This window comes from Patella vulgata, chromosome 1 (assembly GCF_932274485.2).
Source record: "Patella vulgata chromosome 1, xgPatVulg1.2, whole genome shotgun sequence".
Taxonomy (NCBI): domain Eukaryota; kingdom Metazoa; phylum Mollusca; class Gastropoda; family Patellidae; genus Patella; species Patella vulgata.
This window is the reverse complement of record NC_065879.2, coordinates 45,024,899-45,080,764: the sequence shown is the minus strand read 5'-3', so window position 1 is coordinate 45,080,764 and position 55,866 is coordinate 45,024,899. Positions and strand designations below refer to the sequence as shown.

General features: G+C 34.0%; 2 protein-coding genes across 3 annotated transcripts; one reads left to right on the top strand and one right to left on the bottom strand.

Moving 5' to 3' along the window:
* Positions 1-2,018: 2,018 nt before the first annotated feature.
* LOC126807940 (small RNA 2'-O-methyltransferase) lies at positions 2,019-16,297 on the bottom strand. Of its 2 annotated transcripts, XM_050532832.2 has the most exons (8): positions 16,141-16,297; positions 12,608-12,780; positions 11,535-11,678; positions 10,728-10,975; positions 8,825-9,007; positions 6,723-6,894; positions 6,308-6,504; positions 2,019-3,837 (listed from the first exon to the last, which is right to left on the bottom strand). In XM_050532832.2, exons 2-8 carry the CDS (start codon positions 12,623-12,625, stop codon positions 3,669-3,671), a joined length of 1,131 nt encoding a protein of 376 aa, XP_050388789.1. In that variant the 5' UTR covers positions 12,626-12,780; positions 16,141-16,297; the 3' UTR covers positions 2,019-3,668. The 2 variants fall into 2 exon arrangements, with proteins under 2 accessions (XP_050388789.1, XP_050388800.1); XM_050532843.2 differs by lacking the exons at positions 8,825-9,007; positions 10,728-10,975; positions 11,535-11,678; positions 12,608-12,780; positions 16,141-16,297 and adding an exon at positions 7,082-7,327.
* LOC126807782 (phosphatidylinositol 4-phosphate 5-kinase-like protein 1) lies at positions 16,222-53,058 on the top strand. Its single transcript, XM_050532612.2, has 10 exons — positions 16,222-16,401; positions 22,413-22,664; positions 28,706-28,771; positions 36,272-36,429; positions 37,009-37,077; positions 37,519-37,609; positions 37,955-38,050; positions 39,344-39,416; positions 39,723-39,879; positions 43,514-53,058. The coding sequence occupies exons 2-10, from the start codon at positions 22,455-22,457 to the stop codon at positions 43,923-43,925; spliced, it is 1,332 nt and encodes a 443-aa protein (XP_050388569.1). The 5' UTR covers positions 16,222-16,401; positions 22,413-22,454; the 3' UTR covers positions 43,926-53,058.
* Positions 53,059-55,866: the final 2,808 nt, after the last annotated feature.

Here is a 55,866-nt window from a genome sequence, read left to right as displayed (position 1 = left end):
TTTAAGCATGTATAGAGAACAATGTTGTAAAAAGGTTGTAAAGGTCCAGTACTCTATCACTAAGCGACACTCTATAACTAAGTGATACTCTATCACTAAGTGATACTCTATGAGGATGACAAAGCAGGTGGTCCGGTGTACTATCCTCGGCCTAGTTTATTCTTGTCAGAAGTGCAGAGGGAGGTCATATAAAAGAACAGCGTCTAATCATTTGGGTGGGACGAAAAACCGAGGTCCGTGTGTATACGTTGGCGTAGACGTAACTAACACTTGACAGTTTAAATTCGATGAAGAGTAGGTGGAAACGCCGATGTCCTAGCAAAATTTCACCCATAGTACATTGCATGGCATGTGCCGGTCTTCGTTTTGTTCCAGGTTGGTGAAGAAAAATAGGCCGCTAAACCCCTACTTCGTTTTATTTCGTTACCTACAAACTCCTCCCGCACCCAAGGAATGTCTGCACTGATACGTAGAGACGCATCTGTATAAACAAAACAGGTTCAAAATCTGAAAAGTGTCCGATGGTTTCGCCGCCTGTACCTCTTACTACGCCCAGACCTACAGAACAGCGCTCGTAATCATTTGGATTGGCTCTTCCTGCGACAGCTACCTAACCCCATTCGAGCACCGTTACAATTAAGGAGCTCCAATGTCAATTTATATTTCAATATCGCTGACTGTTTTACTAACATATATTTGTGTCTTTGTTTATTATTTACATTCATTTAGGTTTTTACCATCTGATTATGATAATTAGTTTTGAACATTCTTAGTGGAAATGAATAAAATTTGATATGTGTGCTATGAGTTGCTGGTTATATGTGGAAAGTACAATTAAACAAAAACTCCCCACATCCAACGTCTGACACATACTCTCTTCTTACGACACCATTAAAACCGAAGAGGTTACCATTGATATATTTTGGCCAAGCAAAGTGGCTTCAGACAAAATGTTTTAATCCATGGGCAATTTAGTACAAATTCGCGGTATTCAATAAACAGAAAAGTAAAATTAGTGTTTTATTAGACCTGTGGCACTTTATTTTGCCAACTAGCTTATATAATTTTCCCCTACTTTATGGGGGCTCGTACACCTATGCCAACCATCCCATCTTGTCAAAACTGACAGGGTCATGTAGTCCAGCTCCTTGCAGTGTCTTCTTTTTATCTTTGTTTAGTTGTCTGATTCAGTAAATCATGTGTTAGATTGTATACAGTTCTTAGATCTACTATTTCCGTTTACTTTGGTTTCAGACAAAAGAAAACCACATAAAGGACAGTACCATTTGAGCATTGATGGGGTTTTCCCATCCAGATCTTTTCAGTATAATTCCGTTAGTAGATTTGTAAGACCAACAGTAGGCCAGCTGCAGTAATTGCAAGTTGTTGCTACAGAAAATATACAACTAGTCTCTTTTCACAGTAGGTCACCTGATTAGATCAGCTTACAGAAAGGTGACACTTGCAGCTTGTCAATGAATTATGGAAAGCCCTGATCCAGTCTATGAAAAAAAAAGAGAAAACTGAACAAAAAAGACAAAATCCATTGAAACTAGAACTGCGATGCAGTCATGACGGGTTTCACCGGTGCCACGTTACCCTAAACATATTTCACTTCCGGTACCAATGAAACCATTAATCAGGTTTCCACCTAATCATTGCACACATCAAATAAAATGGACGCCGAATCAACCAAATCCAACAATATCAATTCATTTTATACATTTGTTACATGTAAGTGTACAGTACGTCCGGTGATAATGAAAATGTTCAATTAGTTTTATGAAATCAGAAATGGCATAAGGCATCACATGGTGAAAATTTTATGTAAATCGAATAATAATTGCCACTTTTATAGACCGAAAACCATAAAAAGTGATTTGTAGAAAATCGTCTATTTCTCTGCAACCGTACAAGTTAGAAACCATTTTCTGGTATCTGTATGATCGTATGGGTTCATTCTATTTGTTGATTGGAATCAAATATCATAATTTTAAAAACATAACAACTCAGACTCATTTGAATAAAATATCTGTTTTGAAGGCTAAAAATACAGTTTTTGCCAAAATGACGTTACTTCCGGTGATAATGAAATTCTTAAATTACTTGTATGAAATCGTAAATGGCATTAGGTATCACACAGTGAAATTTTTTATGAAAATCGAATAATAATTGACACTTTTATGGACCAAAAACCTTGAAAAGTGACCTGTTGAAAATCGCCTATTTCTCCGCAACTGAACAAGTTAGAAACCATTTTATGATATCTATATGATCCCATGGGTTCATTCTATTAGTTGATTGGAATCAAATATCCAAATTTTAAATAAATAACAAATACGACTCACCTGAATAAATTATTTGTTTCGAAAGCTATAAATATAGTTTTTGCCCAAATTACGTCATTTCCGATGATATTGAATTGACATTACGCATCAAATGGTATCACTTTTATGATAATCCAATAATAATTGACTCTTTTACAGGCAAAATAGCGTAAAAAGTGACACTTGCAAAATTGACCATTTCTCGGCAACTGCTCATATTACAAACTAATTTTGAGATAGATTCTCTTCGTATGAATTAATGCTACAAGTTTATGAAAGTCAAAAAGAAATATTTTAAAATATGAAATGCCTGAATGGGTTGTAAATAGCTCAATTTTACATTGTTTTTTACCTTTAAACCGAAATGGCGCAAAAATGAAATCGAAATTAAAAAAACGGCTTCCGACATTTTTTGCCCCTTTACATGGCGCAACTTCTTTCTTTTTACTTATTTTAAAAAAATAATATTTGCTTTCCAAAAGACGTACCTAACCGCCAAAATTGTAGTTTTGGTCAAAATTACGTCATTTCCGCTGCTGACAGAAAGCTTTATTGGTAATAAAAAAGTTGAGACTTTGCACCATTGAGCATATGAACTTTGTTTTATACAAATCGAGCAATAAATAATTAACCTAGAACCCATTAACTGAATTAGCCAATAGCGGCCAAGGTGAATTATCGATACAAAATTTTTTCATATTTTTGCTCAAATTACATGACCCTTTAATTATAGGTAGAGTGCCATAAAAAAATATTAATAAATAAAAAAGTTTTTTGTCAAAATTTAAATTTTCAAAATTTGGCACCTAATATCTTCGAAGATTAATCGAAAATCAAAAATCTAAACAATCGTAGCTATGTCTCGGGCTATGTCAAAATGTATCAAATGTTAAAATCCGACAATTATTGTTAATATTACGGCAATATTTCAAAAAACAACAACTTCGGTGATTTCGGACATTTCGCATTGTCACAGAAAGTTCGAAATAGCTTTAATCTCTAAGTCACACACACTTTCTCAGTATAACCGAAGACATTGAGTTGATCCGACAAATAGTTTCTGAGATATGCTCAAGTGGAAAAAAAAAAAAATAATAATCAGAAGAATAATAATCTTAACAAAAACAATAGTGTTTCACACTGGCTACCTGTGAAACCCTAATAATAATAAGAATAATTTTAACAAAAACAATAGTGTTTCACACAAGCTACGCAGTGTGAAACCCTAATAACGTTATGAACAGACAGGAGACCAGCCGTCTAGTGATGACATTTCATAGAAAAGGTAATCTGATGAGTGAGGTAGTCTCTGATAATGCTACATCTGTCTTTAACAAAAGATTAATCCCAGTCATCTTCTTCTTGTTCACAGATACCTTCTACATCAGCATTCACTTCATCATCAAAATCATTATCATCATCATCATCATCAACACAGATGAACTGTTTTAAGTCAACTGTTATATTACATGCATTCTCTGTCAAATTATAATTCCTTTCTAAATAATCTCTGTAACAGAAAAATATCTATTTATAACCTCTCATCTTAAAGAATAAAATATCTTGTTGTGCACAGAGCTGATGGCCATAAAAACAAATGTTTATACAACTTAAAAGGCACACCACTCTCACCCAAAAAAAAAATTAAAATTTTTAAAATAACCTTATACTCCGAATTACCAACCAGCGGCTGCCAGGCAGGATATTCCCACATTTTGCAAGAGATGAATAGAGAACAAGCTTAAAACAAAAACGATTTTTTGTACAATCAGGGGCCATAATTCAGAAAGTTATGGTATGAAATGCACAAATATGAAAGGGGACTCAGGTTTTTGGAGTATAAAGATATGTTTTAAGTTTCATCAAAATCGAATAAAAATTGTTACCTTTAGAGGGTCCATAACCTTTGTATTACATATTTATACAAAATTTGTGTACAAAGAGCGGCTATTATGTCGGGCAGTTCCATTTCGATTTTCACGAAATACGAGAGAGAGAGAGAGAGAGAGAGAGAGAGAGAGAGAGAGATGGGGTTTAATGTCCACTCGACACAAACTAGGTCATTTCTGGACTAACATGTTTAATTTCATTTCAATAATTCGCTTGCGCATAGGGGTCTTTAGCAGTGAGAGGAAACTGGAGGACCCGGAGAAAACCCACGAGGTTGGACAGGCAACCCTACTCCTTGTCACGTACAACTGGGGATTCGAAACCACGGCAGTTGACTCAATGACAGGCCTGATGATACAGTTATGGTCCAATACATGCCAATATCAAAAGGAACCAAGATCTTTGGGGGATAGACCTATATTTCAAGTTTCATCAAAATTGGATAGAAATTGTGACCGGTAGAGTACGGGGCCTAAATGTGACAAACAATGCCAAAATAGAAGGAAAAATTTCAAATTTTATGTATTTGCGTGAATCCGTGCACCTAAATTGCATACGTCACGCTACTCACCTAAAACTTTAGTATAAAATAATCTGTCAACTTATCATGTTTGAAAAAAATGTTTTTTATTCTGTTGTGCGTTGGTCTAAGAAAAAAATTCCACCCAGGGAGAAAAATAGTCGGTCTCAAAATAAGTGCAGTCACTGCAGTCGGTCTCAAAATTATGCATCGGCGACTGACGATATGAATTAATGTGGTAAACAAACAATGCCAGAATAGAAGGGAAAAATCTCAAATACTTAAAATAAATACAAGTGCACCTAAATTTCTTACGTCACATAGTCGGTCTCAAAGTAAGTGCTCACTGCAGTCGGTCTCAGAATAAATGAATTAATGAGGTAAACAATGACAAAATAAAAGAGAAAATTTTTTTGTGAATCCGTGCACCTAAAATAACCTAGACAACTTGTCATGTTTGAAAAAAAAAAATTCCTGTTATGTTGGTCTAAGAAATTGAGAGAGCTTGTTACGAAGATTTTGATAACTTACATTATATTATTGATTGTCATACGAATAACATTAGTCGAACAGTTGGTAAAAAGTTATCGGAAGCATAGTTTGTTTCAGAAATACGTAAAAAAATCTTAAAATTATGAAATGTTAAGGCGATCTATTGAACTTAAGAAATTTTACTTGTTCCATATTTAATCGCAGTAGAAATTAAAACGTATTTTACTCATGTTGTATTTTCTGACCATCAGAATTCTGCAAAATCTTTCCCCATACCCCAAAGTCCAGTAAATGGCATTTCAGAGACCAAGTAAGCGCCCCCCGTGAGACAAAGTCCCCTCAGGCCCAGTCCCAAAAAATTAAAAGCTCAGTTACATATCTAAATTTTGTTCGTGTCATCATATTAAATGACATAAACTTTATATCAACTGGAATAAAACTGCTTTCCGAAAAGGTAACGATCGGTGAACAACTATAAAGCCAATTCCATCTATGTTCTACCGGGACGCCCTTGTGTTATAGCCAGTATTTTGTTGACATTCATTGTGGAGTGTAATTGTGGATCGCGCCCTAGATTTGGAACCGCCCCACCCGCACCCCCTATTCCCAGCTTTCAGATCAGCTACTGGCCCCTAGAAAACTATCATCTGTGGTGCTCGGCCCCTGACTGCGTCACTAGTATTACGGACATGTGCATCAGTCAGTCGCATTTTTGCTACCCCCCCCCCCCCAAACAAAATCTTTATGTACGCCCTTGTGTAGAGTGTGCACAAACAAATTGTGGACGTCCGGACCGACGACAATATACATCCACATGAAAATGTGGGCGTATAACAAACCCAGGTATTGTTCAACTAATAGCAAGACATATTGGAAATTTTTTATAAGGTGGTTTTTTGTGTCATAATTGGGGTGCCCACCTCTGTCCTAGGCAATAAAGGCAATGCTTCACAAAATTTGGGTCTATCCTGTAGAAGGTGTGTAAAATATTAGAGAGATATGGTAAGTGAAGGTAGATCATAATTCACAATGTATATTTTCCCCTTACATGTATGACAAATACTCAAATTTAAGGTACCTTATTTGATTTGGGCTAAACAGGGTTCCAACTTTTTTAATCTTTAATAATTCATCAGCAGATATAACTATAGAATCTTCAGCCTGGTCCTTCAAGGCTTGTAAACACTGTTGTCTGACATAATACTTGACTTCAATATCCAGTTCCTCTTCAACAGTTAATTTCTTCTCTTTATATGGGTAGTCGATTTCTGAAATCTTATAAAATTGAAATCATAATTTTAGAATTAATTACTTCCAAAGATTAGAATGAATATTCATTCAAAATCTAATAAATCTTTGGTTATTAGATTGATTCAAACATCGAGTTTATGGCATACCATATAACATCCATTGTTTTGGTTGTTTACAGGGTTGCCTTTTCAATGAAAACTATGACAAACTAGACAAGAATAAGCAAAAAAACTTCCAATTACCATTTTATAACAAAGTTGTAAAGATTTCTGTTTTTTTTCTGAAGGTGTTGTCAAAGCAACAGTAAAGATGGCGACCTGTGAACAATAACCAACAGAATGGAAATCATCCGGAGGATCTCCAATTCCAGTAATATCAACTTTGTAACCATACTTCTTGCATATTTCATTACACCTATAAAAAAAAAATGAAATAAAAAAAATCATGCTTTTAACTTCTGTAACCATTTGTTTTTCAAAAAAAAATGCATGTATATACATGCAGTAACATGGTTCACTTAAAAATTATGCCAGTCATTAGTTTACCTCAAATCAGCAAAATATTTTTGCATAGAAATAAAATGAAATGAAATGGGGTTTACCGTCCTACTGTTCTGCTCCGAACTGGGCTAATGAAGACGGGCATACACCATACAGTGTGCTATGAGGTCAATTTTGCCCAGACAGTGGCACTACGGCCTACCCTTATATCGAATTCCAACTGTCAAGGGATCTTTTACGTGCATGCCTATGTGTACACCGGACCGTGTTTTTTTTTTGTCCCATCCGAATGACTAGACAGCTGTCCTTGTCAGGCCCTCCTTCCAGCATCACTGACAAGGGGGAAACCATGCCGAAAAATCTGAATGAGAATTGAGAAAATGACAATGTTTAGCATTATGCCAATATTTTCATATATTTTTGACTTTGATTTACACTTAAAAACTATCAATGAAACTGAATCCATTGTGTTTTAAAAATGAAATGAAATGCAATGGGGTTTAACGTCCTACTGTTCTGCTCCTATACTGGGCTAATGAAGACAGCATTGTGTTTTAAGGTTAATATCTTTCAATTATCTAATTTTATGGTATTTAAATTAACTGACTGGTAACTTGTCCATTACCGGTAGAAGCTGTGAATGTGGGGGGTGGGGGGGTCAGTTCCAAATCGCACCCCTAATAAATGTCAATAAAATACTGGCTATAACACTGTCTGAGCACCCCGGTAGAACATAGATTGTATTGCCTATATAGTTGTTCGCCAATCATCACCTCACTCATAGACAGTTTTATTCAAGTTGACATAAAGTTCATGTCATATTATGAATGTTATTTATATTTGTCAACCTTAGTAGAGAGAAGTGACTATATAACACTGAGCAACCTGAAGGGGGGAGGGTCTGGGGGTAGCAGAATGATGATATAATGGAATCGAGCGCTGTAGGTGCAAAAAAATTCAGACAGCTACATATAAAATTTATGCAACTGAGTTTTTTTGCGCCACCAAATACTTTGGAGCTGAATGATCTAAACAGTTGTGTGACCGATCTGTCTTTATTAAACAAGAGTACTTTTGATTGTGTATTTACTTAAACTCAATCTAGTCTTTTATAATAGATATGTAATTTGGGACTGGGTCAAAGGGGACTTTGTCTCATAGGGGTGCTTACTTGGTCTCAGTCGCTTCCCCAGCCCTCAAAATCTGCGCCTGACATTGTCCCTTGCCAGGCCCTCAATCCTACATGTACATCACTCACAAGGGGAACCATGCCGCAAAATCCTGATGAACTTTCTTGGCCAATGCCGGGATCAAACACGAGACCTCAAGGATAGCTAGCCAACATCCTAGTCACTGAGCCACCGTGACTCCTACCAGTGAGTAAAGACTGATGGTAAATATTGTTGAAACGAGAGCCCTGATGTAGTTTAATCAATGCCAATGCCATATGTATAAGAAGTTTTGCCAATAAAAAGTAACAGAACACACACAGCACCAGAACGTCATGGACAAAAATAAGGTACACAGTACATGTCTAAAATTATTTTTTTTTTTTATCTAGATTGTTGTTAAACAAATTCATGATATGTCACAATGAAAATGGCTGATCTGTTATTCAAAACATTTGATTTAATTATTATTCCTTGACTTTGGCAGGCTTTTCATTCAAGATGCATTATTCAATAAAAATCACTTTATTCTTAGCAAAGATATGAATGTTTGAAGAATAACATAGTTTAGTTGGGTTTTTTTCTTGTTGCAAGTTTGTTTTCATTTTAAAAGAAGTGGCAATTACTCCAGATTTAGTGTTAGAATAATAAATTATAATGCCATTTACTACTTACCATGTTTCAAACTGACATCTTGACCATTCAAATTTATGATCCCAATGGCGAAACCCTTCAAAACCAGGAAATAAAACATTAAAGTCTGAATTTGGTGTTGTCACAATAATTAACAGTGGATGAATATTTTGAAATATGTTAACTGTAACTCCCTCTAGAACATCATCTGTTAAATGTTCAATTCTGAAAAACAAACAAATGAATCGCAAAAATTGGTAAAAGGCATCATAAAAAATAGTTGTTTTGTTTTAATTTGGCATTCCCAACAGAATAACAGAACAGATGAAATTTGATAGGCTTCTTCAACTGTGAACAAGGACAATAACTATGCAATGTGGTCTGTAAAGAGTTCACATTATCTAGAAGCAATAATGACCTTCCCATCTTTAAAACATAAGATATCAGCAGAATTCAAAACCATTACTATTCACTCAAGTTTCTGATGGATTAGATGATTCACACATTATTAGCCATTTCCTAGAAAGAGAGAGAGAGAAATAGGGTTTAACGTCCACTCGACACAAACTAGGTCATTTTGGGACTAACATATGGTTTAATTTTATTTCAATAATTCGCTTGCGCATAGGGATCTTTAGCAGTGGGAGGAAACCGGAGGACCCGGAGAAACCCACGAGGTTGGACAGGCGCCCCCTACTCCTTGTCACGTACAACCAGGGATTCGAAACCACGCCAGTCGACTCAATGACAGACTTTATGATACAGCGCGCGCACGCTAACTATTCAGCCATCCAACCCCCCCATTTCCTAGATATCTGGCGGACTATCTGATTGATGTGATAAATGTCCTACATTTAACCGGGCAATTTGTCTGAATTTCGATTTAGGCAAATTAAATTCCGATAGCATTGCTGTTATTCCCTAATCAGAATAGTGCTGGGTATTGCGACTGCAGTCACGATACGATACGTATTGCGATTTATGTGCCACGATACGATACGTATCGCGATTCATAACTAGGTCATAGATTTATCAATAAAACAACAAATTAAATATATGATTGTGTTTTTAATGAAGCTCGAACTTCACCGCAGGTTGAACTGGCTGTCTTCTTAATCTTAGCAGATGATCTTAGCCAGTCGACACTATGGTGTCTTGTCAAGTGAGTGCTGAGATTGGTTGTATTACAACAATATTTTAGAATAGTTTTGCATATTCTACAAACAACTTTCGTTGTGTCACCTTTTAAAAACCCAAAGTTTTCCCAAACTTTAGATTTATATTTCGCTGGAGGATTTGTTATTGCGACTGTGTTTTCCGCCATTTTGATTTTTACAAGAGCTACTATCTATTATATTTAAGTTCTAAATTTATAAAATTCTAGAGTAAAATGTAGTTTTATGTATTTAAATATGTATGTTTTATTAACTAAGCCTTATAACAAACTTTAAAATTCAGAAACAAAAGGAAAAGGCGTTAAAATGTTGTTAATCAAAACCTACGAAACTAACGGTAATTATGGTTGTGCGCTATTTATAGTAACACACATGTCAAGACTACTGGACATCGTTTGCGGAGTGTCATTGTTTTAAATAAAGTTTAGGGTATAATTTAAAGTTTTTAAAGTTCATAATATATTTGAGAAAACGCAAAAAAGAATTGTGAAAAATCGATTCGGCATCCCGCGATTCAATACAGGTATCATGAGACGGTGAATCGCGATACATCGATTCAACGATATATCGTGCCAGCACTAAATCAGAAAATGAAATAAATGGGGTTTAACGTCCTATTTTCTGCTCCATCCGCCCCATATCAGAAATTATTTTAAGGAGATAAACCAATTCAGCCAAAATGGTTTTAAAATGTGTAAAATTCGAAATTATTTCTATACCATATGTACATGTAGTGTTTATATATTTGCATCTGTAAACTTAATCCTTACATTTCAATTAGTGTGACAGCTTCCACATCAATCAATCTCCCATCCAACATGGCTGCACTTCCTGCTAACAGTTGTATACGAAGTGGGTTGCTACGACGATGAAGAAATTCATCAAGTTTGGGTCGAATAACATTCTGACAACTTCTCAACAAGTTTTCATTGATATCAACCAATGATATAGTCTCTAGACTTTCAACCGCTTTCATCAGCGTTAGAATTTTACATTCTGCACAGCCAAAGTCTACCACCTACAAGAATAAATTTATTATGTTAATTTATTTTACTTAAGCTACAAGAAATTTATTATGTTAATTTATTTTACTGAAGCTTGATACATGGGAGGTGGGACAACTGAATACTTGGTGGATGCTCGATTGTCAGTCTTTAACATCCCCAACTGACAGAATTGCAATCGAGTGAAGTGGAAATCAGTCCTGTCACAGTTCTGTCAGTCTCAACAACAGAGGTAGTGTGAGTAGAATCGAGATGAAATTAAACACAACAAAGATGTTTCATCTGTAATGGTTGGTTGAGATATTTTCTTATGCAGTTGGCGCAAGCGTTTTAGCCCAAAATTTCCCTTTTCATTTTATTGTCACTATTTATTTTATCGAAAGAATTCTATTCCGTAACATTCAATCGGGTATCCCCTAGGATTCTAATGTTAACCCAAGAGGAGTTGTCTTCCTAGTTGGGGATTTGTTTCTCCACTTGGAAGATGCATATACTATTGCTCCATTTTGTTTTTGATCAATGGTTAGGATGACCTGTATTTCTGATTACGGTTCAAACAATTTGGAAACTTACACTTTTGATTTTGTGCTGATCAAGAATCTTTCTAACAAAGCCATATCTTTGTATGTAAAGGGGAGGGCAAAATCTTGGACCTCCTAGACATCTTTCCTCTTCCATATGTTGTTTTCTATCATTTTTAATACATTCTTTTGTTTCCTGAAAAATAAAACCATCGAAAATAAAATTGTGTATAATGGTATTTCAACACAACATGTACATTTGTGGAGTGCCAAATCCATCCAAAAGTATGCTCAAAGTGCATGAGAAAATATCTATATACACAGTGAGTGGAAAGTCCAATTCTCATATCAGCTGTCATTTGAATGTGGTCAGAGGTAAACCATTCCAACATTTAGGAGCAACTACAACACCCCCATCACACCACGGACCTTTGATGTTTTTGTTCAAATTAATTCTTTTGGTTATTTTTTGGGTCTAATTCTGTATCTGCTCTCGGATTGAATACCTAATTCTGCCATTCGTTCTGTCCTTGTTTTTCTTCTACAGTTGTTCTGTCTAAATTTGACATCAACACAACATTATATTTATGATATTTGAGTCAATGTAGTAGAGCTTACAGTTAAATATGCATTATGTAAGATTTAGATAAAGAGCTCGACATTCTTGATATACTAGTTGAAAAATAGATAATGAAAAATGAATATATTGAAAATTTCATTCAAATTACATTATTCTGAGCAAAGTTAGGAGTGTTGGAAGATGTAGCATAGACTGTTTATTTTCATAGCAACGGTACTGGACAAACTTAATTATCCACTTTATCGTTAATATCTTTAAAACTTGCGGGTGTGCTAATCCATTTCAATCTCTGCCATCCTGTGGTCTAGAGAGTTGATTACTGACTTGTCATGTTAATAAATAGTAACAGTTTATATAACATTTGAAGCCAAAATAAAGACCAGCAATAGGGAGATTTAGCGCTTACATAATGCATCTTTAATGTTCCACCATATAATTATCAGGAAATGAGTTCAGGAATAGCAACAGGGTTTTACATAAGCTTGATCAGCATGTTTCCAATTAGTATATCGTTTATAAAAATAACAACCGAGACATACAGTAACCTTCTGATCTCCATCCATAGTGATGTAAATAATTTCAAGTTATTCCTTCTCTAATATCTTAAAACAGTTGTAAATTATGTTCATCCCCCCCAATCAAATTATGCTTTAGGTATCAGCAGACTAGGCCTCCTCTCTCTGTATATGTTACAACTTTACTTTACACGTTTCTTAACCTGAAATTATAAAAGAAAATTCTGATTAAACTTAAAGTAGCTAAGTCTCTAACTCAATATCATCCAAAGTCTTACACGTTGAAATTTGATCTTACCAGGAAAAGGCAGGCTTCTGATATCTAATATTTAAGACAAAATAAATATTTTACCATTGGTACACGAATCGTGTACCATAGTGCGTTTTAGCGTCATTTGCGACAAGTGACCAAACAGAACGAGGCTAGACATATTCAACTGGAGAGCCTGCTGAATAGACTGGAATAACCAGACGCTAGAAATTGCTATAGGGTTGAGACACATGCCTTATTTCGCTGGACATAACTGATTTGAAATTAGAGTCAAAACGGAAACAATTGAATGTAAATCAGTTTATATACAATCAGATTACATTATTATATGCGTTGCGACCCATTTGGGTCAATTTCTAGGTCCCAAATATTAGCGATTTAGCTCCTTTAAGTCATAAAATAAAGGGGGAAATTATCCTTCATAATTAACTCAGTCACTAATTATAAATGCATAGCCACCAACTGAAATGTGTTTGTTAACGAAAAAACTTACATGTATATAGTCAGAGATAATTCCTCCTATGGGAAACCTTTACGCACCTATATATATATGTATCACATCTCAAAGGTGATGTGAACTCAGTTTAGCGACGGATCAGACTTACTTGACGACTTTTCGGACTTGGTCTGGTGACGTTTTGGACTCGGTTGAATAATAAAATGACTGTTGAAAATTTGTGTGATATATTTGTAACAGCTGGGGTTTTTTTTCGTTTTTTATGTGAGGCCGATAGTTGTTTTGTTTCATTTAATTGATCGACGATTCTTGAGATCGCTAATAAAAAGAAAACACTGCTTGTTCTATTTTGTTTTGTTTCATCAGCAAGTATTGAACTTGACAATAAAATATTGTTGAAAATTGTGTATATTTAGTAATACTGCTAATGTTTTTATAATTGTGAAAGCCTAAATGTCTTTTACGTGTGTCGCTAGTTTTGTTGGACTGGAGTGCGGCATTTGATCTGATAGATCAATAAATCCTACTCGGGAGGCTTGAAACTCGATATGGTATATCCGGAGACGCACTGAAGTGGTTTGAGTCCTATCGGAGTGGAAGACAGCAGAGTATTGTTATTGATGCATCTCAATCAATGCCTAAAGTTCTTGATTGTGGTGTTCCCAGCATACATTGCACCAAATGGTGATATCATAAGTGAGATGGGTCTTAATTACCACCTCAATGCCGATGATATCCAGTTATATGTTGAACTTGATCCTTCACCAGATACCGGAATCTTGGTGTGTTCTTTGACTCGTCCTTCGATATGAAAACCCATGTATCCAGGTTGTGTAAAAAGGCGAACTTTCACCTGTATAACATTGGCAAAATTTGACCCTATATTGACCTTGATGCCACTAAAATGTTAATAAATATTTTTGTTATGTCATCTTTAGATTATTCTAATTCATTATTGTATTCTCTTCCAAAAGAGCTTGAAAATCCAGAATTGGCACCATCCTATTTATCCGATTTGTTTAAACAATATGTACCTTCTCGTTCCTTACGTTCATCTCATAAAAACCAACTTGTATGTCCACTACAGAAGTCAAAATTTGGTGAGAGAGCTTTTGCTTACGCAGCACCAAAAGAATGGAACAAATTGCCTCTGGAAGTCCAAATAGTCCAATCTTGGCTATTAAATGACATCTAAAAACCCTGTTTTTTACCTAAACGTTTGAACCCTAGCTTCACTTTCCATTTGTATATTGTAACTTGACTATTTCGTTGTATTCTTTTGTTTATTTGTATATACATGTAGGCCTATGTTTTTTATAATCATATCTACATTGTAAAGCGCCACGGGCAGTCAGAGTAACTGAATGTTCAGCGCTATAGAAAATGATTATTATTATTAACCACGAGTTTCATGTTAATATTTTCTTTCGTGTTTTGAATTCTAATAAATTCATCAGCTACTTTTTATATACATATTACAGATATAAAGAAATAAAATTTGTTCATTCTTTTCATAAACATTCAACATTGAAAATTTTGCAGTTCCTTGAGAGATCTATACGGTGCGTGATCCACGATTCCACATGCTGTACTTCATTGCGAGCGGTAAATTTTACCTGTATGTTATTTTTTATAAAATCATTTTTGGCTTATCATAGATTGATTTGACAGTTGTGTTCAACCTTTCCATTCAACTTATTCCTGAGTCCGAAACGTCACCTACCCGAGTCCGAAATGTCGAGGCCATATTTTTTTGAGTACAAAATGTCGTGACTTCGAAATGATGCGGGCCGAAATGACATGTAAATCTGACCCATGACCCAATAGTGTTCATGGAACATATAGGCCCCCTATCCTTAAAACAGATAAATAGATATTCCCGGTAGCGACCGGCGCGGCATATTAATTTACTACTATTCAGAAATCGAAAGTTGATTATTAATATTTATGGCTCACGAATGTAAACACAACACGCTGGGTTGTCTACTACTAGTAGGGTGACCCACCATAAATAAATATCTCCATATATCTCGACAATTACGCCACAATATTTATATATATGCCAAGCCTCAAATCAGTTTCACACAATTATAGTCACTGAATAAACGATCATGTTGTACTTAATAAGCTATGACCATTAATCATGTATAAATAATAGACTGAAAACTGATCCCAAGAGTCGTCCATAACATCCAGACACTTTTGAGTAAAAGATAGGTTACGTGCCCTGATTGACAGGTCGGGATAATCAAGACTCCTTTTTTACGAAACATAACAGAAAGCTAGAACAAGAAATTGAATTTAGAAATAAGCACGTTAGGTAGCTCAACAATCGTTTTAAGAAGCTTGTAAAAGTAAAATGAAACTACTGCTAGTATCATGTTCCTGTCTAATCCGAGTGATTCAGAGATATTATTTGTACTAAACCAAAAGATGCCGCTCTTAACGGTACAGTTAATGATAAAGCGATTTAAAAAAATGAAACGAACGTAATTTCTAAATCTGCTGTAATAACCAAGAAGCTTAATTTTACTGCTATTCAAAATCGTCAACAATAAATTTTTTACGGCTGTAATAGTTGATAGATTTGTAGAGAATTGCACGTGCCATGGCTATTTATAGTATCATACTGTCAGAAAGTTGGTCTCGGCACGGCGAATGTGCACGCTTCAGTGGTAGTCTCGAACTATCAGCGGTGGACTGTATTTCTGTGAGTACATGGGTCACCCTACTACTAGTCTAGTCATTGATTTCAACCACATACATGTACAAATCAATACTAATTTTATAACAGTGTCAAAATATTAACCACATATTCATGATTAATAAACCTACACTGCTTCAAGCTTCAAGAACCAAAATCATTAGCCTTCCAAGCAAAATGTCATTCCTTTCTTCCCTCTCACAGAATGAGAAACTCTTGCATTTGCAGGTCTCTTAACGAACTCCTGACCTGGACTATTTCAAGTCGCCTGTGTCATTAAAAATTGATAATTGAAGAGTTTCGAAGTGGAGTTAGAAAAGCTACAGAGCTCCTGTGTCGCAAAGGAATAATTATTTGACAGCAGCGTGAAATCAATACCGCTTTCAAGATTGGTAAGTATGTAGACGATAATTATATAGGAAATCATATTTATTTGCTAAATGAGCTTACTATTATAGTCACCAAATATGCTTTTTAATCACGAAACGAACAAGTTAGTTAAGGTGTTAAGCGTGGCGAAGACATGAAATGGCATGCTCATGCTGTACATCACTAGAAATGATTTCTTTTTCATTTTCATTGACAGTGGACGGAATGGTGATATATAATGAGGCATTAGGCGGCCCGTTCGGTATTTAATAATATTCAGGAAATGTGGAAGACTTTCATTTAGACCTGTCTTGAATGGGATAGTGTTGGAACAGCGACCTAGCCTCTTGGTAGAAACACATAATTGGTCACTGATTGGCATTATTGTTATTAAATTGTTACGAACATGACATATAAATTATAATATTGATTGGCAGTAAATTAGATTTAGATTAGATATTTGTATCAAATCAATCTTGGATCGTCAATAAAAATAATAAAATTATTTGATGGATATGTGCCAAATTTTAATGAGTCATAACAAGCAAGTTTGGATTTTGTTGAGAAAATAATTTGATTTAACAGAATTTGCACCTGACATGTTCAAATTACAATCAGAGAGGGATGACATCGGTGTGGGTTTAATACTAAATTAACTTGCCATATTTCCTTCTGCAAATTACATTCTAGAACATTTTTTATATGCCCACATTTTCATGTGGACGTATATTAAATTGTCGTCTGCCCGGACATCCACAATTGTTTGTGGACACTCTACAGTTCACAATTCTTATCCAATTTCAACGAAACTTGAAATATAGGTTTATCTCCCTAAGATATTGATTCCTTTCGATATTGGCATGTATCGGAACGTAACTTCATGGATTATGGCCCCTGACTGTAGGAAAAATCGCGTTTTTAGCTTTTGGACCCTATAGAGGTCACAATTTTTATCTGATTTTGTTGAAACTTGAAATGTAAGTTTATAACCCAAAGATCTCTGCTCCTTTCGATATTCACGTATATCGAATCGTAACGTCCTGAATTATAGCCCTGATTGTCTGGAAAATCGTGTTTTTAGCTTGTAAACCCTATAGAGGTCATAATTTTTACCCGATTTAAAAAAACGTTTGAATATATCACCGTTACACCCTAAGGATCGTTGTGTTCGAATTTCGTAAAAATCGGACCAAAACTGACAGACATAATGGCAATGGCCGCCCCTCATACTCAAATAGCGTAAAAATATGGTATATTATCAATGATGTGGATCCTCTTAAGAGGCCACAATTTTCTTCTGATTTTGATGAAACTTAAAATGTATGTAAGCTTATAACCCAAAGATCTTGGTTCCTTTCGATATTCACGCATATCGGATCGTAACTTCCTGAATTATGGCCCTTGATTGTACGAAAATCACGTTTTTAGCTTCAGGTTCCTCTAGAGATCACAATTATTATCCGATTTATAAAAACCTTCAAATATATCACCGTTACACCGTAATTTCTAATTCTAATTTCATGAAAATCAGACTAAAACTGTCGGACAAAATGGCCGCCCCCTCGTACGCAAATAGTGTATAACATCTGGTATATCAAAGTTGTGGACCCTCTAGAGGTCACAATTTTTATAACCCAAAGATATTGGTTCCTTTTGATATTCGCGCGTATCGGATCATAACTTCCTGAATTATGGCCCCTTCCTGAATTACGTTTTTAGCTTGTGATCCCTTTAGAGGTCACAATTGTTATCTGATTTAGAAAAACGTTCGAATATATCACCGTTGCACCGTAATTTTGATTTAGTTTGGATTTTGAAATATATCACCATTCCACCATAATGAATGTTGAAGTCGAATTTCGGGAAAATCGAAATGAAACTGCCCGACAAAATGTCCTCTCTTTGTACGCAAATTGTGTAAAAGTATGCAATACAAAGGTTGTGGACCCTCTAGAGGTCACAATTTTTATCCGATTTTGATGAAACTTAAAACATATCTTTATATCCCAAAGGTCTCAGTCCATTTTGAAATTTGTGCATTTCAGACCATAACTTTCTGGATTATTGCCCCTGATTGTACAAAAAATCCTGGTGGTTTTTTTTAGCTTGTTCTCTATCCATCTCTTGCAAAATGTGGGCGTATTCTGCCTGGCAGCCGCTGGTTAAGTATTAGAAAAGTTAATAAAGGTGTTTGGGAAGTATATCTGGATAAGAAATATTTCCGATTTAGAGTAAATGGGTATATAAAATGAGTAAAAGGCACCATATTCTGCCCTGATCTGTTTATGCTATGACGTCTTATGTAAACAGCGCATGCACCATCAAGCCAATGATTGACCCTGTATGATGTTAGGTCACATGTACATGTAAATGTAGAAGGCATACTTCAACTTATATAGGTCATTCATCTGATACAGAGGTAAAAGAAGGCTTTTGCAATACCGGTACGGTAATTAATAAAAAGCTAATCAGACAGCTAATTATTTCAAGCCTTCTAATTTGCACATATATGCTTACAATGTGCATGACAGATACCCAATCACACATCAGGAAAAGGAGTGTTATATTTGATATCTTTCATGCTTCCCATGGTAAAAATGTCACTATGAATGCACTGTGTTGTACATGTAGGTTAGAATTAGAATATAAGTAGTATTATGGACCAGTACGTAAAGGAGCTAAGTCGCTAATATTTGGGACCTAGAAATTGACACAAATGGGTCGCAACGCATACAATAATGTAATATGAATGTATATAAATTGATTTACATTCAATCGTTTCTGTTTTTATTGTAATTTCTGGATGATACTGAGTTAGAGACTTAGCTACTTTAAGGATTATTTGTCTGCAGGCTGATTCCCTGTTACTACTAATGTATAGATATCTATACAGTTTATAAAGTTATTGCAGACCTTGGGGATCTTCGTTATACATGTACTTAGCGTGTTTACTTAAGGGACTACAATATTCCAGACTTAAAGGCAAAATTGCTACAACTATACTATGTATTAATAAACTTCCAAGTCATACGCAAAAAAACAATTTTACCTAAAAACATATTGGTACCATATCGACCAATCTTAACAGAAGTTACATGTACATGTCCATGTTCCCATTACTTTCAATGGTATTATTGGGCTTCTGGCACATTGAGGCTTCAGAGTGGCCTGTCACAATTTGTATTTATAATAAAGAAATTATATGTAACTTGTTAATTCCTAAAATTATGATTTTAATACTCAATATCATAATGTGTAATTAACACAGTCCTTGGATTCAGAAGAGATTGATGGATTATTATAACTTTTCAAATCACATCCTGGCTTCACGTTTTCACATTTTTAGAAATTGTGAATCTTTTAAATCATGATATTTCTGAATATTAGTTATATAAGTTCATTGAATTGATACATTACATATTTCCTATTGGTGACAGAACATTTATAAATTCCATTAGTTTTCATTGACATTAAATAACAGATAACAAAATCTATGTTTGAATAAAATATTTGTTTGAGCACTATTAAAGTTGTGCTCATAAATTTCATAACAATTTATTTTAATTTCCATCTTTATCATACATCTAAGAACAATAGAGTCATTCCATATGATTTGGATCAGTGGTGGGTACATGACTGCCACCAAAAAAGTTATAAAAAGATATCTGTCATAGTGTATGACCCTAAACTAATAAGTCCAAAATTTTACCTCTCTAGGTCAAAACAAAAAACTGCTGAGATATGGCCATTTCAAATTAGAGTGCTGAAACGGATCATAAATTCAGTAATTCTTTTCAGGTTTTCAGGCACTTTAAACACATATTTCTAAGAGGAGTAAAACTCTCTAACTTTGTAATCTAAGACAACTTTAAGTGTAGATTACGAATTTAGCATCTCACTTAATGTCCAGTGCATACTTTTCACGCCACTATGTGGCAAAATGTGGAACTAATGAACAAATATTTTAAAATTCACTTTTATTTTCAGGATTTCCATAGCCTCTGGCAAAGTCACTATTGTATACACCTGTTAGGGGACTATTAAAATGAGTCTGTCCATCTGTCTGTCTGTCCATCACACTTTTTGGGACACAATATAACTCTCCTTCTAATTGAGCTAGAATGATCAAACTTGGTGTAGGTGTTTATTACGTCAATGCCTTGATGGAGTTCGAAGATGAGCATTTTCTGCTTAGGTTAAGCAGAGATAAGCAATTTGATTGGTTGATGCTTTGGGACAAGATAACTTTGATTCTATGAGAGTGATGAAATAATAAACTTAGTGTATAGTTGATAGTCAGTTTGATTGCTTATACTTTTGAAAAAAAAATAAATGTATGATTAATTAATTCATTAATTCATCCATTTATTTTTGGATTTCGGCGGGGGACATCAGCCTCACTGCTGGCTTGTTTTTTTCTCATTTGGGATGCAAAACAAAATTAGCACAATACAATCTTTAGGGTATAAGGAATAAGTATGCAAAGTTTCAAGACTACATAAGTACCGTACTTGACGGTACTTCAACTTTCTAAGTAGACAAAACAAGTTTTCACCTGTTTTTAAAGCAAAACTAAATTGAAACGACACTCCCTGGATCCCAAAAGAGTCTTTATTCTTATTCTATGTTAAGAGTTGATCTTAAATGACAAATATGAGAGGTATTAAGTCTTTCAGAAGTAATTATAATCTGATTGTCGAAACCCAAATTCCAATTCGTGAAGCGTATTTCCAAAATGATTGCATATTCGAAGTCTATGCAAACATTTACTCTAAATAGACACGTTTGAGGTGTATAGGTCATTTATGCATAATTTTAAAATTAACATAAAAAGTCAACAATTTCGATAATAGTCATTAAAACTTCATCACTGCACAGATTTCAATTGCCAATTTAAAATATTAGCCTTCAAATACACAAGTTGGACTTTAATGTATGTTATAGTAGGGTATTTGAAGTTTTATTATCAACTTTTTTCAGAATTTTAACCATTGTCCCACATGGCCAAAATTTAAGGAAAAATAGAGATATTTTGTATGTTTTCAGTGTGCATTGAATTTCGAGACTGAATATTTGTTAAAGTAAATATCACATCGACTCAGAATCTTTTGTAAATTGATAAAAGACAAACTGACATTAACTATATGCCAATTTTGAAGGTTGTGTATACAATAGTGACTTTGTCAGAGGCTGTGGAAATCCTGAAAAAAAGGTGAATAGTTCATTTGTTCCACATTTTGCCACCTGGTGGCACGAACTGTGTCAACTGCATATTGTGTGTGATGCTGAATTCGTAATCTACACCAAAAGTTGTCTTAGATTACAAAGTTAGAGAGTTCTACACCTATTAGAAATATAAGTTTAAAGCATCCGAAAACCAGAAAAAAATTACTGAATTTATGGTCCATTTCAGTCCCCTAATTTCAAATGGCCATATCTCAACAAGTTTTTGACCTGGAGAGGTATAATTTTGGACTTGTTAGCTTAAGGTCATGTACTATAACATATATATATTTGGTCCACTTGACATGGAATGACCCAGTATATAGATAATGTATGTCTACTTACTACAATGTCAATGATAATATATTGTATGTAAATTAAACTACATCATCTTTTGTATAGTAGAGAAGTCAGGCTTCCGTTTCATTCATACAGGTACATGTATATGGCAGATTTGACTGATTAACAGTGAAATTGAAGGGCTAGAAAACTTTAACCCTAAACCATAATAAATTCGGTTAAATATATATTTTTATAAATATAAATATATATAATTAAAGAATTACATAATACAAAAGAACAATCATCATATTCTTTGAAAAAAATATTTTGCTAAAGGGAGATAATCACAATACCGTAAAAATTGAATAACTGACCAAATTTTTAAGTGAAAGCTCTGGATCAAATCAAACACATATCTACATTGAAAATCCACAAAATTCTCAGATCAATTATCCGACCACATTATTGCCTGTACATATATATCGCTTCTTTCAATTTCTACAAATCATTTATGTATTTATTATTACAGCCATAAGTACTTTTGAGTGGCGTAAAATAAAATAACAGAAACATGGAGATGACAGAGATGGATAAAACAAGCCAATCTAGTCGAGCATCGACAGTCAAACAACGAAGCAGTGCATGGAAACGTTTGCGTAAACGGATGAGTCGTAAAGGTGTTGTCGAAGTGGATATAGATCACCATAGATATCAGATGTTGGAGTGTATTAGGAAGGGAATACGAGATACTTTATTAGAGCATTCAGATCTAGGACCAAAGGTGAAAAATTATTGCCTTTTTAAACGACCGTCATCCACTCTAACAGCTACATTTGTCATTGATTGATTTGAAATTGATATTATGTTGATAGTGACCCTTGTTTCACTTTGTAATCACCCGATTTGTATGAAATTTATATGCATCATTTAAATTTATGAAATTGAGAAGCTTATTGAATTTCAGCAATTTTCATTAATTACGTCTAGAGTTATGCCCCTTATTTAACTTTGTTAAACCTTGTGAACACTCTTACGACAAAATTTATCATCTGATCTGTATGAAAGTTATATGCATTATTTAAATTAGTGAAACGAAGAAGCCTATTGAATTTCAGCTTCTAGAGTAATGGCCCTTGTTTCACTTTGTTGAACTTTGTGAATGCTCGAATGACAAAAGTTAAAATCAGATTGTATATGAAATTTATGTGTATTATTTAAATTAGTGGAACGAATAAGCCGATTGAATTTCTGCAAAGTCCATTATTTACTTCTAGAGTTATGGCCCATGTTTCACTTTGTTGGACCTTGTGAATTCTCGAACAACAAAACTTATTAAATGGTCTGTATTCTATTATTTAAATTAGTGAAATGAAAAAATCTGATTTAATACCAGCAATTTCCATCAAGTACTTCTAGAGTTATGGCCCTTGTTTTACTTTATTGAACCATGTTGTAAACATTGGAAAGACAAAAGTTATCATTCGATTTATATGAAATTTATATGCATTATTTGACAAAGCCTGGCAAATTTCAACAATTTCTGTGAATTACTTCCAGAGTTAAGGCCATTGTTTCAGTTTGTAGAACCTTGTGAACCTTCATAATCAGATCTGTTTGAAATTACCTGCAAAAGAATAAATATTCGACAAAACTTGTCAGACAACCCTTATCAATTGCTTGGACGAATTAGCTGCTGAGGGCATATGTTTCATTGCCTGGCAACCTATCTTTGAAGAATTGAATGAAATGCAGTTTGATTCAATACTAAGATACAACTATTTTTATGTCTGAATGCTATATCTAGAGATTTTATATGCCCATATTTTCAGCTTGTGGACTCTATAGAGGTCACAATTTTTATCCGATTTTGTTGAAACTTGAAATGTAAGTTTATAACCCAAAGATCTCGGTTCCTGTCGATATTCGCGCATAAAAATATGGCATACAGATACCAGTCGTCGTATGAATCCTGAAAAATATTTCACCATATCGCAACAGGTCAGTACTAAAACTAACACTTATTACAGTATTTTTAAATGCCGTTCAGCGAATCTAACATCGTGCGGTAAAATAAACATTCAGCGGCAAAACTGAACGATGACCCAAAACTATCCTCCATCTTGTGAATGCTATATATATGTGTAGAGGTTACAGTTTTTAACGGATTCTTTTCAAATTTAGTTGAAAATGTTGGGGTCATAAGAGGATAAACCTATTGATATTCAATTCATTTGTACCGGTATCTGATCTTCTTTTCCAGACTTACCCTGTTTATCGAAAACCTTCTGAGCACAATAGAGGCTATAGTTTTTAATGGATTCCTTTCAAGTTTGGTGTGAAGCACTGTTGTCATTAGACTTACAAACTCTATCAATATTCAGCATTTGCGACTTTCCGTTCTCGCTTTGAGTGGTATCTTTGTTTTGGTGGAAAATGTTGGATTGGGGTAATGAGAAGACAAACCCTTTTCCAGAGTTATCCCCTTTGCCAAAAACCTTCTGAGCACAACAGTTTTTAATGGATTCCTTTGAAATTTGGCATTAGAAGACAAACTCTATCAATATTCAGCAGTTGTTGATTTCTGTTCTCGCTTTGCAATTGTGCATTTGGTCATTAGGAAGAAACTTATCGAAATTCAGAATTTCTTTCATGGCAAATCCCCAAGTTTTCTCCACCATGTTTATAGACAAATTTGCTGATGGTGAGCATACATGTATATGGGTGCCTGATATGCCCCACACTGATCAGCAGTGAATTTTCGCAAGGCCGCTATAATTACTGATAAGGATGACATCGATGTGCTTAATAAGCCAGAAATATTAACTTTTTTTCCTGCAACAAATTAAATTCTAAACCATTTTTTTTATGTATTAGAAAAATAAATTAAGGCGTTTGACGGATTTGTAGGTAAAAATTATTTCCTATTTATTGCAAATAGGTATTAAAATGAGTAAAAGTCTCCATTCTGCCCGAACTAGAATGTCTTATATACACAATGCACACGCCATTGACCCAATGATTGATGCCGCGTGATGAGACATCCTGTGTTAAAGGTAGTCATCTTTTACAGAGATATTAGAACACTGTCGTAATCCTATGTGAAACTGATTTTATATGCCCTTGTTTATGTTCTACATGTAATTTGTATGTGGTGCACTTGCCCCTGTTGTAGCAAGTTTCATAGTGTTTATACCTGTATTTAGACATAATTTGAAATAGATATTAAAACACATTGCTGGTTGAGTGCCCTGAATATGACTCCTCATGAATCAGAGAGAAATAATATATAATATAAATCAAATATTTTTTTTCAACTTAACTACACTAATAATATCATTTCTGGCTATTATAAATTATTTTTCTTATAGATACATGTACATTATGGAAGATTAGATAAAGAGCTGACAGTTCTCGATATAATAGTTAAATAATAGATCATGTAACAGGAATATATGCTAAAAATTTCAGTCAAATTACTTCACTCTTAGCTGAGAAATACTCATTTTTATACGCCCACATTGAAATGTGGTCGTATATTGGCGTCGCCCCCCTGTCTGTCGGTCGGTCCGGCGTCCACAAAGTTAATATCCGATTGACTTTAAATTTATACACAGTGTTTAAGGTCATGAGACGAAGTAGCCTATTGATTTTCAGCGATTTCCGATAATTACTGCCAGAGTTATCGCCCTTGATCACTTCAAAAAATCTTGTGAACGCTCTAGAGGCTAAAGTTAATATCTGATTGACTTTGAATTTATACACAGTGTTAAAGGTCATTAGACAAAGAAGCTTATTGATTTTCAGCGATTTCCGAAAATAACTGCCAGAGTTATGGCCCTTGATCACTTTGAAAAATCTTGTCGTCGCTCTAGAGGTTAAAGTTAATATCCGATTGACTTTAAATTTATACATTGTGTTTAAGGTTTTCAGCGATTTCCGATAATTACTGCCAGAGTTATGGTCCTTGATCACTTCAAAAAAACCTTGTAAATGCTCTAGAGGCTAAAGTTAATATCCGATTGACTTTAAATTTATACACAGTGTTTGACGTCATAAGACGAAGAATCATATTGATTTTCAACGATTTTCGATAATTACTACCAAAGTAATAGCCCTTGATCACTTCAAAAATCTTGTGGACGCTCTACAGGCTAAAGTTATCATCCCATTGACTTCAGATTGATACACAGAGTTTAAGGTCTTGAGACAAACAAGTATATTGATTTTCAATGAATTTTTAGGATTTGAACAGCTAACACTGTAAACCAGGTATCATTTAATCTTATGTATCTAGCACTAATTTCTTTCACATTCGTTTAATATCCAATCTTTGTTTAAAAATTCGTAAAAACTGTTTAAAATCACCATAAATCGTTTAATTTGTACTTCTGTCAAGTTTAAAGCTGACCATTCAATTTTGATAATGAGTGTCCCAATTCACAAGTGTTTAATTTCTCAATCACTGTTAAAAAATAAACAACCCAATTGATTAATGATGTATAATGATTAATTTTTGAACAGTGGTCAGGAAATTAAATACTTGTAAATTGGACACCTATTATCAAAATTAATCAGTCAGCTTTAAACTGGACACAAGTACAAATTAGATGATTTTTGGTTATTTTAAACGATTTTTACGAATTTTTAAACAAAGATTTGATATTCAACGAATGTGAAAGAAATTAGTGTAGATACACAAGATTAAATTTTACCTGATTTACAGTGTAAATCCATGATGTTAAAAGTATTGTATACTAAACATTAGCATGGGGCAGAACTTTATCAAACCCAAATAAATTCTGATGGTTTTCTGATAATTACTTAATGGGTTGTTACTCTTAATCAGATTTTAATGTATTATAAATGTTTCATTACCGAAAAAAGTAAAAATATGCGACAACTCTTGTTGACTGCCCGGACGATTTAGCTGCTGTGGATGTATGTTTCATTGCCTGGCAACCTATCTTTAATAATATTTACCGTTACAGGTTTATATTAGTTTATACAACATTTCAGGTCTAAAGAAAGACCTGCAGTAGGCAGATTTCGTTCTTGCATAATGTATATTTAAGAAATGTCTATTACACATGTATGTAGATTAGTGCGATCATAATGTACATGTACATAATATATGTGAGGATATTTCATATTTAAGATGTTTTTGATACTTTATACCGTAAATATTCATTCTTTAAAATGCACGTATACAACTCCTTTGATTAAGAGAAAGCAAAATAGTTTGAATAGTATACTGTTAAGCTTCCTACTCAAGGGTGAAACTTATTTTGATTAAAGCGTTGTAGAACAAACGAGAAGGATTCACTGTCAGGAGCATTCATCTTCCTGGTTCTTTGTTAGAAAGTAATTAGCTTTTGCAAAAACACATCCAGTGCTTCATGTTTGACGCTCTTCTCGGCTCGTGCAAACGTAAAAAATGAAGAGCTTTTTATCGCTCTCCTCTGAGGATAAAATCGCTCTCGTCATATTTTACATATTTGTCAAAAGCGGCCCCCCAAACTGCAAATAATGCCCATGTAAACCAATCCTCGAATATTTGTTAAATGGGAATTTTGTTTCTGACCTGCTGAAAAACACCGCTAAATTTGATTCTCGGTGCTGGCAAAATGATGCGTCAAGTAAATATTCCTTATTTTTATTGTATCTAATGGGAAGTAAATATTTTTGTCAACGTGAAACTATTCCTTATTCTTATTGTATATTATGGCAAACTCAGTAGCACACTAATAAAAGGAAATACATGTTGGTTGTTGAGGTTATCGATTCAGCCATACTACTATAAAGTATGCAATATGCAAATAAGATTGTTTGATTCGTGCATGCATGCTGTCAGCCAATAGTAACTGTAAATTTTCCCGCGGTTAGCTAACCAATGATAAAAAAGTTGTTTGATTGGCCGAGACTTTGGAACACAATAACTCTCCTTCTAATTGAGATAGAATGTTCAAACTTGGTGTAGATGTTTATTAGGTGAATGCCTTGATGGATTTCGAAGATGAGCATTTCCTGCTTAGGGTAAGCAGAGATATGCAATTTGATTGGTTGATGCTTTAGGGCCAATAACTTTGGTTTTAATTAAGTGAGAGTTATGAAACTCTGAGTATAGATTCATTATATCATTACCTTGATGATGAGAATTTTCTGCTTAGGCTAAGGATCGGTGAGCAATTTGATTTGTCAAGACTTTGGAACATAACAACTCTGCTTTTAATTGAGGTAGAATGTTAAAACTTGATGTTGATGTTCATTAGGTGAATGTCTTGACTGAGTTCAATGATTAAAATTTCGAGCTAAAGCTAAACAGAGCTAATCAATTAAGTAAGGATCCTATTGTCTCTATTGCAGGTCTTTTTTCTGGCTTCAAATGATAAATTATTATTTAGATAATAATGACAAGCCCATAATCTACTCTGTACCATCGCATTGCTTGGATATTAACTGTATTAGAACATACACACCATATAACATTAAAATGGAAAATCAAGACTTTCTTTTTTATTGTCTTCAATTTTCATTATCTATTTTTGAACTATTATAGCGTGAATGGTCAACTCTTTATCTGCATCTTGCATATAATACATCTTTTTTCTTTCTAAAATGATAATTTAATAGTATAGAATTGAAAAAAAACAATATTATTTTGACGTAAATGCAAGTGTTTTATGTAGATTTTGCGGTTTAGGTAGATTTTACTTTTCGTTAATTTCCATTTGGGTATAAAGACTCAAGTATTAGTAACTAATTCAACACTTTTGATATGTTAAGAATATAGTATCCTACAATATCTGATGACATCTGTTACAGGAAGATTTAAAGGAAGAGGATTATAGACACATCGTAGCTCAGAAAATTACAACGGAAGATGGAAAGGTAGGTACCATACTTTTGACTTTTATATCTGGACACATTATCTAAAAGCATTTTAAGTAAAAAAGGTTATCAAATTTCTGGATATACAAAGCCTTTCAAGAATTTTCGTAAAATTTTCGGTATCACATATTTGTAATTGGTAGGTTGATCTGGATTTGACCAATCACACAACCTGTGAGCATTACTGAATATGGCTTTAGAACAAGATGAACTTGAGTAAACAACCGATAAATGAAACGGAATGAAATATTTATATAATTTTGATTTGATTGACAAGTCATGTGGTGTGAATCTGTATGCCTTTAAATTTTCTGCAGATTATATATAGTACACATGTACTACCACTAGTTTTAACATTTTTGAATACATGTGTATGTAGATTTTATTTACATCTGTATGTACTACAATTACATACAGACATGATATTTTCATTATTTACATCATTGTAATAAGAATAAACTCTATCATTTCAAATATCAAACAATGAAATTGGCTTTTAAATTTTGATTTGTTTAGGTGTGAATTATAGAATAAAATACAAGAATTACTAGCCATTACATGTTACATTTTAATTTTGAAGGGCGACTGTTTGTGGGTTAGGATAAATAACTACATGTAACTGCTCTGAATTTTGATTCGATTTCTCTTTATAACAAGTTGAACAATTTTGGCAAGCTTTAAAAGAAGATTTAAAAAAAATTCTACCATTAAGACATTTCAATGTTTTAGTGATTTAGTGACAGGGGAAGTTACTATTCAAAATATAGTTCATTCGGATTCTTCTTTTAGACTATCTTGCCAAAATAAATATCTTGAAAACTGTAGAACATTTAAAAAAATTGCAGACAGATTAGACAATATTATATTATCAGTGACTAACCAAATATTAATATTAAAGATGCATTATGTAAGTTTTAGATAAACAGCTGGTCGTTCTTGCTATAATAGTTCAGAAATAGATAATAGCAAATTGAATATATTGAAATTTTCATACAAATTATATTATCCTAAGCCAAGTTATCTCTGTTTGTAGTTTAAACAAGATGTATGCATTGATTGTGTATTATCATAACCACAGTACTGGTATATCTTAGCCTCGCTTCGCCATTTTAAATTAAATCATTAAATGGCTGAAACGTTCTAATCTAGTTAAAATGTTGAGTATCTGATGGCATCGAGAGTTGATTATGGTCTTGTCATTTTAATAAATGTCTAATAAATAATTTATATACCATTTAATACCTAAAGAAAGACCTGCAATAGGCAAATTTAGCTCTTGAATAATGTACCATTAATGTAAAACTTTAAAATCTCATGAAATGTGGACGTATAAAACTTGATATTGGATCTACTAATAGATATTTGATGATTCATTGAAATCATGTAGTCTTGTAATGGTGATCTGTTGTTTCATGTTGGATACAATACATGATAATAATTATTAAAGGAACAACTCGCAAGAACAAAAGCCATATACAGCATTTATTACCAAATCAAAAGTACTCTTTATCTGGTCTAAAGACTACTTATCTACTTATCCATACTTATGATATAGCAATTCGAAGTTTATATTACCTGGCAGTTTTTTTTTTAAACTCTTGAATTTATTAAGTCGTTTCATCCATTATTTACCAAGAATTGTCGGTTTGTATATGACTTTATATTGATGAGATTTCATTTCCAGTGTGGAAAATATATGAAAAATAGCCTGTGAATGCTTAGATGTCTACAGTTTTTCATCTTATTTTAATGAAACTTAGTTATAGTATGTGACTTTTTATTTATAAGATCTCAGGGTAGATTCAATGTGATGAAAGTTTTTCAATTATTTGCATAGTAATTCCCATTTAAAAATTGTGTAAATATTACGACAATACACATAGCTTGAGAACATGTAGACTTGACATATATACTCTTCCAAAAAAAAAGAAACGCATAGTGACATTTTTTGGTCGGTTTACCCTAGCTCTACCTTCGCCTTGTTGCAACAGGAACCGCGACTCGTCCCTGAACCAAACTGTTCAACAGCGTTGCTGTGGCCATTATACCCTGTGTGTCTGAACCCATTGAATCGGATTTGACGGTGTCGGAGTAGTTCAAAACAACAGTTCTAACGGTACGACTGGCTCGTAATACGGTTTCACGTAGGCGTCTATGGACTGTCTGGTCTGAGACCCGTCCAGGAATTGCTGCTGCTGTAGAGGTCACTGTTGTGAACCGTTTCTGCAAATAACATAACCGGATGTGACGATCCAAGGCAGATAGGGTCACTCTTGTTTGCCCTCAGCTTGGGCGGTCACATGATGAACCTCGCTGTTGGTACCTATCCCAAAGTCAAGAAATGATACTCTGGGAAACATTCAGCAGCCTGGCTACATCTGTCTGGGATTTACCTGCTTGTAACCGACCGATAGTGCAACTGATTTTGAAACCGAGAACCCTGGGATTTTAAAGGCCTTAGATTTGGGTTTCATGCAAAAAGCTTGTGAAGTTGTTAAACTCATGTGTTTTTGTGCAATCAAGTGAAACAAATTTCGGCAAAAAGTATGGGCTGTGCGGTAAAAGATCCCCTGGCAGTTGAAATGCAAAATTTCCCTCATAGCACACTGTATGGCATATGGCTGTCTTCATTAGCCCAGACGGAGCATTACACGTTAAACCCCATTTCATTTTATTTCTGACAAGGAACAGCATCTAATTGTTCATATGGTATGAAAATCCAAGGGTACATGACACATGTACTTGTTGGCATGCATGTAAAAATATCTGACAGTTGAAATTTGCAGTCTAGTCAAAATTTCCCTCATAGCACACATATCGTTAAATTCATTTTTATCTATTTGCATTTTATATCTAACGTCAAGGCCGAGAAACTATAATCTGTCCTAAAACTTTTGTTTTTGATCTTGTAAAAAATGAAAATTCTTATTGGCCTTCTCTGTTGTATACAGTATGTGTGAGCATTAAAAATAGCATAAACTAATCATGTTTTAAGCTGTAGCCTTCGGTATGTATTTATCCAAATTTCAAAGATGAAAATCATTTATCCCACCTGTCAGTCAGTCAAGTACAAGTAGCACCTGTTGTTCTGACAAGGAAAGTGTGTCTACTAAGCACTTTATTTTTACAAGCAGGATGTGCATCAAATTTTCAACATAGTTACATATTTTTAAAACCATTTGTGGGGTATAACCTCTATTTTACTATGTGACGTGTTACATCCCTTGGTTGGAAGTTGGAATTCTTTGAAGAGTAAGCAGAAATGTTGTTGCCCAGGGAGAATTCCCCTCCTTGCATTGCACTCAAAACCACAGAAATAAGACTCGCTTTTTTTAATTTTGGTTTTGTATTTGCGCCATTTCGATTTAAAGGTGTAAAAATGAGCTATTTACAACCCATTCAGGCTTTTCATATTTCAAAATATTTCTTCGCAACTTTCATAAACTTGTAGCATTAATCCATACGAAGAGAATCTATGTCAAAATTAGTTTGTAATATAAGTATTTGCCGAGAAATGGTCAATTTTGCCTAAGTCACTTTTTACTCTATTTTGCCTGTAAAAGAGCCGATTATTATTGGATTTTCATAAAAATGACACCATTTGATGCGTAATGTCAACTTTAATTAGGTCAAACCAATTTAACATTTTCAGTGTCAATGGAAATGACGTAATTTTGGCAAAAACTGTATTTATAGCCTTCAAAACCAATAATATAGTTAAATGAGTCGTATTTGTTATTTTTTTTTAAATTTTGAAATTTGATTCCAATCAACTAATAGAACGAACCCATACGATCATATAGATATCACAAAATGGTTTTTAACAGGTCACTTTTCAAGGTTTTTGGTCCATATAAGTGTCAATTATTATTCGATTTTCATAATATTTTCAATGTGTGATACTTAATGCCATTTACGATTTCATACAAGTAATTAAAGATTTCAATATCACCTGAAGTAACGTCATTTTGGCAAAAACTGTATTTTTAGCCTTCAAAACAGATATTTTATTCAAATGAGTCTGATTTGTAATGTTTTTAGAATTATGATATTCCAATTAACAAATAGATTGAACCCCCACGATCATACAGATACCAAAAAATGGTTTCTAACTTGTAAGGTTGCAGAGAAATAGACGATTTTCTACAAGTCACTTTTCAAGGTTTTTGGTCTATAAAAGTGGCAATTATTATTCGATTTACATAAAATTTTCACCATGTGATGCCTTTTGCCATTTCTGATTTCATAAAACTAATTGAACATTTTCATTATCACCGGAAGTACTGTACACTTACATGTAACAAATGTATAAAATGAATTGATATTGCTGGATTTGATTGATTCTGCGTCCATTTTATTTGATGTGTGCAATGCTTATGTGGAAACCTGTTTAATGGTTTCATTGGTACTGATAGTGACATAGGTTGAAGGGTGACATGGCACCGGCGAAACCCGTCATTACTGCGTCGCAGTTCTAGTATCAATATAGTATTACATGTACATATTACAAGTTAGTTTATAGAGCTGATGTGACAAAAGATAACATCTCAATATTTAGATTAACTTTCAACATATGTTACATGTATTTATTAATCATGATGTTTAACAAATGACAATATTTTACACCTGCAGGTTTATTTATGTATATATTTTATTCATTTTATGATCAGACTTATCTAATCTGAATATACATTTGCTGGGCTTTTTAATTAAAATTGAAAGTACCATAATAATAATTAGATGCAAAGTAGTGTAAAACAAGAAATTATTGCAAGCCTGAAAAAAAAAGTATTATATATATGCAACCCTGATTTCATTAAGGAGTCATTCCACTGTGTGGGAAATTCTAGAAATCTTTTTCGGAGTCATTGAGCTTTCAGTTTCCATATGTTTTTGGTGATATCTTCCCCAAATTGAAGGTTATGCCTAAGTACCTTGGTATTGTACCTTTGTGTGTCTGTGTGTTGCCTACAGGCCACAATTCTTAATGGATCATCTTGGAACTTGGCATATGTATTCCTTGTAGCCTAAGGACAGCAACAATTGATTTTGGTGCATGTCCCGACCCCCAGGGGCAGAGCCATGCTCAAAATTTTTGTGTTTATCGTATACAGGCCGCAATTCTGAATGGATCAGTTTGGATCTTGGCATATGTATTCCTTATAGCCTAAAGACGGCAACTATTGATTTTGGTGTATGTCCCGACCCCCAGGGGCAGAGCCACGCTCAATTTTTGTGTTTATTGTATACAGGCCGCAATTCTGAATGGATCAGCTTGAATCTCTGCATATGTATTCCTTATAGCCTAAGGACGGCAACTATTGATTTTGGTGCATGTCCCGCCCCCCTGGGTCAGTGTCGCACCCACTTTTTTTTGTCAAACCCAACATCTAGCCTTCTTTGTCTCTTGTCATATTACAGTTATTGCAGCTATTTCACATTTCAATCTCTTCATTTTAAGAAGTACCATATCAATGGAAGCAGACAAAATAAAACATATTGATGATCTAAATTTATACATGTATGTTAATAATACTGGAAAACATTTTGTTTCATAAAACCCAACATTATTTATAGTCACTTCATTACTGTTTATATTTGCGAAATCAATAACAATTTCCCACCCTTCTAGTTGTTTTAAGCAGGAACCTTTTATTGTAAGGAGGGGTGGGGTGGGGTGGGGTGAGGGGAGACCAATTGGCTAGGGTTGTATCATAATGTCTGTCATTGAGTCAACTGACGTGGTTTCGATTTCCTGGTTGTACGTGACAATGAGTAGGGTTGCCTGTCCAACCTCGTGGGTTTTCTCTGGGTCCTCTGGTTTTCTCCCACTGCTAAAGAACCCTACGCGCAAGCTAATAATTGAAATAAAATTTAGTCCCAAAATGACCTAGTTTGTGTCAAGTGGACTTAAACCCCATCTCTCTCTCTCTCTTTCTCTCTGTCTCTCTCTCTGATCAAAAAGGCCATGGCAACTGTCTTGGTTCTGGCATATTTATGACAAATTCTTAATATGATCTAGAATTAAGCTGCTCATTTAGTAAGCTATACTGTGTTGTCTCGCTGATTTCATATAAAAAAAAATTATTCTGTAGTTAATTGTTTTATCTTATTACACTAGATATATAGAGGATTGAGTAATTATTCAAGTGTAAATGGGTTCACACCCCCATCAACTGATTTGTGTAATTTGAATGTATGTAGTTGTAAAGGACTACACACTCTCAATAAACGTTAGTCAATGTGATGTCATTGTGTTTGGTACACATTGAGATTGTTTTAGACAAATGGGAAAATTGTTTTTATGGCAGGTCTATATTTGCAACTTTGAACGGAAATGCCTGGAATTCGATGTAAGAGTAGGCCGTAGTGCCGCTGTCCGGGCAAAAATTTCCCTCATAGCACACTGTATGGCGTATGCCCGTCTTCATTAGCCCAGTTCGGAGCAAAACAGTAGGACGTTAAACCCCATTTCATTTCATCTCAATTAATTATGAATTGATTTGAATGAAGTATGTGTAACTGTTTTATAATAAACATTGGTTATAATAAACACAATAAATACTGTCTATAATAATCACTGTCTATAATAATCACTGTCTATAATAAACACTGGCTATGATAAACACTGGCTTCAATCAAGTTTTTATCCTGATTGTTGTAAATTTAGATGAGGAAATGATTGTTAATTTTCTGGTACATAAAAATTTTAATTTCAGTATAAGCATTAATGGTGCCACATTACTTTATTAAAGTAGTCTAAGTGACTGAAATCATACACAAATTAATCTGAAGATGTCCCTTTCCACCAGTTCTTAATTCAGTTATGGCCTTTTGAAAGTATCATTATTTTCTATTGATTTTAATAGTCTTCTGTACACAGTGTACATGTGGCAATTGAAGCAGTTGATATTAGCTAATAATATCTCTTGTGGTGTTACATATTCTGGATGCTCTCATTATTGATAACTCCAGCATCATTAAAAATAGATCAGTATTCCTTGAAGATGCACAAAAAATTCTAGATGTTATCAGTCGGATGATGAAACAGTTTTAAACAGATGCACAGTAAAACACTGGATGGATAATTGAAATGAAAACATTCTGAAATCAAGAGGCAGAATATAGGACAGGTCACCAGAGGCCCTGCAAGCAAGGGGCCCAGGACCCCTCCCCAAGATTATTTTCAAATTTGTATCACTGTAGATGAGATTTAGAGCCCTTTCCTGTCAGTTTAGATACAAAATGGAACTGGTTATTACATTTCCCAAACCTGACAACCGCTAAATTTTTAGACACAGAATGGAGCATGCTGCAAGAATATCCAATATGATAGATTCAAGATAATTGAATCCTTGACTGTTAAGATTTGATAAGAACTGGTGGAAATGCCACTCTCTGGGGAAATTATCCTCCCTTGCATTGTGCACATGACAACTGGGAAATAAATGTGTGTTAGTCTCAAGAGCTTTGTTGACAAGACATTATTCTTTTTTCAAGGAGTTTATGTTTGAAAGTTATGCCAGTTCAGTGTTTGCAGCTGTTCGTCAAGCCATAAACCTAAGTGAAGAGAATTATTTGAATTCAGTGGCTCCTCCTATGTTACCTTATTTGGAATTTGTGAGCAATTCAAAGAGTGGACAGGATTTCTATCTAACGTAAGTATCCTTATATGTACACGGAGGGTGTTTGACAACCTGATATCCAAATTGATAGAATGCTACATCAGTTTATTTAGCTCTATTTTCAATGTGAGAGATAACTCTTTGTTTTCAATAAATAAATCGGGCTTTAAAATGCACAGTTCGATTGCAGTTTCTAAGTAAAACCTGACTTACAGGCTTTCTTTAGCCAATATGTTATAGATTTATTCTGCTGACAAGACACAATCACAGACTTTTGAAGTGTGTTTGAAATATGATATAAATATCAAACAAAATTGATCATAGTAATTCATTTGTTCTCCTGGAGAAAACTTATGCCCATGGAATCATTTTTTAAACAAAAACATCAAAGAAATAGAAACCTATGAAATTAAAAGCAATATTTGTAATGAAATATTATCAGATTTAGATGAGAATGTTTTATATCTAACGATAACAAGTTGCCAAGGAGAAATTTATATCTATTTTCATATTTAACTGTCTGGAGATATGTTCACTTGACATAAAATTAAATATCATCATTATTATTTTATATTAAAGGTTTTAGTATTATTTAATATCATTATATTTCAGGAACGATATGCAGTATATATTTAAAACAGATAAAAAATACTGGATAGATTATTTTATTTCCATATTAGGGTGAGTCATTAATGATGTCATGTAATAGAGCAAATAAGTTATACATGGGAAGACTTAAAGGAGAAGACCAGCCATTGCATAATCATTTATATATTTTATTTATAATCTAGCTATTGAATTAGTTTTAACCATTAGCAACGAAAACTAAAAATTGTGTCAATTTTAATTACCAGTAACAAATTAACATCAACTGTGACATTGTGAGAGTAACTGTCATCAACTGTTAACAGATAAAGCAGTACATATGTTATACATTCTTCAATCCAGTGACTGTATTGAAATAATATAAATACAGAATCACACACCTACATTGCACTGGCTGTTTGAGCAGTCATGTCTGTATGATTTACATGCATGATGCTGTCCATATGTGTTCATTTATGTAAGGTACATGTAGCTGCTATTGTCTGATTGCATATTTTCTTTTGGTTTATTTTTCAGAGATTATTTGAATCATTTTTTAACATATCCACATTCTTTGATAGTAAAATTTCTGGGTTTATATTCCATTAATCTACCTGGTAATCAGAAGGTAAGGCAAATAGTATTTTTTAGAATCCATTTTAAATATAGCTGACTATGAACAGATAGCTGCATGATATTTGACGTGAATGCTCCTTCAAGTTGTGAACTAGTTACACAGACTTAAAAACCTGTTTGGATTAAATATTTTCGGAGCCCCAGTTTCTCCTGGAGTGAGTATTCAAGTCACTCCCAAATGTACATGTAATGTAGAGCTTGTTAAATGGAGGACACAATATACTGACTAAACGAAACTTGTATAGATAGAGAATGAGGTGTCAGTTGATACCTTTACACTGAACTTCAGTTTGATTGTTAATTATTTTGTGTAGTATTCATTCATCTGGTTTTGTAGAAATATTTTCTAGTGATGCAGAGTATATTCTATCCAAGTCATCGAATTGAAGACAGATTTGATATCAAAGGTTGTTTAGCTGGTCGATATCAAAAGGTAATTATCATTATTACCAAAACTAATCAGTAATCCAATTATCTCCTGAATGACGACAACAATCAAGCCATCCATAATACCTCCATCCAACCATAATTCTCTCTCAGTGGCTTCTTTATTACTTTTTTGTTGTTACACTCTGTCTCCATTAGCCCAGCCGGAACAGAACAGTAAGACGTTGAACCCCATTCCATTTCATTTCTTGTGGTTACATCCTTTGTAATCAAATGCGTCTAAATGAGACACATGGGTCAAAATACAGCTAAACGTAAATTTAACTTCTGTATGTAAAGACCTTTAAATAGGTATGTGGCATATGAATTTATCTTAAAGAAAGAATGGCTGGTATTTAGCTTCCAATTTTGTATTCAACATATAATTCATTTTGAGACAAGAGCAATTGAAAATTGATGTAAATTAGTGTAACAAACAAATTCAGGCTCCTAGGTGAAATAAAAATTGAGTCATTATTTTTATGACAAATCTTTAATACTCCCCCTTTAGTTAGGAAACCATGTTAACGCTGGGGGAGTCACAATTATTGTGAAATTTTTAAAGCTTCTCAAATAAGGTAATTTAAATAGATATATCTGAACTCTTTCATTTGTATAAATAACAAAATTGTCATTTTGATTAATTTTTATGTACAGATTTGTTTTATGAGAATCTATAACCGAAATGGTGAGGCACCTCATAATAAATCACATGATTAACACCACAACTTGATTGATGGGGCGTCTAAAACGGTGTGATCTGTGGGGTGCCTTAACCTGGAGGGGTGCCCATAATGACGTGATTAGTGGGGCGCCTTCTAATAACAATATATGATTGTTGGGCCGCACATAATGTATAATGCCAAGTGAGATTGGTTGGGCGCTCACAACTTGATCAGTGGGGTGCCCAAAACTGCATGATTGGTGGGGTGTCTCATCCCAGAGGGGCGCCCATAATGCCGAGATTGGTGAGCCGCCCAAGACGAACTCTACCATAAGAAAGGCAACTGAAGATTGTAGATTAAAATTCAATGGGGATGAGATTGATTCAAGCCCGCGCCAGGCATGATAATCTTCAAAATTGAAACAAGTCGCAACCTAGACTTGTTCGCCGTGGACCTTAAAGTGCTGGTTCATCGGGCCCTCCCCCCAAACATTTTTAGGTTAGATACAGACCTGAAACTTGGGCTTAATAGTTCGGAACGAAAAATGAATCACTAATTGAATTTCTAAATAGCCCAACGGGCAAAGTAACATAGTTTTCCATTCTACATGACATGTTGATTTCCTGCTGTTTCAGCCCCGCCCTCCTGGAAGCACAATTGTAACAGTTTATAAAGATCAAAATTTTGTAGATGAATCTCTGAATTTAGGTAAGTTGGTGTGTACGTAAATAAACCCTTGACAGTTGGAATTGAAAGCACTACTCTCTGGGCATTATTTCTCTCTCTCATAGCACACTGTATGTTGTATGCCTGTCTTCATTAGCCCATTTGGTTTCGGACAGTAGGACGTTAAACCCCATTTCATTTCATTTGTTTATCATCATCAGAAAAAACACAAAAGCACACAATCCCAATCTCCCAACCTGTTTTATATATTTGGCCTCTGGATAACAATATTTTAAAAGAATACTTAAATGTCTATTAAACTTAGTTACTCTATTTCTTGATTGGCAGGTACACAAGGAGAATGGTTTATTGAACAGCTGAAAGCAGACACATTATTTATGAAAGAACTGGGTGTACAAGACTATAGTTTGTTGGTTGGACGACAGATTCGACATGTTGATGAACAAAAAGAAACTTTATCAAATTTAATCTCAAGGATGCAGAAGTAAGAAACATTTTATCATTAAAATAATATGACAAGTTCACAGAGCTAACTATATCTGCTGTCATAATTCAGGCTATACAAAAAAAAAATATTCTGGCTCTCAGACAATTCTTGACAAAAATCTGATGCAGGAGGGAAGTTTTTATTTTTGTGTTTTTATTTTGTCAAAAGATCACTTCTTGGCTAAATGACACCTATTCACATCAAATTGTTGTTTATAGGAATGTATGATTATCCAGTATCATATATGATTGTCATTTATCAGGGTATTGTACTTGATAAATGAACCCATCGATTCATTCAATTTTATGTGGACGTATCTTGTCATTGCCTCTGTCCGTCCACAATTTGTTTGTGGAAACTCTACAGGTCACAATTTTTATTCGATTTTGATGAAACTTGAAATACAGGTTTATAACCCAAAGATCTTGGTTCCTTTTGATATCATAACTTCCTGAATTATGGCCCTTGATTGTATGAAAAATCGCTTTTTGTTTAGCTTATTCTCTATCCATCTCTTGTAAAATGTAGGCGTATCCTGCCTGGCAGCCGCTGGTTTATTTTGGATTTACTTCCTGTAACCGGGATAAAATATCTATTTGTGGTAATTAATAAGCCTGTTTTTATTTTTCATTTTTTTAAATAAAAATATGGCCTTAACAACACAGCTTATGACTCTGTTTGTCCATGATATTGGTGGCCTTTACCCTGGGGCTGTTTTCTGCTAGGAATATACCAATATGATAGTCATAGTAATCCAGCCTTCAACTATGCTTCCTTGTGAAGTATGCATTATCCTAGCAAAAATAAGCTGGAAATCTTAATGTAAAAAAGCATTTATTTGGAGTTGACCTTTTATTTTTATGAAGGATTAGTTTGAAGATTGCAAATAAATTATATTTTTTGAACACGTCTGTCATAACAACAGCTTCAATATTTGTCTGTTGAGTTTTCATTGTAAGCAAATGATTCATTTGGTTGCCTAAACCGAGTATTCAGGAAATAGAAAAACACTGGCATCTCAAAATTGCGTTTAATATAATTTTTTGATGAGTTATGTAGAAGGAGTAGCCTAGTTGATTGAAAATATCAGCCATAACAGCGACAAAAGAATTGAACTAAATACTTGTGATGGGAAAATAATGGATAAATATTATCGAATGCACCACAATGGTAGACAATCGAAGGTTGGTACAAAATGACAAGTTTACAGAAGTTATGTCAGAGATTTGAGTAAAGAATTTTCGTCCGGCGCAAGATTCAGTGATGGTCAAATTTACCGCTTCCAATGCATCCAAGCGTAATATTTAATTTATGTCAGCACAAAAAGCACCGAGATTTTAGTAAGAGGCCACTCCCGTTAAGTTATGTCCAAGATTTGAGTAAAGAATTTTTGTTCGGTGGAAGATTCAGCGATGGTCAAATTTACCGCTTCCAATGCATCCAAGCGTAATATTTAATTTATGTCAGCACAAAAAGCACCAAGATTTTATTAAGAGGCCATTCCAGTTAAGCGGTCAGTTGTGAAAATTCCCTTGGGTGGCTGCTTAATGCAGATTGTACATCACCATACACACGATCATGCCGTATACCGTTTAGTAGTAAAACACTTCACCATTTCATGAACGTAAACGTGTCTTCTCCAATTTCAAATGTCGTTGACATTAGGCTTATATCAATGAGCAAAGTGTTCATTTTAAATACAAATTTTTAAATATTTAATTTAACCACTACGGAATAAGATTAATTCATATCGATCAGAATACAAATGATACATGTATGTCATTTACGTGATTCGATAATATTAAAAAGTAAATCATTCATGAACTTATTGACGTAAGCAGCACTTAAGGTGAAGTGGAGAGCGGAGAACATCCTACGTATGACCCATGCATCTTTTCTTACTAAATATCTTAGTAGCCTTGTGATTGTCTTTGCTTCCCCTTCACGTTGTGTATTTTCTTCTTCTTATCTATCTCAGTTAGTTAAGACATTTGTCTTATCAGGAATAACAATGCAACAGTTTGTTTTTACATTATATATATCATAGCCGGATACATAGTTACAAGCATAGTATAGATTACAATACTAAAGTCATTCTCAAACCCTAGCCAGCCAGACTCACCGTCTGCTGATAGTAATTGCTACGTGTTTTCCCTTCTGGAATCAAGCAGCTGTCTGACGAATTCTCACAAATATGATTGTTTTGTAGCTTTGGGTTTTGACATTCAATTATCCAATTGGTCAAATATGATGTAAATAATTAAAGAGATTGGTCAGTTAGCCCAATGACATCGAAACCGACCCTTATATGGAAAATGGAAACTTACCGGAGAAATTTCCCACAATGTTATCAACCTAGAATTGAATGTTTACCACATAATGACTCTTTTATTTATGTAACAGTCTGTCACTCATTCGCTCATTTTTATTTAAGTACATATTAGACAATATGTTTGAATCCCACAACTTGCCAAAGACATTAATTAATAGAATATAATGCCATCATTTTTCTCTATTCTTTGTCTATAAATTTGAAAACAATGTCGCAATGACAATATTTCTATAATATGGAGTGTTCTAAATATTGATAAAAACAGAACTGTCAAAATCTAAGCCATCATGGCTTCCATTGTCAAGAGTTGGTAAATGTTGCCAAAAAGACTTGCTTCTAAATTTTGGATAAATTATTATAAATTTATGATAGAATAATAAGTATTAGGGGTTGGAGGGTGGGGGTGATATAGAATTTGTTACCTAAACATAATTTTTGTGAGGCAAATCTTTTCTGTGGAGTACTGTTTGCAAAACATCATATATTTTCCAATCAATGATTTAGTCGGACGTTTCCACATTCAATAGTGGAATAATAGTGTAGAATCTAACATAGATTAAACACTGTGCTGAGTGTGAATAAATATTGAATACAATTTATAATAAAATATTTTAATATAAGACTTAGTAAATACATATGTCCAATGTTGAATTGTCAGTGTATCTTTATGCTTCCAGGCACAAAGTGTCAAAGGGTGAATGAAATGTCATAGAAATGTTAACAATGTGTATTCAAAGCAAAAATAGCTCAACACAAAAGTGGTTTCAAGGAAATTTTGATGCTGTATTTTCAATTTTCCATATAGACCCTTTATATTGAATCCAGATGATGTTTAGGATGGTACTCCATACAAAGAGTCTATGAGTAGCCTTTTGAAGAACAATGGGGAATATTAGAAAATAGAATAGTTTGATTATATGGACTTGGTGGGCTTGAACAAAGATAGTTTTCAAAATTTGTGGTCTTGTTGGTTGTAGTTTATATATTCAGGCATCTTAGTGAGACTTTGTGATTTTCCATGTTGTGTTGTTTGCCTTGTAGCTGAGCAGTGCTGAATGGTATATTTGTTTCATATTTTCTAAAGTTACACATACCAAAGTCATTCATTTTTTATTGTTCAGTATCATCTCAAGCACATTTAGATACCAAAGCACAGGTACTAAAGCTGTTGTGATTGTCTTTTTGAGTACCCCCCCCCCCCTATTTCAGGTGTTGTGACAATTTTTGTCACTTTGCCTTGCCCTTGAGCATTATCTTTAATCACAACTTTCTTCAAATTATATTTTAAATGTTTTTCAGGTCCAATATCATATCTCAGTCACCAACCCACAACACATCTCAGTCTAGCGAGGACAAACCTGATGATGATACTGATGGTCCAGAACAGCCTAATAAAACACCAACAGAAGAAAACAAATCTCAAAGAGTTATAACATTTCCAAAATCACTGGTAGATAAAGTCTACCTAGACCAGATTGAAATGTCCAATAGAAGATTGCTGCCAAATTGTAAAAATGGATTACATATAATTGACGGCCCAGATCACCGTTATTTTTTAGGAATCATTGACTTTTTTACCCTCTACGAATATCGACAGAAATGTGGACGCATAATGAAAAGTATCAAATTTGGATGCCGTGATCATTCTACAGTTCCCCCAGATGTTTATGCCGACAGATTTCTAAAATTTATCACAGAAAGAGTGAAATGATTTAGTAATTGCATTAAATTTTGGATCATTTATTATTTATATTTCGAAGAAAGTAGGGGACTATTAAAATGGGTCTGTCTGTCTGTCTGTCCATCACACTTTTTGGGACACAATAACTCTCATTTTAATTGAGCTAGTATGTTCACACTTGGCGTAGGTGTTTATTAGGTCAGTGCCTTGATGGAGTTCGAAGATGAGAATTTTCTGCTTAGGGTAAGCAGAGATAAGCAATTTGATTGGTTGATGCTTTGGGACACGATAACTTTAGTTCCAATTAAGTGAGAGTGAGGACACTTGGTGTATAGTTTTATCACATCAATACGTTGACCAAGTTCAAGAATGAGCATTTTCCCTTCAGAGCGATAAGTAATTTCATTGGTCGATGATTTGGGACAAGATAACTGTGATTCTATCTGATAGAGAGTGATAAAACTTAGTGTATAGTTGATAATCAGTTTGATTGCTTGATACTTTTTAAAAAAATAAATGTGCGATTATTTAATATGTGTCATCTCTTTATTTTGGGATTTCAGTGGGGGACATCAGTCTCACTGTTGGCTTGTTTTCATTCTTTTATATTTAGTATACATAGAGTCTGTCAATATCAAAATAATTCTGTATTCACCCTAGTTTCATATTAGTAAGATATATAACTGATATTAATCTCAGATAGCTATTATATTGTAAACTAGAGTTGTTCCCCTTCTGATAGATGCATTTAAGGGGTGAGGCTGCCCAAAAATGTTTTCTGGAATATTAAAGCTATCGAATTGAAAATTACATGAGTAGTTAGGAAATGTAATGAAAAAGGGAAAACTAACATCAAAAAAAATAAAATGGTTGCCAGGGCAACAAATATTGGCACTAATAATGATAAATATCTCATTTTAGGACTGCATATTCTTTAATAATAACCCTAAAACCAGACAAAGAGTTTTTATCTTTCATTTTTATAGGTTCTTGGAAAATGGTGTTTAAATCATTTGCCTCGCCACAATATTTTGTCTATGGAGAGATATTTTTATAACTTTTGAAATATTAATGATAATTCAAATTACTTTCGGTCTGATTCTGTGGTACCATTTTCAATTCAATAGCTTTAAAATTTCAGAACAAAACTTTTTGGGTAGCCTTCCCCCTTAATATAGAAATAGTTCTTGTTTTGCATTCCTTTAGTTTATTTTTAACATAAGAATTGATTGTGGAATGTAATCATTGTTAATAACATATGCTATGAAAACTTTTTTAAAAATTCAAAGGAATGATATCTTTAACCATGGTAAACTCATAAAGACACATTTTTGTAGTGTTTTTAGTTGAAATTCTATGCTGTTTATGAAAACTTCATGTTCTGTTAAAAGGGACTATCTGTAGGCATACATATAATAATATGAACACTTACATAGTGCTAATACCAGACTTTTAGAATGCTTTTTGAACTTTCTAAAGACAATTTTAAATTATATGTACCGTTCGAAAAGGTATGTTTTAAGTATTTATTACTGATAACCTTGTCTGCATTCTTGCCAAAAATTACTTTATTTGCTTTGTGCAAGTACCCATTAAGTAAATGTTTATATTTGTGATATTTTTTTTTCTACTTTATCTTATAAATTATTTTTGTTTTTACATTATGAAAACTGCCTCATGTTTTTTTTTATTTCTTTACAAAAGTCAGTGAAATGGGTCGATTGTCATATTTTTAGTTTGTGACACAAAGGTTGAGGCACACTTACTTTATTGAAATGTGGTTTCAAATTTTAGTATCAACTTGAGGAGCAGATTTTTTTAAATTGAGACGTGCAAGAGGCGCACAGTGTGTACCTCTCCTGTCCAACCTGTCAATTCAAAAATTAATATACTGGTATTTACTTTTCATGCTCAATAAGCTAGTTTACCACTTTCTGATGGATGCTAAGATACATTTGAAGAGTCCAGGGGAAGAACGATCTAAGTCACATTTTTTTCTTTTCGCATAAAAGGCAAAACAGAATTTTGGACGAGAATGCTTGACGCGAAATGAACAACGAGTGGGTTTAATTACAACTTCAAAATGATGTTTAATACAAATCATAATTATTAGTACAACATCTGTCTTCCACTATTCAGCAGCATTAAGGTCAAATAAAGGGTACGATGGACGTATTTGTCCAGGAGGCCATTTCAGAAGGGCCTTGGCTCGATGTGACTCCGATCATTTTTACCTGAAATTTCTTGTTCCACAGAAAGCTTATACAATTTGCTACCAGATGGCGCCATTAACTGGGGTTCGTTGAAAAAGTGACATAGATCGTTCTTCCCTGGGGCTCTTCATTTACTTCTGTTGATTGTGATCTTTTTACAGGGCATACTCCAAATCATGTATTTTGCTGGGAATTTTAGAAAGAAACAAACCCACATACCCAATCCCCTTCTGGGAATTACTGGCACTACCACTATTAATATATGTTTACTGATTGTCAAATATTTTAATTGTAAAATGTTAATCTTTACAAGCATTAAAATTGCAATCAGGAAATTTGACTCTAGTTTTACAACCTCATGCATAGAGTCTGCTCAACATTTCCCACCAATTTCTAGCGTTACTATATTTACATAAATCAAACGTCTTTTCTTGTGATATACCTAAAATCAAATAAGTAGGCTACCTCTTTCATATTAATCAAGCTTAGATTCATTCTACAATATATTTAAGTATTTATTTTTGATATAATAATAGAAGTAGTGGTGGCTGTTTAAATTATGGGTTATTTTTTGAGTAATTTTACAACTATGTAGTAAAAACACTCTGCAAACATAGATATAGGTATGTTATTACATTATTTATTATGTATGTATTTATTTGTATTAAATTAGGTTGAATTAAGTTTAATGAAAATATATATATTTACATAGCATGAACTATAAAAAAGTTGTTTAAATATATTATTGGAGCATTGGATGAAATAATAGTATGTAATAATTTCCTTTAATATTCATTCATAAGAATTTTTTTTTAATTATTGGGATCTTTATCTAGGCAAACTGTACCAACTAATTGGCTACAGCCACCCATACAGCATACCATTTATTTGGGTACAGTCACCTGTACCATCTATATGGGTACAGCCCACCTGTATCATCTACTTGGCTACAGATCTGTATGTACAAAGTGATTATGTGTTTGGACTTTCAACATTTTTCACTAACATTTAAAGTTGAGGCATTTAACATGGAAACTGCTTCTTAAAGATATATAGTGGGACCGGCCGCTCAATATCTTATCTTGTATTTATTTATAAAAAAGACTCTGTCTTTGTAAAGATGTCATACTTGTTTGATCTGGTCCCCATATAACTATTTTATATTTTCTATATCACACACCTTTTATAGTCTATAATCTACGGCACTTAAATTTAGTAATCTGATATTTATTGTATATTCAATTTAGATATGTTCCTTTGTTTTCATATAAATGATCTTAGAGCCAATCTACAGCTGATACTTTATTCTACGATTCAAGGTAGCATTTTCAGAGATAAGTTATTGTAGATGGCCTCGGCAGTGAAAATGTATATTTACTTAATTCTGTGAACATATATTGTCGTCTTCAGCTTTGTACTGAAGGATTTGCATGATGACTATGATTTTAGAGCTAACACAACTAAATTTGCCGCTGGTGGGTCAATAATTTTTTTTACAAGCATCACTACCGCATAAGCTAAATCTGCCTATTGCAGGTCTTTCTTTAGGCCTGAAATGTTGTATAAACTATTATATTACAATTAGACATTTATTAACATGACAAGACCATAATCAACTCTCAATTTCATCAGATCTGATGCTTCCGATTTTCCTTATATTTGAATCTGATCTGCCGTTCAACAGCCATTGATGATGGATTAAAGAACTTAGTTTATTATTTGTCACAACAATGACAATCAAGGCTACAATGTTATTAAAATAGTATTTCTCGGCTTAGAGTGATGTAATTTGACTGAAATTTTCAGCATATTCCTGTTACATTATCTATTATTTAACTATTATAGTGAGAACTGTCAGCTCTTTATGTAATCTACCATAATGTATCTATAATCAATATTTTGCTATTAGGGAAATTTGAACATTTTAGACTAACATTTCTCTGATTTGTCACATTGGCACATGGGGACAGCTCACTTTCCCCACATCTATTGTTTAGAGTCTGGGTCCACCAGGCCATGACTAATTAATCAACAAAGGGAGTTTAAAGTATAGTCTGTAACAAGTTTGTGACACTTCAACAAAATGATTTAAATAATATTAATGAAAAAGATTACATGTAAAAAAAATACATATAATATGGATTCTTATATTATACCATTTCCAGAATTTTAATAATATACAAATTAATACATATATAATATAATAAATATATAATAAGTACAAATATATAATAAATATATATATATGTTAAATTATAATAAGTAATACATAGTAAGTGCATATATTAAAATAAATAAATATATTTTTATAGTATAAATATTTATAAACAGTTTGATAAACATGACAATTCACAGTCCAACAAAATTCATAACAGTGTTGAGGTATTCAATGGGTGTCCTGGGTGTAAATTTATTAGTAAACTGATTTCACCAATTTGCCCATTCTACTGATAGTGGGAAGTGTTCACCAGTAACAATAATTAGAGTGAGGAGTTTACACCAGTGATACTAATTAATTAGAACAGACTATAGTTCTACACCCACAGTCTAGTAACCTCCTAATCCTTTATCAAAACAATCAAATGTGGGGAAAGTGAGGTTAAACCTGGCACATATGTGAATGAATTTGTTAAATAGTGTATTATTTAGGTATATTGTACATACATTGTTATTTATTTTAGATAGATTTATTTATTAACTTATATCAAAACTTTATAATTACATCAAAAAAATGTTTTTATTTGGTTTAGCTGTCGACTTACTGAACAAAACTAATTCGTTTGCGCCCATATGCATCTGTCCCTCAGCAATTCTTGTAAATACCGTACAGTTTAAAGGGTTTTTATACGCCCACATTTTCATGTGAACGTATATTGTCGTTGGTCCGGATGTCCGTCCCTCCACAATTGTTTGTGAACACTCTACAGGTCACAATTTTTATCTGATTTCAATGAAACTTGAAATATAGGTTTATCACCCTAAGCTAAGATCACGTTTTTAGCTTGTGAACACTGTAGAGGTCACAATTTTCATCTGATTTTGATGAAACTTGAAATGCATGTTTATAACCCACAGATCTCGGTTCCTTTCGATATTCGCGCATATCGGGCCATAACTTCCTTGTACGAAAAATCGCATTTTTAGCTTGTGGACTCTATAGAGGTCACAATATTTATCCGATTTAAAAAGCCGTTAGAATATATCCCTGTTATACCCCAAGGCTGGTTGAGTTCGAATTTCGTAAAAATCGGACCGAAAGTGACAGACAAAATGGCCGCCATTCGTTCGCAAATAGTGTCAAAATATTGTGTATCAGGGTTGTGGACTGTCTGGAGGTCACAATTTTCATCTGATTTTGCTGAAACTTGAAATGCATGTTTATAACCCAAATATCTTGGTTACTGTCGATTTTCGTACATATCGAATCATAACTTCCTGAATTATGGTCCCTGATTGTATGAAAAATCGCGTTTTTAGGTTGTGGTCCCTCTAGAGGTCAAAATTATTATCCTATTTAAAAAAACCCCAATAGAATATATCACGGTTACACGTAAGTTTGTCTGAGTTTGAATTTCACGAAAATCAGACCAAAACTGCCGGACAAAATGGCGCCCTTCATACGCAAATAGTGTAAACATCTGGTATATCAAAGTTGTGGACCCCTAGAGGTCACAATTTTGATCCGATTTCGATGAAACTTGAAATACATGTTTATAACCCAAGGATATTGGTTCCTTTCGATATTTGGGCATATCGGGTCGTAACTTCCTGAATTATGGCCCTTCATTGAACAAAAAGTCCCGTTTTTAGCTTGTGGTGAATATATCACCATTACACACGAAGATCTTGGTTCCTTTTGATAATCACAGATACCTGAACTTAACTTCCTGGATTATGGCCCCTGATTGTTTGAAAAATGGCATATTTAGCTTGCAGATTCTCTAGAGGTCACAATTTTTTTCTGACTTTAAAAACCGCTTAAACACATCACCATTCCACCATAATGAAGGTTGAATTCAAATTTCGGGAAAATCGAAATGAAACTGCCCGACAAAATGGCGCTCTTTGTATGCAAATTGTGTAGTAGTGTGTAATACAAAGATTGTGGACCCTCTAGATGAAACTTAAAACATAACTTTATATCTCAAAGTTCTCAGTCCCTTTTGATATTTGCACATTTCAGGCCATAACTTTCTGGATTATTGCCCCTGATTGTACAAAAAATCACGTTTGTTTTTAGCTTGTTCTCTATCCATCTCTTACAAAATGTGGGCATATCCTGCCTGGCAGCCGCTGGTTGTTTTGTTTTTTTTCAAACTTGCTGGGATAATTGAGATAGTCCTATGGAGGAACAATATAGCAATTCATAGTTGTGCAGTGCTTTATAGGAGAGTTAGTGCCCCTGTCTTCGAAATCTTGTAAATACTCTCCCAAGTTAGAGCCTTCAATATATCCCTCAAACTTACTAGGATTGTTTGACTAGTAAGGAGGAAGCCTATTGAAATTCACACTTGCCCATCAACTTTGTGGATTGTTATTGTCCCTGGAAACTTGAAAGCATCCCTTCAGAGTGCTGGTGGTGATAGTCTTTATTACTGCCTATTGTTGTGACATGTGTTTCTACTGCTGCACGGGCATCATTAGACTTGAGAATAATAATCTGGAATTTTCAAAGGTAGTTCTTCATTGAACTAACATGAAATCTAGTAATTGAAATCTAATTTGATTCAACTGTACACATTATTCATGTGTTAGTTATAATTGAAATCTAATTTAAATCACCATTCCCGATTCGTTCATTTGTTGCTCATTCCATTGATATTGAAAGATAATTTTAAGGAATTGGCATACTGGGCCTGTGATAACGGCACAATAAACCTTTGATATTGATTAAACAACCAATTTCTCAATTATCAAAGCCTTTCAAAAATACTTGGTAGAATTTTCTGTGTCAAGGTTGATTAATATGTCAGTCTGGAGACAACAATCACAATTTTCACATTAATCATCAAGCCTTATAAAGAAATGTCTATAAACCAAGATGTAGTGGGGTAAACAACTGAAAAATCAAACAAAGTTTAGTGTAATTTCAATTACACTAGTGTGATGGGTTAGCTATGTAAAACAATTTCTCAGCCTGGCAACTTTGCTTCTATGGTTATGCTTGTGTTATTTTCTAAACTTTCGTTTTCTTTCTCAGGGAATTACTTTATTTCAGTAATTGAAACAAAGACCACGTTAAGGGCTTAATGCAAATCATATTTCCTGTTAACATATAGCTAAAATAAATGTTGAATACTACAAAACTTGCTAAAACAAAATCAGAAATTATATGGTAATTTGAGACTAAGAGATTGTACACAATGTGCGAAATCAAACCAGAAAATTTAATTTCAAAGTCAATGTGTAAAAATGTCTCACTCAAGCTATCGAGTCCATAGATTCTATTTAATGCGCCAGCCTGAACTCCCCCCCCCCCAAAAAAAAAAATAAAAAAATTGATCATCGCATGTATTTAGCTACTAGAACGTAGCTAAAAACGTTGAGATGTACTGATGTGCTTGTTTTTATCTTCCATTGGGTGTCTTTAGTTTCACCTGGCAAACTTTACTAATAATGCATGTAAAATCTTAAAAATAAGTTAATTTATAATACTAGAACTTATTAAACATACCCACCCCACTCTAGTGAAACAACTTTGATTTATCTGCAAATATTGTAAACAAATAAAATCAAGTATGTGTTGTTTTTATCAAAATTGATACGGACATTCATAAATATGGTGTATTATTCCTGCGCAGCTCATATCAGGTAAGTATACTTTGATTGGCTGTTGTATACGACACCTCGCCTTCATGGCGTCAAATGTGTCCAATTTAAAAGGCTATCATCGCTTCGATTTAAAAAGACATGATTTGTACCCAGTGTCGGATGGGATTATATGCTTAATTGTAGTTGAATGTGCAGAAATGTTATAAATAACCATAATCAGTCGTTGTTTTGATGAAAAATGTCAAATTTGCTTATTGAAGCCCGACGTGTTTCACATCGGGTTTTGCCAGGTAAAACTATATAGCACCATCTCTTATCCCGAAACACGGATGGTTTAGAGATAGGTTTCTTATCTAAGCATGTATTATGTGTGCCAAATTTATCAAAGCATGAAATATGTGCCAAATTTATCAAAGCATGTAAACGTGCTGCATATCGACCAAAGCACGTAATCATGTGCCAAATTGATTGAAGCATGAAATCATGTTACATTCAGGCAAATCAACTTGAACTATACTAATACGCAGGAGTATCATTGCTAGATAAAAATTGAATGTGAATAGTTTCTGCTTTTTACACTTAATGTTTTTCCTGTCATTAGACAGAAATGTGACTGTACTGCATTCCAGTTGTCGAGGCTTGAATTGAATTGCAAGGTTGTATATTTTGTTCTTGATATTTTGTATATTTTTACTTTATTTAATATTTCAATTACTTTTATATTTTAAATAAAGACCTATTCAATTATCAATTAATGTTATGTTATGTTCACTTGCTTAAAATATTACACTTTTAGTCAGTCGTTTGAGCAAAAATTACAATATGTAAGTAAAGCCAAGGTTTTAAGGTGTGTTGGTTTATCATATCGGCAAAGTTGACTTGAGTTTGAATGTTTACTTTATTAGCCATTGAATACAAATTCTATATCATATTCCTTTATAACAATTAAATTCTGTTACTATTAATTTCTTTTGGGTTAAAGAATGCTAGCCAATGTTTAAAAAAATTTTTTAAATCATCACAATACTTATATTTTTTGTAACTGGTTTATTTCATGTATTTCTATTATAATTATACTACAATGTTTAGGCGATTATATACATTTGAAATGGTTTATGACAATTAGAAATGTTTTTGTTGGGTTTTTTTTCTTGAAATAAAAATATATTAATCTTGTTTATATGTCAATAATTACTAATCGAAAATCCGTCCATGTTACCCCTGTTGGTGCAGATAAGTCAAACCACCGATTCGTTTCTTTAACCGGAGTCACTGAATGTTTACATTTTTTCTCTTTTTTCCCACCTTTCAAAAAAAGCAGGGGACTGTTAAAATGGATCTGTCTGTCTGTCCGTCACACTTTTTAGGACACAATAACTCTGCTTCAAAATGACCTATGATATTCAAACTTGGTGTAGGTGTTTATTAGGTGAATGCCTTGATGGAAGTCGAAGATGAGCATTTCGTCACTGTCATAACGCAAGTGCTCAACTCATTTTTGAGGGTTTTGAGATAAGCGGAAAAAAACTTTATTGTATACTCAGCCAAATTAAAGGGACAATCACACTCTTGCTGGCTTGAAAGCTCCAGAAAATAAATAATATCTCTATCTAAGTACTAGATGTTTAAGTGTCCTACCTGTTGCGTATATTATCCATTACATCGTATTTTACTTGTCCAGAGGGTTCGAAAATATTTTTAAATCGAAGTTTCATTTGAAAAGGTTTACGTTAGACGTTTCAAACCATTATGTTGAATTTTTCAAAATTTCTAAATAAGGTGTGTTAAGATGAAATTTGTATTATCAATCAATTGAAATATTCTAAAATAGTACAATTTGTTGACCAGAATAAAGATTGGGACATATTATTCAGTTACAACAAGAGTGGTATTGAGCCTTTAAAAACTTGGCACTCGGGATTTTTGGGACTAGATTTTTAATATTTGGTTTAAGGCAACTATTTTAGTGTTATGTTGTGCACAGACGACCTTGACATCAACAGAAAGCAAGAAAACACCTGCCGAAAGTCCTTGACATTGATAACGTTCGTGATGTCACAGTACCCCCCAAAATAAAATTCACAGACTTGGAGAACAATCGGAATAAAGTGTTTAGTAACGGTTGTGGCCTCCTCTAGCGTCTCGTACTGCCACACAACGTCTTCGACTCATGGATCTCAGAACATTAGTAAACACTACCCGAGGAAGACGTCGCCACTGCTCAGCAAGAGCATGTTGAAGGTCCTGCAACGTCAGTGGTGGATTCACTTGCTGACGAACACGTCGACCCAGTTCGTCCCAAATGTGTTCAATAGGATTAAGGTCGGGGCTAAGCGACGGCCAATCCAGGCCTTGGACACCGGCATTTCTTTAAAAATTCTGGGTAGCAATTGCTGTATGGGGCCGAGCATTGTCTTGTTGAAACGTTAGTCCAGGCCCATGTCTCTGCATAAACGGAAGAAGAACAGGTTGCAAAATCTGATCCCTGTACTGGACAGCATTTAAGTTCCCTTGGACAACAACAAGAGGAGAACGTCCATGTGCACAAAAAGAACCCCAAACCATGACGCTGCCGTCACCAAATCGGTCAACTTCTCTGAAGCATACTTGAGCGTAACGTTCACCTCGTCTGCGGTACACTCAGACCCTGCCATCGGAAAATCTCAAAGTGAATTGAGATTCGTCACTAAAAACAACCGAATTCGACTGTCTTTGAGTAAATCTTATGTGTCTTGTGGCCCACACAAGTCGGCTACGGCGATGAAGAGGTGTCAATATTGGTCCATTATAGGGCCTCCGAGCTCAAAGACCAGCAGCCTGCAAGCGATTTCGAACAGTTTGTGCAGTTACCCTTCCACCAAACATCTCTCTACTTGTGAAGGTTGCAGTGACAAATCTGTTTCTAAGATGACGTAATCGTATTGCTTGATCTTCCTTGGGCGGTCGGCAATTGACTTACCAGAAAAAATTTTTTGTTGAAATTCATCAGTGTCAAGTTTTTAATTTGGCTGAGTATTTGTGCTAGATGGCACCGAGGATTAGTGTTCGGCACGAATATTCGAATATTCGCTCGTCGAATATAATATTCGAATATTCGAATAGTAATAACCATATTCGAATATTTTCGAATATCTACATTATTTATTCTATTTGCTCTCAAATATTATTAAAGGCGACCTGCCACATTTACATTCAAAGCTTATTTAGATTACCTAACTGCAGCTTGTAAGGGTAGGGGGGTGTCAGAATGGTTAGCGTGTGCGAGATGTATCATAAGGTCTGTCATCGAGTCAACTGTCGTGGTTTCGGGTTTCGATTTCCCGGTTGTACGTGACAAGGAGTAAGGTCGCCTGTCCAACCTCGTGGGTCTTCTCCAGGTCCTTCGGTTTCCTCCCATTGCTAAAGACCCCTACACGCAAGCGAATTATTGAAATAAAATTGAACCATACGTTAGTCCCGAAATGACCTAGTTTATGTCGAGTCGAAACCCATCTCTCTCTCTCTCTCTCAGCTTGCAAGGGCGCTACCCTACATACCGTCTTCAGAGACAGTTATTCGGTAAGTAGCCAGGGTGCCCGATGCTGAATTCTGGGTGAAAGCTAAATCAGTGTGTGACTCCCTTGAGAGACTTCACATTATATCTGAACAAATGTGTAGCGAAACTCACTGTACGACGTCATCTATATATGCCATTGCGATGAATTTACTTGGATTCGTCATGAAGAAACAGCTGGGTGAACCCACATTCATCACCAATATGAAGAGACTGTTTTCTGCTTATATGGAAAAGCGACTAGACGACAGTGATTTCCGTGAAATGATGGAAATTGCTGCAGTGCTACACCCACAAATGAAAGAGACACCTTTTGTTTCGAATGCAGCGCGGAAGAATTCCTATACACTGGTGATGGAAAAAACTTGTTTTGATGTCGTGGAAGGCCGAGTTCTAGTGTACAAATTGACAGTTTACGTAAAAGATCCACTGG

What these genes read in the sequence shown, in the direction of transcription:
- LOC126807940 (XM_050532832.2), bottom strand. An exon ending in TACAACTTTGTTATAAAATG is followed by an intron (nt 6,505 to 6,722) that starts GTAATTGGAAGT and finishes CAATTTTATAAG; the next exon opens with ATTTCAGAAATCGACTACCC. An exon ending in TTTAGCCCAAATCAAATAAG is followed by an intron (nt 3,838 to 6,307) that starts GTACCTTAAATT and finishes TTTCTGTTACAG; the next exon opens with AGATTATTTAGAAAGGAATT.
- LOC126807782 (XM_050532612.2), top strand. Translation starts at nt 22,455, where the DNA reads ATGGAGATGACAGAGATGGATAAAACAAGCCAATCTAGTCGAGCATCG. An exon ending in ATTCAGATCTAGGACCAAAG is followed by an intron (nt 22,665 to 28,705) that starts GTGAAAAATTAT and finishes CATCTGTTACAG; the next exon opens with GAAGATTTAAAGGAAGAGGA. An exon ending in TTAATCTCAAGGATGCAGAA is followed by an intron (nt 39,880 to 43,513) that starts GTAAGAAACATT and finishes AATGTTTTTCAG; the next exon opens with GTCCAATATCATATCTCAGT.